The sequence below is a fragment of the Capsicum annuum genome, chromosome 3 (assembly GCF_002878395.1).
Source record: "Capsicum annuum cultivar UCD-10X-F1 chromosome 3, UCD10Xv1.1, whole genome shotgun sequence".
Classification (NCBI taxonomy): Eukaryota; Viridiplantae; Streptophyta; class Magnoliopsida; order Solanales; family Solanaceae; genus Capsicum; species Capsicum annuum.
In genome coordinates this window covers 26,992,771-27,048,758 of record NC_061113.1, presented here as the reverse complement: position 1 = coordinate 27,048,758, position 55,988 = coordinate 26,992,771, and the positions used below count along the sequence as shown (strand labels likewise).

The 55,988-nt window shown below is 34.9% G+C and overlaps 6 protein-coding genes across 9 annotated transcripts; 3 read left to right on the top strand and 3 right to left on the bottom strand.

The window, feature by feature from the left end:
* Nucleotides 1-15,609: 15,609 nt before the first annotated feature.
* On the top strand, nucleotides 15,610-16,098 carry LOC107865498. The gene has a single exon (XM_016711753.2). It carries the CDS (start codon nucleotides 15,610-15,612, stop codon nucleotides 16,096-16,098), a length of 489 nt encoding a protein of 162 aa, XP_016567239.2.
* Nucleotides 16,099-19,244: 3,146 nt separating this feature from the next.
* On the bottom strand, nucleotides 19,245-22,842 carry LOC107866424. 2 transcript variants are annotated; one of them, XM_016712494.2, is made up of 4 exons: nucleotides 22,655-22,842; nucleotides 20,458-20,610; nucleotides 19,992-20,379; nucleotides 19,245-19,857 (listed from the first exon to the last, which is right to left on the bottom strand). In XM_016712494.2, the coding sequence occupies exons 3-4, from the start codon at nucleotides 20,341-20,343 to the stop codon at nucleotides 19,712-19,714; spliced, it is 498 nt and encodes a 165-aa protein (XP_016567980.2). In that variant the 5' UTR covers nucleotides 20,344-20,379; nucleotides 20,458-20,610; nucleotides 22,655-22,842; the 3' UTR covers nucleotides 19,245-19,711. The 2 variants fall into 2 exon arrangements, with proteins under 2 accessions (XP_016567980.2, XP_047265179.1); XM_047409223.1 differs by lacking the exon at nucleotides 22,655-22,842 and adding an exon at nucleotides 20,722-22,636.
* Nucleotides 22,843-22,882: 40 nt separating this feature from the next.
* LOC107864073 (syntaxin-43) lies at nucleotides 22,883-28,471 on the top strand. Of its 3 annotated transcripts, none has more exons than XM_016710334.2 (8): nucleotides 22,883-23,122; nucleotides 26,032-26,305; nucleotides 26,638-26,727; nucleotides 26,965-27,036; nucleotides 27,387-27,464; nucleotides 27,558-27,623; nucleotides 27,701-27,781; nucleotides 28,077-28,471. In XM_016710334.2, the coding sequence occupies exons 1-8, from the start codon at nucleotides 23,091-23,093 to the stop codon at nucleotides 28,182-28,184; spliced, it is 801 nt and encodes a 266-aa protein (XP_016565820.1). In that variant the 5' UTR covers nucleotides 22,883-23,090; the 3' UTR covers nucleotides 28,185-28,471. The 3 variants fall into 3 exon arrangements, with proteins under 3 accessions (XP_016565820.1, XP_047265178.1, XP_016565819.1); XM_047409222.1 differs by having other exon boundaries at nucleotides 22,919-23,118; XM_016710333.2 differs by lacking the exon at nucleotides 22,883-23,122 and adding an exon at nucleotides 23,416-23,867.
* Nucleotides 28,472-28,709: 238 nt separating this feature from the next.
* LOC107864072 (COBRA-like protein 7) lies at nucleotides 28,710-31,837 on the bottom strand. The gene is made up of 2 exons (XM_016710332.2): nucleotides 30,823-31,837; nucleotides 28,710-30,196 (listed from the first exon to the last, which is right to left on the bottom strand). Exons 1-2 carry the CDS (start codon nucleotides 31,346-31,348, stop codon nucleotides 28,767-28,769), a joined length of 1,956 nt encoding a protein of 651 aa, XP_016565818.1. The 5' UTR covers nucleotides 31,349-31,837; the 3' UTR covers nucleotides 28,710-28,766.
* Nucleotides 31,838-35,801: 3,964 nt separating this feature from the next.
* Nucleotides 35,802-40,771, top strand: LOC107864075 (cellulose synthase-like protein D5). Its single transcript, XM_016710335.2, has 3 exons — nucleotides 35,802-36,843; nucleotides 37,564-38,374; nucleotides 38,733-40,771. Exons 1-3 carry the CDS (start codon nucleotides 35,936-35,938, stop codon nucleotides 40,500-40,502), a joined length of 3,489 nt encoding a protein of 1,162 aa, XP_016565821.2. The 5' UTR covers nucleotides 35,802-35,935; the 3' UTR covers nucleotides 40,503-40,771.
* Nucleotides 40,772-45,599: 4,828 nt separating this feature from the next.
* On the bottom strand, nucleotides 45,600-50,748 carry LOC107864076 (probable galacturonosyltransferase-like 7). The gene is made up of 2 exons (XM_016710336.2): nucleotides 49,343-50,748; nucleotides 45,600-46,893 (listed from the first exon to the last, which is right to left on the bottom strand). Exons 1-2 carry the CDS (start codon nucleotides 50,423-50,425, stop codon nucleotides 46,657-46,659), a joined length of 1,320 nt encoding a protein of 439 aa, XP_016565822.2. The 5' UTR covers nucleotides 50,426-50,748; the 3' UTR covers nucleotides 45,600-46,656.
* Nucleotides 50,749-55,988: the final 5,240 nt, after the last annotated feature.

Below are 55,988 nucleotides of genomic sequence, written 5' to 3'. Positions count from 1 at the left end.
AAGCAGAAACTTAAGAAGAATGAGAGAGAAAATAAGAGAACCAGAATAGGTTACTTTAGTTTTACCCAACCAAGATTAGGGGGTGGTAACCGTCTCAGTTTAGTCAAAAGTTTTCAGTCTCAGTTCCTTCTTCAGCTAGTAAACCAGTCCCAAGGTTCAGGAATGACAGTCATAATGGGGCGCCAGGCTCCAAAACACGAAGTAGTGCAAGCAGTGTTCGCATAAATTCGCTTTGCAAAGAATATGGTAAGAATCATAAAGGTATGTGTAGGGCCGACAATGATGTATGTTTTGGATATGGTGAGTCAGGTCACAGAGTCTGAGACTGTCCTAAGCCTGGTCCACAAAGTTAGCATAGTCATCCTTCAGCTTAGTCCAGTCACCCAAATCAGCGGGGTACCACTTCTAGTGCCACCAGTGGGCAACACCCAAATAAACTCTATGCACTTCAATCCCGATAGGATCAGGAAAATCATCCTGATACAGTCACTGGTATGTTATGAATCTCCTATTTATATGTTTATGCGTCTTCAGATCCATGATCTTCTTTTCTTTTATAACTCTTTGCATAACAGTCAATCTTAAGGTCAGACCTAATATTAACAGGACCTTTCTCAGTCTTCACCCTAGTGAGTCAGCCTATCATAGCCCATTAGGTATACGGGGACTGTCTGGTTATGACATCTCAAAAAGTCATGCCTTCCAAATTTCAGTAGTAGTGCCAGCATGTGTAGGAAAAATCAATAAGGGAGGACGATTCCCAAACCATTCTTACCTCAGTGCAAAGTTTTGTACTTCAACCATCACGATACTTACGTATTCTACACATCTCAGTTCCATGAACACAACTTATATTCATACACCTTCCATAGGATCGTGTATGTTTTTGGTTCCTAGTACGAGGAGTTCCAGTTTACTCGGTGATACGAATTATATCCCATAAATATAGAAACTCTAACTCAGGTCATGCAGCCCATGACTCATGCTCCACTCTTAGTGATCAGCAAAAACTCAAATTATATCACGTATACCCTCAGTTTAGATCCCTTGGTGAATTTGTGGTGTTGATATTCTATCCCTCAGGCCTCAGTTACAACGTCAGTTCAGTAATCAATATCCAGTAAAGGACTCATATAGTCCTATAGGACCATGGCTTTCAGTTATCAGTTACTTAGCCATCAGGATTCAGTACTTCAATACTATTCTAAACCTCAGTTATCAGAAACCAACATTTAATTATGGTATGAGTCTTAGTTACAATTACAGCCTCAATTACTGTAATAGCTATAATCTCAGTCCCAGTCCTAGTCTAGTATAATCAGTTCAGTTTTGGATTTACCCGACCATAGCGCACAGTTATCAGCTACTCAGTTATCAGTATTTCAGTACCTCAGTGTACAGACTATTCCAAATTATGTTATCCACTGTGTGTTGCATCCTTAAATAATATAGTTTTTATGAAATCATGCTTAATTATCCCATGTTACTCAGTCAGTCCTTACCTCACATGTATAATACTCTACAGTTTCAAGCCCAGTTATTCAAACTAAGTACAGATCAGTCTTACATACCTAGTATTCAGTTATCAACCATCCAGTTAATTAGATAAGTTAGTATGTTTATGCATTCATGCTCAACGCCCATGTGAATATTTTTAGTAGACTCAGGTGAAGTGTCGTAATGAGGTAGAGATTATAGTTGAGAGAGTATTTGAGGAATATGTCTAAGCTTGAAAATTTATAGTTACAGTACATAAGGCTTGGTCACTCTATCTTAGATGATGTTTCATAAGCCTTGCCTCCTAATACAAAAATCTCAGCCATGTGGCGATCTCCTATTCAAATGTCCTGCTCAGACTAGGCCAAGACTTTTTTTCTCCCTACAGTCACTAGAACTCTATAGAAAGAGTGTCATAGAAATGCTCCAGTAGAGTATAAGTTTTTAGCATGAGCTAGTCCGCAAAGCCAACGATTTAGTTTAGCAGTCAAACGGACAATTTTGTATGGTGTGGCTTCCCATCTTTTTATCTATTCGTACTAGCTAAAATCTCATGAATGAATATAACTATTCTAAGATGGACCAACCAGGTAGTTGTGTGTTCAAATCAGTTCATGTATCATGTCTTAGTTTCAGATCCCAGATATTCAGTCTCGTTCAGTTCATAGGTGCCTTGTGCATCACCCTATTTTTTCCTCAATATCTCAGCAAAGTAGCATTCTTCGAGGGACATAGTATCCCAAGGGGGAGATGCACTATAATCCCCCGAACTATCATGACATAAATATGCCATTCTCTCTTCAAGTAACGAATCCAGTTAGGAGTAGGGGGTGCTCATAAGTTGATCCTCAAATTCCAATCTCAGTCATAAGCCATATATTCAAGGGGCTCAGTTCAATTCATAATATTCAGTTCATGTACCTTGTATCAGTCTTAAATATGTTTCATGTTTCCTCTCATGCATGTCTAGTAAATGATCTCAAGTTTATCAATATTTTAAATTTAAGGTAACAGTTTTCCTTGAACCTACTTAGTTCCATGCCCATATTTCCATTACAAACTTGGTATCAATTACCATTGCATATTCAGTCATGCATTTATGAGTCAGTTCAGTCATGTATCCATGCATCAGATATATGTGTTCAATATGAGAAAACTCAGCCTATCAATAATTCCAGTCATGCATTCATGAGTTAGTTATTCATGCATTAGATATGCATGTTCAGTATGATAAATTTAGCTTATCAGTCATGTCAATCATAAAATCATGTTTTAGTTCTGCATGTCCAGTATGTACTTCAGTTTATCATTTCTCCCATCTCAGTCAGTCTCATTCGTGGATGAATGTTCCCAAGGGGGAGATATTGTAAGACTCCATAAAAGTTTAACTCAAAATTCAGCCCTTAATGCTTGTTAAAGGGGTTCTAGACTTCGAATATTTTAGCTAAGTATTTATACTTAGTGTCATTTAGGCCTTCATAAATTGACAATCCTATTTTGCGACCTTTATGTCCGTTAAATGTTGATACCTAAGTTAATTCATGATCAAGAATGTCAATATGAGTTCCTAGACGAGTTTCAGGTTTTTTGAACCTCATTTAGACCATGTTCTGTCGACAAAAACAGTGAGTCAACGCGATGTTGGTGCCCTGCATCGCCAATCGCGTTGACAGATAAAGCTTTCCTCACCTCAAGTTAAATTCCAGTGAGCCAACACGAACTCGACGAGACGCGTCGGCTATAGCATCGATGATGCCGACCTGACACGTTAGCTACAGCGTCGTTGGGCAGTTTTCAATCCTTAAAAGCTGCGTCCTCAGGGTTATTTCAGTCTTTTTCCCATGCCCTTCAGCCCCTATAACACGAAATTTAGCCCTCTTTTGGCTAATCATATTCATTATTCACAAAATCCTCAAGAACAAAACCCTAGGGCTATCAATTCAAGAATTAATTTCCAAGAGATTTCACCATCAACCTTCAAGAAATTATCAACTCAGGTATGTTAAGTGTTCATCCAAGGATCCCTTTCATCCTTGGAGCTCAAGAAACCAATTTTTAAAATCATGAATTGTGATTTCCATGTTGTGGATTGATTATAACCATGTTGATGTTTTGATATGATTTCCAAGTAGGAATCTTTAATGTATTTCATGATATTATGTTGGTATGAGGATTGAAATCTAGGAAATTGAGTTGATTTAAGTGATTATGATGTATTGGTTTAATGTTCATTCCTAAGCCTAAAGTTATGCATCCTATGTGTTTATTAAAATGCCTAAGTGAGCCAAATTATGCATTATGACTCATTAGTGATCTAAATGATGAACTCATGCTTTACCCTCATGTTTAAAATGACTCCCATGCTAAAGTTATGCCTTGTAATTGTTTGATGGAATGCTCATGAGATTAGATTGGTAAAATTGTGATATGTTAGAATGCATTCCTATTCATATACAAAATTATGATTATCAAGCGCTTCATGAAATCCCTCAATGATCGAATTATGAATTATTGACTATGGTCATAAGATCAAGAAGTGTCATGTCCTATTAATATCCATGTTATCGAGTCCTGAGGGTATTTAGATGATACAAGAATAATCCCGAACATGAATTTATGAGAGTGCGTGCTGGATCCGAGACTTGGTGTGTTCAATTGAAGAGCCAAAGAGGACCTAATTATGCACCCAAAATAGTCCAAATACTACACTTGGGCTACACTTGATGGGAGCCCATCACTTAAGGGCCTTTTGGTCATTTTTAGCTTTCATTTTGTAATAACTATATAAGTAACATGCTAGGTCTTCCATTAGGGGTTTTTGGGGATATTATTGTAAGTCTTGTAAGACTTGAAACACCATAGTTAGGTCTTAGAAAAGCCACCAACCAAAACAAGGGCAAGATCTAGTGTGGAATCACTAGTGATTGTGTTTGCTTGGAAACATTGATGCTTGGGAGGTGAAATCCAAACTTGTATCTTTATAAGAGATAGGTTTATTGTTGTGTGTAGTGTTAAGGGTCCAAAATTGTCCATTCTTGGGTTCTTAAGATTATACCTTCATGTGGTCTATCTATCTATCCTTTTACCTTCATGTAATCTTGTTTATTGTTGTGTTGTAATCTTGTGTTCTTGTTGTTATTGTTAAATTCGAATCTTGTGTCTTCTTGTTCATTATATATTGTGGTTAATCTTAGTTTGGACTGCTGATTTGGTGTCAAATACACCACTATATCTTGTAATCTTATTATTGGTAGTGAATCCGAAAGTGGTCTCTATCTTGGTCCTGTACAACAGAACCTTGGCCGTGTGTTGACACTAAAATTGGCCGTGATGTGTGTTGATGTTTACCGTGGGGTGGACATTGTTGTTCTGTTGTTGATATGTTCTTGAAGATTGTTGTGGTGTTCATCTTTTTCTTCATCTCATCTTACAACTTAAGACAACCAAAAGTGTAACATAGATTCAAAAAGGTGAACCTACTAGTTGTAAAGTTATTTGTGAGAAGACTTGAGCCATCACTTTCTTGACATCTACTTTTCAAACACTTTCCTTGTTTAGGGATCTTATTTTCTGGGAATTGTACAAAGTCAAGTCTTGCCTTTTGAAGATTAGACTTAAAGGAGATTTAAGACATATACTTTCCATCCAAAACCAATTGTTTCCATTACATAGTAACTAAAGTTTGTAAACTTCAACTAGTGACTAATTGTGGGGCCGTGACCAATGGTATGCTGCTATGTCACCCAAGTTACTGTTCACACGAAAATTTTAAGCTCAAAATTTGATCTTCTAGTTTCATTGTGTTGTTTCTTTAGTTTCCTTTGTTGATTCCATTACTAACTTACAAGCTAGTTTTAATTGTAAGTTAGTTTTGAAATCGTCCTTCGTGTACACATTCCTTTGTGTGTATTATTATTTTGAGTCATTGTAATACTTGGTCCACCTCCCACTGCCTCATGGAGTACAAGAAAGGTTACGACACTTGTGAGATCAAAGTGAGGAAAAAAATCCGAGAGACAAAACAATAGAGAGAGAGTGTGAGGACCATTCTTGTACAACTAACTTATTTGTTATTTTGTAGGTAACTTCTTGGCCATAATGGAAACCATTTTGGCCCTCCTTGATGCTTTGTCCTGAGACCTTGCTAGGGCAAATGTGGGTCTTGAAAAAATTAACTCAAATGTGGTAACTATGAGTGAGAGGTTGGATCTAATGGAGAGTCGAAGGAACTGTCGTGCTTTTACTCCCAAAACTTTACTTCCAATGACCAATCCTCCAAGACCACCACATAATGCCACAAGCCAAGCTCCAAATACCCCTCAAAACCGAGAACAAGATAGGCCACTTCCCCCGTAAGTTGATCAAGTCCAACAAGGAGGACTTAGAAGCCAATTTCCTCCCATCCAAGCTCCACAAACGAAGCTCCACATTACCAAATCGAGCCTCTCAACCGTAACTTTCCTTTCCAAAAATTGACACATCCAAGAAGAGCAACATAGTAGAAAGGAACGTGAGGTACATGGAGTCTACAATAATGCTTTTATGATGGAGGGAGAATTGAGTCGGGTGAGATTGAAGGCAAGTCTTAAGATGGAAAGGAAGTCAAGGGGCAAAATAAAGTTGTTGACCGAGACTTGTTGTATTGAGCTCTCAGGTTCCTCCTATTTTGTGGATTGTTTTGTGTCGTTTCATATTTTTGCGGGCTGTTTTGTGCCGTGAATTTGTGGGTAAATTTCTCTCAAGACGAAGAGAGTGATACAAGAATAATCTCGAACATGAATTTATGAGAGTGCATGTTGGATTCGAGACTTGGTGTGCTCAATTGAAGAGCCAAAAAGGACCTAATTATGCACCCAAAACAGTCCAAACACTACACTTGGGCTATACTTGATGGGAGCCCATCATTTAAGGGCCTTTTGGTCATTTTTAGCTTTCATTTTGTAATAACTATATAAGTAACATTCTAGGGATTCCATTAGGGGTTTTTGGGGATATTATTGTAAGTATTTTAAGACTTGAAATACCACAATTAGGGCTTGGAAAAGCCACCAACCGAAACTAGGGCAAGATCTAGTGTGGAATCACTAGTGATTGTGTTTGCTTGGAAACATTGATGCTTGGGAGGCGAAATCCAGACTAGTATCTTTGTAAAAGATAGGTTTATTGTTGTGTTTAGTGTTAAGGGTCCAAGATTGTCCATTCTTGGGTTCTTAAGATTATACCTTCATGTGGTCTATCTATCTATCCTTTTACCTTCATGTAATCTTGTTTATTGTTGTGTTGTAATTTTGTGTTCTTATTGTTATTGTTAAATTCGAATCTTGTGTTTTCTTGTTCATCATATATTGTGGTTAATCTTAGTTTGGATTGCTGATTTGGTGTCAAATACACCACTATATCTTGTAATCTTATTGTTGGTAGTGAATCCGAGAGTGGTCTCCATCTTGGTCCTCGAATCCTTAAGATTTGTGGACTGATTTGGAGTGTTTTTCGTGCCTTCCTTGTTAGTCTTGTATCATATTTAATACCCGACAATTTAGTTGTGTGCCTAGAGCCAGTGTCAGTTTTTAAGATACTCTTAGTCAACCCATGATTAGTAAAATTCGGTCAGTTACATGACTCAGGAAAACTCATTAAATTCAGTATCAGTCCAGTCCTATTCAGTAATCAGATAAATCCTCAGTAAACTCAGTCAGTTAACAGAACTCAGTAGTATTTTGTCAGTCAACGGAACTCAGTGAACTCAGTCCAATTTAGTTAAACAGTACGATCAGTAATAGTTCAGTCAAGCCTAGTATGACTAGAAAATTAGTTCAGTGTCTATTCAGTTAGGAGTAGGATTCAGCACCGAGTGAACCCAAGGATGGGGGCTCACCCGCTAGTAGATAGTGTGATTCTTAGAAGCAATCCTTGCATTACAGAACTACGTAACCAACGTAGGTTGAGATATACCCCTACGAGTCTAGGGTTAATACATCTTATTTGAGTTCTTCTACTAACGAGGGGTTGAAGGAAGATCTCCCTGTCAGCCGAGGGTTAACTCACAGCTTGTCTTTATCCGTAGCACGATTCTGACACCCTTCCAACTGAGGTTACAGGTTGGAACCCACCAGTTCAGATTTGGGGCATATTGGTTAGATGATTACCTCCCACAGTCTCAGTTTCAGATTCAGTCTCAGTAATAGAACTCAGTTTAGTTCTATAAAATTAGAACTGTTAGATACAGTCACTTAGCTCAGTAAAGAACTCAGGTAGTTCTTCAGAATCAGGACTGTCAGATACAGTCATCCAGTTCAATATAGAACTCAGATGGTTCTATATTTTTAGGACTGCTAAGAACACTCACTCAGATATCAGTTATTAGTAAACTCAGATATCAACATCAGTAGACTCAGTTATTTAGTATTCCAGTATTAGTAAACTCAGACGTTAGTACATCAGTATTCAGAACTCAGTATCCAGTGTTAGTACGGCCTCAGTTGCAGTTTACGTATTCATGCATGTACTCTCATTCAGTCATACTCATGTTATTCAGTTATTATTGTTCATGCATATGAACCCATGTATTCAGCCTACCCCACTTTGCATACCAGTACATTCCCACATACTGACGCATACTTTTCTCTTGTGCTATGGTGTTTTATAGCATAGGTTCGGACGCTCATGTTCCCGATCGCACTTAGCAGTTCAGAGTTCAGCAGTCAGAATTAGTGGTGAGTCCTTATAGTTCTAGGACATGATTATTTCATTATTTTGTTATTTTAGTACTTAGTTATTTTAGCAGTTGGAGTTAGTTGGGGAATTGTCTCATCATCTCCACAGTTTAGACAGTTTAGAGGCTTTTCAGACTAGAGTATTTCAGACAGTTGTTTTTCAGTTTTGGTATTGTTATACCTTGTTCTATTCAGTATTATTCAGTTTTGAACCTTATGGAAAGTTTTTCGCCAGATTTCCACATTTATTTCAGTTATATTGTTATTACAGTATTACTATTATGCAGTGCTCACAGCAGGTACCAGTTATGGGTTAGATAGTGGTTCTTTAGGATTGTTAGCACCGTGTAGCATCCGGGGTACCAGACTCGGGGCGTTACAACTACAATAGACCACGAACCCATTATTGCCTTTCGGCAAAGTCAAAATTAGAGACGGAGTCAGCTTAATTTTTAACTTCTCAAAACTCCCCTCACAAGCATCCGACCAAAAAAACTTAACTTTTTTCTGAGTCAACTTAGTCAAAGGAGCAACTATCGTCAAAAAGCCTTCCGCAAACCACTTATTATACCCAGCCAAACCCAAGAAGCTCCAAATGTCGATTGAATTCATGGGTCTAGGCTACCTTTTAACCACAACCACCTTTTGCAGATCCACCATGATCTCCTCGCTAGAAATAATATGATCAAGAAAAGTCATAATGTTCAACTAAAACTAATACTTGGAGAACTTGGCATACAACTGTTGTTCCTTCAAGGTCTACAGTACTACACGAAGGTGATTAGCATGATCTACCTCACTTTTTGAATAAACCAGAATGTCATCAATAAACACACTAACAAAGAGATCCAAGAACTACCAAAAACCCTATTTATTAAGTCCATAAATGCCACTGGGCATTAATAAATCCAAATGACATCACCAAAAATTTAAAGTGTCTATACAGAGTACGAAAAACCGTCTTAGGGATATCCATCTCCCTAATCTTTAGCTGATGATGCCCAGACCGAAGTTCTATCTTAGAAAAGAACTTGGCACCTCTCAACTGATCAAACATATCATCTATCCTTGGAAGAAAATACTTGTTCTTGATCGTCATCTTATTCAACTGTCTGTAGTCAAAGCATATCCGAAGGGAGTCATCCTTCTTGCGCATAAACAATACCGGTGCACCCCACGGGGATACACTAGGATGAATAAACCCCTTATCCAGAAGATCTTTAAGTTGCTCCTTGAGTTCTCTCAACTCAGCCGGAGCCATTCTATAAGGAGAATAGATATTGAACGAGTATCCAAAACCAAGTCATACCAAACTCTATTTCCTTATTCGAAAAAACACCAGGAAGATCATTCGGAAAGACCTTCAGAACCAAATGAAGAGATGGACCCTCTGAGTTAGAATCTTTAACCCAGATCAAGTGATAAAGACAACCTTTAGAGATTAACATCTGATCTCTAAGATAAGAAATAAACCTTTCCCTAGGAGCTAGGGAACCACCATCCTACTCTATAATTGGTTTACCAAGAAACCTAAAAACAACCTTACGGGTCCGACAATCCAAGGACGCGTAACAAGAGTATAATCAATCCTTCTCCAGAATAACATTAAAATCCATCATATTAAGTTCAAACAAATCCACCAAAGTCTGCCTACCACCAACAGATACCACACCACTTCTATAGACTCTCTTAGTAATAATCGAGACACCTACTGGGGTAGAAATGGAAAAAAGATCTAAAACAACCTTAGGATCAAAACTAATACATACATCTACAAATGGGGTCATATAAGAAAGAGTGGACCTCAGATCAAACAGACAATCCACGTTGCGAGAAAAAAGTTGTAACGTACCAGTAACGACATCAGACAATGCCTCAGATTCCTGGCGGGATACCAAAGCATACAACTTTTTTGGCCAACACTAGAACCAGAAGCAGTAACAGAATTAGACGCGGCACCACAGGTCCAGGAGTAGAAGATGAAGCCACCAACACCTTATTTGCTCATGTAGCAAACCTTATTAACTGGATAATCCCTGAGCCGATGGCTTGCCTATCCACACTTAAAGCATTTGTCCATCTTTTCATCACAATAATCTCGATAAGGTCGACCAAAAAATTTATAAGAAGGGCATGAAAAAATTAACTAACCCCTACTCTCTTGAGATTGGGCACTCTGTGCCCAAAAATTATCACCATCCGACTGACGCCTATCACTCGACTGCTTCGAGTAAGGAGCACTAGCAATAGAGAAGGAACCAGAACATACCTTAATTGACAAGGTAGATGGAGAGAAACCACCACCAAGATCCCCAAATTAGTCTTTTAGTTGAAACCCTAGCTTTTTTGCCTAAAAGCTTTTGAGAGAATTATAGAGTGTTTAAGAAGAGTTTCTAAAGGTTAATAAATAAAATAATAGGGTAAATAATCTCCCAAGAAAGTTAGAATTCATGGGACCTTATTATAATAAGTGAAAAAATGTTTAGAATACCCCCATTTAAGTTTTACAAAATTCCATCACAAGGGTACGACCCTCACGAGTGGTACCCTTCGATACGAGTGGTAACATCCACTCATATCCTAAGCCTCAACCTTTAGACCTAACACTATCCATTAAATGACTCATACTACCCAAGTCGCATTGTCAGCATACAATTCGTACCCTTCACCCGTATCCCTAGCAAGATAGAAACATAGATGGTTTGAACATTGTCCACTATACGAGTCCTGGGTATAACTCATACCTTAGCTTACGGCTCCTAGTGAGCTACTCTTACTCAAATCCAACTTAAGTTATCGAGTCTAAGGTTAAATAAAGGAACCAAATGATCTATATCCGACCATACGACTCGTACCACCAAGTTGTACCCATTACAGTGACCAAAATTCATCCCACCCACCAATACTGGTCAGCATACCACTGGACCATACCATTTGTACCTCAACATATGGCTCTCACCCATGATTCGTATTGGGTCCAAAGACCTGAATTCCAAAAAATTTTCTAAGGTCCAGAAACCAGGGTGTTTCAATTGGGTACGCAGTTATAACTGTTGTATCTTTTACTTGATGATTTGGCAGAAATTTGACATATCTCTTGCTCTTCTTTTAATAAGAGTCAAACTCTGATGCAGATCAGGAAGCAAACTTGGCTATTGAACTTCCTGGTAAGAGTTACTTTCTTGCACACATTTTGAGGGGTCATTGCTGTTATCTATGTCGATTAATGCTAGAAAATGCCACTATGGCTTGTGCTTTGATTCAATGATATTTTCTTTAATAAATCAGCACGAGGTGAAAATTATAGCATATTACAAGCATTGTTAATTACCAATAGGTTTTTGCCTTATGTTATAGTTTTTTCTTGATCATTTATGTATTTCATTTAAAAAGAAATTGCCATTTCTATCTCTTTGTGTATCATATGACAATCAATTCTTTTAAAATTATTTCAGGTTGTGTTGGCGAAATCTCTGAAAGTCTCATATGACTTGACATGACCAACGGTGAACACAACAGCATATGCTCTTCAATCAGATAACTGGGTCTTTTTGATTTCTATCCTATTTAACTGCTTAATATAATGTTTAATTTTTTTACTGTAAGAGTAAGATTTAATAATTTGTTGTGCAGCAGAGTTGAGGCTCTCTGTATAAATATTGCATAAAACAATTGTTATATCTTACTTTCGTAAATAAAAATTACTTATCAAAAAATAATAATTATGTTATTATATGTAAGATCTATCTCTATTGAAATTTACTGAATATTTTACTTTTCTCCTTCATTCTTTGACTGAGATATTTTCTAATTTTGAAATTATTATTAAATTAGGATTCAAATGATTTGGGTCTAATAAGTATTTGAACATACGGTTTCAAATCACAATTTATTTATTTTTAAATGTAAACTTGACCCATGATTTATATTTCATATATAAAAAATATTCATTGTCTTAAATTTTGCCTTATTTTAAAGAGATTATTCATATCGTAAAAAATTATATTAAATATTAACTAATTATCCTATTATTAACTAATGAGTCTTTATGCGATTATGCATATTGAAAATCTTATAATTAACAAAGATTTAGTTTGTAGAATGAACACCAATATATCTAATTGATCAAAGCGATGTCTCAATGTTCTGATACCTTATTTTTGGACTATAATTTCATAGAATAAAACTGTAGAGGATTATGAAATTTTTTATAATTTTCACAATTAATAGAATTTTCACATTTATGAAAAAAATACATTTTAAAAAATCTAAATTATACGTATAAACAAAATTTTAATTTCAAATCAATGCAATCGAAATCATATCGGCTCTAAAAGCACTCTAAATTTAGTGTGGGGGGAGGATTATTAGTACTCTCTCCATTTCATTTTAGTTGACCCTTTTGCTAGAAATATTTATTTTAATTTAGGTATCTTATTTATGAAATTGATAAAATTTTGTTATGCTCTTTCAATATCACCCACATCATTAAGGGGTCGTTCGATAGGGTGTAAGAATATTACAAAATATTATGTATTAATAATACTTGGATTAGTAATGCTTGCGTTAATTATGCATGCGTTTTTCTTATGCAGTGTTTGATTGAATGTTTTAACAATAATATGAATTATATAATTTCTTTTAAAAAATATTTTTTTATAAAAATACTCTCCATAAATATGGTGGAAAATATATGACAAGATTTTAAGGGACAATCGAGATTTTAACCATACTAATGCATGCATTAGAATCAATTGCATTACTAATACCATGAATTTTCATGCATTAATAATACACTCTTTAATACGAAATACAGTGTATGAAAAAGTGTATCAAACAAGATATTACTAATACACAAAGCTAATGCAAGTATTATTTTTTCTAATACACTCTATCAAATAACTCCTAAACGACTACATAAAGTGTATATATTGAAAGTTATATTTTTAAAGAATAATTAATAAGAATAATTTAATAAAATACCCCGTTAGTTTTTTGGCTCAAAAATACCTTTGAACTATTCAAAATGGACAAAAATATTTTTCGTTAGTTTTTTGACTCAAAAATACCTCTCTGTTAAATTTTTAACTAAAAAATACCTCCTCTCTAACAGAATGACACCAAGCATGTCACATGAATAAAAAATGCCATATAATCAGTCCACATTACCTTCCTCGGACATTGTCTTTTTGTTTAGTGTGAAGACTACTTGACTGGATGTGTTTTCTGGGGGAAGATTGACAAAAGTCCACTTCCCAAATCTTTTTTGACATTTATCCACCAAGTTTTTTTAATTTGACGAATGAACACTTTTATGGGACCACAAAAATAAAATGCAAATCTAACACTCAACTTAGAAAATCTACACTTTAGCCCCTTTTCCCATTTTAGCCCTAATTTTGTTAAAACTACACTTTAGTTCATCTTGAAAAATATAAATATTGGATAAATAATTAAAAAAAAATTCCAAATCTTCTCAACCAATCCACTAGAAACCACCCTATTTTGGCGCCATTTCCTCAATTTTTTGACCATTTTTTGGCCATTTTTCATCGAATTTTCCGGCATCCATCGGAAAGTGACATTATCTCCATTGTTATAAGCCTTTTTCGATTATTTTTAGCTCCAATTTTTTTTCCATTTTCATACAAAAAGCTCAAAATTCAGTCCCATATTTCAAAATCGATTCTTGGGTCAATAGCAACATTCCAATACTCTTTAGGTATGGCCAACAGCTAGGAAGAAGACGACTTCAGTCTATTAAGTTTAGGCGCATAAACCACTGTTCAAGTCTATTGAATACTATTATCGAGGTATATTATGTCTATTATAGATTACGTGGTTGTTGGTGGTATATTTTCTGGTGAATGGGAGGAGAGTCCTAAATGTTGGGATTGGAAAACTGCGTCTAAAGAGACAGTGTCCGTTGCCCTTCGTCGCAACGGTTCATACGCCGACATGGTTAAAAGCGTAATGGAGAGCGGTGAATTAAGTTGTGATCAAAGTGATGTGTTAATAAGTTACTTGATGAACGGGAGGGGAAAATCCATCCAACATTCAAAAGGAATGATAGACATGTGGAATTATATATGCTTTGCGTTGATTCTAATAACTCCAGACCTACATTGCGGGTTAAAGTTTTTGAAAGGTCACGGGAAGAAGCTTCCACATCAGCCCCACCCCCACCCCTGAATGTGGATGATACGTCAATGAAATACAATTTCATGGGTTGTGATGGATGAGATAATAGTGAAGATTATGAAGAAAAGGAGTGTGGAGGAGGTGAGGACGGGCAGCTCAAACCACAAAGAAGCCACTCTTTCTCGGACGGCACTAATCTTTTTTTATGACAAACATTCAAGGATAAGAAAATATTAAAACTTTTGTTGAAGCAGGCGTCGGTGAAAATATCGTTCAATTACACTACTCTGAAGAGTAGTAAGAAATATTTGAGGGTAAGGTGCATAAATCGTACTTGCTGGTGGATGGAGCGTGCATGTGCTATCGGAGAATCGGGTTGGTTTCACGTCTACAAGTACGTGGGAGAGCATACTTGTGGCGTTGATCATGTCACGGGAAAGCACAAGAATGTCACCGTGGAGGACATTGCCTCAAGTATTTTGAACTTTTTCGTCGACAACAAAGGTCCAAGCCTGAAAGAGATCGAGAGGATCGTATTTAGGGAGCTACATTGCAGGCCGAGCTATTGGAAGTGTTGGATAGCAGGCGTCATTATGAAGAAAATAGTTTGAGGTACGCCCCAGCATGGATATGCAGTGCTTCCCACATTTTCATATATTTTCAACGGCCTTAACCCCGGGTTTATTAATTTCCTCAAGGTCGATGAGGAGTCTGGCAGGTTTATTTACTACTTTATGGCGTTTGGGGCTTCCATCCGTGGATATGCACACATGAGAAAGGTCGTTACCGTTGATGGCACACATTTGTTCGGCAAGTACGAGGGCGTGCTGCTGTCCGCTGTCGCTCAAGATACGCAGAATCATATCTATCCCTTAGCGTATTGTGTGGTGGATAAGGAGAACATTGCGTCGTGCAGCTTCTTCTTTGAGAAGCTTAAGGCCTTTGTCATTGATGAACCAGAGCTACGCGTTATCTCCGACAGACACGTAAGCATAGCCAACGGCCTAGCAAGGATTATCCACTTGCGCATCACGGTGTTTGTATGAGGCATCTCGATGAAAATCTTCGAATAAATCACCATTATTCTGATTCTCTCTATTTGTGCTACCATGCGGCCAAGGCGTACACGTTGGAAGAATTTAATGACTATTTCAATGCCCTTAAAGAAAGATGCCCTAGCGCAGCAGCTTGCCTCGAGCATGAAGTAGGATTTGAAAAGTGAAGTCGGGCTCACTTTTCAGGTAATCGGTTCAATGCCATGACCTCAAACATCGCCGAGCTGCTCAACTCAATGTTGCGCGACGAAAGAGAGTATCCAGTGGCGGCCATTTTCAATTCGATTGCACATAGATTTCGAGAAATATTCAGAAAGAGGTATGTGGAGGTGGATAATTCAAAGACAACCTTCGTTCCCGTAGCCGAGAAGATGTTGAGAGAAAACATGACCAAGGGGGATAAATTATATGTGAACAACATAAATGGAAGCACCAATGAATTCACTGTGCTTGGCTACGGTCGTTCCGCAAAAGTTAATCTTTCGAGACGATCATGTTCTTATAGAAAGTACGACTTGGTGAAATTGCCATGCGATCATGCAATGGCAGCGTTGCGTTTGAAGCATGGGGACGAATACGACACTAACATTTACAACTACTCTTCGCAAATATATTCGAAAGAATCATACCTCCTTGCATACTTGGAACCTATTTGTGCAGCACCACTTGAGTCGGAGTGGAGTGTGGAGTGAGAGTATTTTGAAATGCAAGTTCTTCCACTCGACTTCGATCCCAAACTCGAACGGAGGAAGGTGAAATGCGTTAAGGGTGTGTTGGAGCCTTCAAGGTACAAGAAAAGAAACAAGTGCTCCAAGTGCAAAAGGCCGGGACATAAGAGAACAACATACAACCTTAACGTAGGATAATATGATTGGCATTGTATTGAATGTTTTTGTTTGTTCAAAGGCACTGGACAGTATGTAATGTGTATTCTGTTTTGAAAACCACTGAACTGCAGTTAAAATCAACTTTTTTTGTTGTGCATTATCGATTCATGTTCATATATTATATACTACATACTAAATAGATTCTAGACTTAAATAATCGACAAGACTCATAATATTTAATATATCAGTGTTTGGCCTACTAAGTAAATGTTCAGTACGTAGTGTATAATAAACCTACCTGGTTGTCTATTGAACAAACCCTTTTCTTTATACAATGTTAAATTAGAAATAATTACGACGCATTAGAATAGGTGGCAATTCAAAAACTATCTTTTCAAGTTCTGAAATCGACTATACACATTACACATCGACTAGACTCAAAATATATAATACATCGATGCATTATCTAGGGGGTATAGTGTAAAATACATAGTCTATCATCGATCAGTCGTGTAGTCTATTATAGAAACCCTATTTCTCATACACTGAACCTTTCAATGTAATTATTACACTCCGCAAAATGGTAGAATTTTAAATGCCTCGACTGCCACAACCATCGTGACTTTTCATTTCTTATTCTCACACGTCTTCTCCCCTTCAATCAACTCGTGTAAAGCTTCTATTGGTCAATTTTCTCATGGTCTGGTCTATTTAAAGAGACCATGGGTCGATTTTGAACACAATTTCAGAAGAGAAAAGACTTAAGGGAGAAGAAGATGGCTAGGAGGACCTACCCACTACAGCCATTGCACAGAATGTCAATAATAAACAACATAGAGTTGCTAAGGCTTCGGAGTGACCCGAATTTCCTTTTCGAGGGTCTTGCCGCCGATCAACAATGGCTGGATAGAGAGCTTCACCAAATGGCTCATTTTCTTCGTGCCATAGCCGAGAGGCTCAACCTGGGACCCCGTGAACTCATCACCCCCCCTTCGTCCCCTAGTGTAATGTTTTTTTTTGTTTGGTTTGTAGTTCATTGCTTAATGAAGCTTTCATACTAGGATTATGTAAATGAAAGCTTTCATTTTTAGTGTTTCTTCAGTAGTCCCTATTTTAAGATTTGCAAACTTTATTTACACTCTGAGTACAATAGGAATAAATAATCGACTACGGTAAATACACATTCTATAATTGACTGTGTCACGGGTGAATTATAGAATGAAATCAGTGTTCATGATCCTGTATATTGAGAGATTATCGACTTATAAACGAGTCTATTATTGACTTGTTATGATATCTTGAGTATATTATAGATAAATAGCTTTATCTATACCAAACTTTATTATTAGTCATGTATCGATCAAAGAAGTCTATTTTCAAAGGATGTGAGATTAAAAAAAGGGAGAAATAAAATAAATTAACATCACTCACGCAATGTAAAATGACTAAATATCATAATATAAGATTACAAATCAATTGGACACTCAATCAAATGGGTATAGGGGAGCGCAATGGTAGTAACAACCAATTACCTAGACCAAGTGTCTCTGTTGAGAAGGACTCCTTGTTCTCATACACTACTTGTCCATTGAACACTCACAAGTAACAACCACCACTCATCTTTATGGTCATCACACAATTCTAATCTCTTGTCATGATAAGTGGTCGTTCATTAGTGCTTGGATGATTAATATTTATTTTATTTTATTTTATTTTATTTTTTCTCCTTTTTATGTCATCTTAATGATCTACGACTATGCCGTGTTTAAGATAACACTTGATCACATCCAAAAGTGATGGGAATCACAATTGATGCATCAAAATTTCTTTACAATAGTTTAATGGTATTAATTGACATACTGTAATTTTATTTTATTTAATTTCTCCCTTTTTTCCATTATTTTAAGTCGTTCATATATTCAGCAAGTTGATCATAGACATTATAAAGGTCTATAATCAACCATAGTCTTAATCGATAATATTCTAATACACAGGATAATCAACACTGACATCAGTATATAAGTCGTAAGTCACCCAGTCGATAATAGAAGACATATACATTCGTTAGAGAACCTTTGAAGTAAAAGATAATCCATTTAAATTTTCTCCAACAGTACAATTCTAATAGGTAGAATTTTCCAACGGTCAAATTTTGATAGCCTTACTATATTAATTAAAGGGACCCTTTTGGACTCCTTCATGCTCATTTATTCATGACTTTCAAGTTTTGCATCAACAATAACAATGTCGCAGTCATCTCAAACTTCCAAAAGTTCTTATATTTGCCGTTGTGGTAATCCTGCGATGTTGAAAACATCACGCACCGACAGAAATCTGGGGCAAAAATTCTACAGTTGTGCGGTTGGAAAGGTTTGTTTTTGTTTAAATAAAAATTTATTTGTGTTCATCTCATAATTCAATTTACTAATTTATCCTCGTTATTTTAGGATAATGGTGGATGCTCTTATTTCAAGTGAATTTACTCCGATTTAGGGGTGTCAAAATTTCAAGGCATTGCAAAGTTTGAAATATTTGAAAGGCTTAGAAATTCTGAAGAAAATAGGGATCTTCTAATGACATTATATAGAGAATCGGAACACAAGATTGATCACTTAAAGGGATTGTTGAAAGATGTCGAAATTGAGAGGGATCAACTTAAGCATAAGTTGGCTATGGCTGAAGAAAAAGAAAAGGGAATAAAAGTTATGATCTATGGTTTACTATTAGTTTTAGCTTTTTGGAAAGGTGTAATGGGGGTGTAGTAGGATTGAATGTATTCTGAATGTTTTATTAATCGACTACTTGTTACTTATATTATAAATGATTTACCTTTTTCATTCATCGACTACACATCGCTCAACTGTATATGGTTTACCTTTTAATCAGAGTTTATAATCAACGATGACAATTCATGTAAAAGCAATGATACGTTGATTATAATAAATGAAAAATGTTTATCATAAACTATAAAGGCAGTTTAGAAAACAAAATTGTTTAGTTCTACGCATCCCGAGCTGAAAGTTAGAAGTTAAAATTATCTAGTCAAATAAAAATAATCATCAGCCACAAATAAAAATTTAATAATTGTCTAAAGATTCAACATTTTCGATTTCCACCATCATTTTGTCGATTTCTTGACTAACTTCATTAAGAAATTCATCCAATTTTGGAAATTCATTCTTGTTATCCTTCTCCGCGATGCCTTCTTTTTCTGGTGCATCACTTTTTTCTTCTTCTTTATGCTGTTCTTTCTCTACTTCTTGTACATTCTTCTCTTCTGTTTTCTCTCTATCTCCTTCATTGTTTTCTTCTTCACAACCATTTTTTTCATTTTTGTCATCTTCATCCTGTACACCTTCGTCATGATCCTCCTTCTCCACACCAGCTGATCCATCAGCTTTGTTTTCTTCTTCACAAACAACTTCTTCATTTTTTTCTTCTTCTTTCTCTTCATCGCCTTCATCCAGATTTTCCTTCTCTATAACAGCTGCAACCTCAGGGATATCACCTCATCAACATTGATGGAGGCATGTTCCAAAGCTACTACCTCAAGGAGGGCTTCTTTGATGCCGCTGTCATCGCGGCCAGCCCTCACTACTGAATACCGACTTTGCACCTGCACACCTGCATTTTTAAGTATTTATCGTTTATAATAAATTAAGATATCGGTTGATGAAGAATGGTATAGATTCTATTATTATAAATAAAAGGGATTATATAAAATATGCATCTTCTATAATATATAGAGCAGATATTACCTTCAGTTTCATCTCTCTTCTTTTGCCTCTTCTTTTCTGCTCTCCTCAGTCTCTCTTCTTTTACGAAATCAGCGATGTCCTTGATCGACTCCTCCAGCCTAAACACGCGCTCTTCCATATTTTTAATCATCGGTGTCTTTCCCGATGCTCTCAGCTTACTTGTCCTCGAACCCCGAGTGACATGCTTTAAAACAACATTTTCACCCAAATCCCAGTCATCATCCTTATCCTCACCATCCTCCGATGAGGTGATGACAGTCGCACCCTCCAGACAGGCCTTCAAGCCATCGATGAATGCGTCATTCGGTTCGTCTGTAAATGCTTTGAACTTTTTCATGTAGTGCTGCTTCATTTCACGGACTGTGGGGATAAGGTACGGATGCACTCTCTACAGATAAATAGGCAAATGTGATTGATTAGCAACACAATATTGGTAAAATTATTCATCGGAAGAAATGTTTCATACCTTTGTGCTCCATCCGTTCAAATATGGATCACCTTCGATTAGTTTATCACCTTTTGAGGTGTGCCATCTGAGCAATCGGAGAATGGGCAGCGGGTCTTCAGTTGATTTACCTTTTCCCCTACCGAGCGCGGGAAAGGCTTCATATATTCAAATCTGTGATCAAGAGAAAAAACAAAAACAAAAAACTGAGAGTAAGTATATTATAGACACCATAGATGAATTACAGTATATAAGAAACTACTTCAATGGTTTATAATCAAATACCATAAATGCCCAGGGAAATTCGTAGAGCGCGTACGATGAAACTCTCTTTGTCTCAAATGTCTTCTTCTGCCTGCTGAAGTCTATTCGCTTCTTTCGATAGTCTAGAGTCAAGGAAAATGACTCCTTACCCCAAGGGTATTGCTCAAAGAAGCCCAAGTTATCCATTATCTTAATGGTATCTATGTCCACAGCTTTTGACAAGTCCCGTGCAAGCAATATCAGTGCACGAACCAAACCAAGCAGTATTTGAACTTGTCCTCCTTGTCTAGCCTCCCATCTCTAATAAGCTTCAACAATTTCTTTGCATTTATACTCCTTTTTTTCACAATTTTTTTTAAAAAAGCTTCACCCTCCTCCATCGCTTTGACATATCTTGAATCACAGGGATAACACCCACAATTTAAACCAGTGATTAGCGTAAACTACTTCAGGCCAAAACATGCAGGCCTGCCATTGATGTTGAACCACATTTCATGCAGCTTGTTGTCCGATTCGACTCGGCGCAGAAGTGTATAGTGGACAAGCTGTCCGTTGAACTTCATATGTTTTGGAAGGTCCCATAAACTATTAAAACAGGAATTCTTAAATCTAGATTTCAGACGTTGATCAACCACGACTTGTTTGAATTCATTAAATATCTTCAAATGGGACCTAACGGATATCTTAGTCGAAAATAATCCGACATCATCCAGGACTGTGGCGAGGTCGTACCTCTCAGCCGAAACAAACCTTGCACAGTGGGGCAAGATCAGTGCTTTCTCGTCTATCCTAGCCTCGAGAGGATCTATTTCCTCTGGCTCATCTCGAACCGAAGCTTCAACTGCTTTCTCGCAACAATTTCTATTCTCTAATTGATCGACTGCTCATTTTTTTCTTATCTCAGACCTATCACCTTCTGCAGCTTTGTGTTTGTTACCTCTAGCCATGTGTTATGATCTACGGACAAAAACTATCATTTTTCAGCTATAGCAGCTACTACAATACCTAATCGACCTAGCAGTCTATTAACATGATAGCAGTTGCAACACCAAAAATTTTAATTTACAGAACAAGTTTCTTAAAAAACAACCCCATCACCCATAAGAACATGCATCTAAATCACCATTCTACTGAACAAAAACAGGAAGGAACCCAGATTTTAAGCATGCAAATCGAGAAAAAATCGTAAAAAAAACTCAATGCAATCGTCGAGGAAAGTTAAAATCCCAATGAGAACAATGTACAAACAAATCAAATACTAACTTAAAAACACAAATTATAAGTAAAACCAATCCCTATTTTTTCAAAAAAAAAAATTCAATTGACAGCAGATAAATACCTAATCGACCTAGCAGTCTATTAACATGACATCAGTTGCAACACCAACTCAATGCAGCAGTTGCAAAAAAAATTCAACTTACAATACATTTTTATCACGCAAATCGATAAAAAGTGGCAAAAAAATCTCAATGCAATTGTTGAGAAAAGTTAAAATTCAACACAAACAATGCACAAACAAAGCGAATACCAACTTAAAAACACAAATTATAAGTAAAATCAAGCCCCATTTTATTTTAAAAAAAATTTAACTTTTCGAGTCTAATTATCAAATACGCAGTAAAAAAATCCCCAACATGAACATGCTTCTACAACACCCTTACATTAGAGAAAAGTTTTAACAAAAATCACATATCTTGCCATATTCCGACAAAATTAGTGAAGAAATTTCAACATGCAATCGTAAAGGATAATCGATACACACCAATTATCCGTAAAAAGTAAGTAAATACCAACTAAAAACAATCACTTTCACTGAAATCAAGCCCCATTTTAAAAAAAAAATCAATTTATTTGAACTCCAACGACTTCACTCGCCACAAATAAGTACGAAAAAAAAAAGAAAAATATCCATCAATATAGAGCACAAATTAACTGAAACAATAATATAGCTTACCTGAAGTTGTAGATTGAAGTTGAAGCTGATTTACATGAGCTTAAAATTGAAAATGGTGGATAGGGAGAAGAAATGATTTTGGTAAAGAGAGATAAGATGAGAGATTTTTTTTTTTTTTGTATCTAATGGAAAGAGTAAAATTAAATATGTATTTAATAAATATATAAGGGGTTCAAAAAGATTTTAAAAATACACAAAGGATGCCAAAATATTTTTTTCTCTTACACTTAAATCCATGTCCCACTAAATTCTATCCATTTGTTAAAATAAATTTTTAAAGTGGACCAACAACTAAATCTTCTCTGTTTTCTGCTTGGAGATTGAGGATGTTGATGCTGTTGTGGCTAAGGTCGTCTTTGCTGCAGAAGGTGTTGCTTATGATGCTTGTAGCGGTGGGTGTACGGAAAAGCAGAAGGATCCTTATGGCAATGTCTAGATGATCTGCTCCTCACCAACGAAGAAATGCGAGTAAATTACAGTCATGTTCAGTGCTGTTCTGCTTTCAATCAAATTTCGAGTTGCTATAATCGATGAAACTTTGATATTAACTCTAGCTAGAATTAATGGGGTCAACTTTTTTGGGTATCGGATTTCCATGGTTGATGATTTTGAATAGTGTAAACGTTTGGCCTGTAGTTGAATCATACACCACCTTTCTTTCTAGTAATATATGATGATTTCTGTAGCCAAAACTTTTAATTGTGAATGTTATTTTCTTAATATTATTGTTAATTATTTAATGCAATGATTTTTCACGTGGACCGGTCATGTGGCTTTTTTTCGTCCACATGGTATGTTTGGTGTCATTTCGTTATGTAGAAGGATATTTTTGACCCAAAAATTTAATGGAGCGATACTTTTGACCAAAATAATATTTTACTCAATTTTTTTTTTAGCCCTTTTTCGTATAAAGAATAAGAATTAAGTTGGTAGTTTTTTTAATATAAAGGAGAATAAATTCAAACAAAACCCCTCATTCATTTTTTGTCTGTACTTGTTGATGAGTTGATGATCATCATCATCTTCCCGAAATGGCGACAAGAAATAGAAGTAGGGTTTTCAAAAGTTACAGAGACACATTGAACGATAATCGTATACCTTTCACTTCTTCTTCTTCTTCAGTTATCGAAATGCCCACTTCTTCTTTTCTTAATTCTAATCCTTCCTATGCTCCTCTTAGTACCCAAGAAGATGTCGCTCCTTCTACATCCAGGTATATATTTATCTTCCTTTATATTTTCTACTAATTTGGTTAATTTTATTCGATTTCGAAGATACTCCGTGCAAGTCAAAATCAACAAACAAATTGAAACGAGGGAGTATTAACGGGTTGTTTGGTATAGGGTATGGAACAAATAAACAAAGTTATACCATGCATTATGATATATAGTGGAATAAATAATGCTGGAACTAATTAATACCGCATACCAAATGCAAGGATTACATGATCCTATGTTTTATCCCGGAATTATTATCACTCATCACTCATATCAAACGACCCCTAAATGTTTACAACACTGTGTACGTGTTGGTTGAAGCTAGTGATGTGGTTCAATAGGTGAAATATTTGCAAAGGAAATGATTGGCGTTCGTATGTATACTAACTTATTTTCCCACATTTGATCTAAAGTATTTTCTTTAGAGAAAACATTGGGGAAGTGATTTGGAGAAATAGGTAAACATTTTCTGCAATACCGAACATGCAAAAAGTTATCTTGAAAGAAAGTACACTATGCTTCTTTCAGTTCTTTTGAATTCTGTGTATTCTGCTTGCAACTATAATCTAGGTATTTTGTTGTTGTTGTTTTTCATTCTGTTTCTCGGAATAGTAAGTCCCCACTTGATGTTCTTCGAATTGTTATTACTATTACCTGTCGAAGGCAGTCTTCTTTTTTCTCTCAAATAAAATCCTTTCCTGTAAAGTAGTTACTACCTCTGTCACTAGTTTCTAACTACTATGTCACTAGCTTGAAGGTTGGATGTCTAATTGTCTAGGTGGTCATGATAGTATCCTGAACCTGAATCGGTGGTTCACTTTTGCCTCACTTTTTCTCAGTAATGGGTGTATCTAATCCCATTTGTTCCCCTAGATTTCATATCTCAGTGTCAGTGTCACTAGAGTGCTTGTTCCCCCAAAAAGAGATTCATCCCCCTTCTCTTCCTGACGATGGTAATTCTTTCTAGCAGCTCCATTTGCCCATCTGAGAATGACACTTGCAAAACAGAATGCTGTTCGCCCTTACTTTGACATTCTGAGAAGGATACAATGCCACAAATGGTGTTTAGCAACCTTAAGCAAATGTTTTCCTGTTATGCTGTTCAGCTAGATTAAAAAAAAGCAGTCCGGTGCACAAAGCAGCCATGTTAGCATTGTCCGGGAAGGGCCGTACATCAAGAGGTGTGATGTAGACAACCTACAAACAAGCACTAGTGGCTGCTTCCACGGCTCGAACCCGTAATATATACTTTACCATTGCTCCAAGGCTTCCCCTTCACTGTTTAGCTAGATTACAAATACAAAGAAATCTGAAGCTCTCAGTGCCAAAGATCTCCCAAGGATCTCGGGGAAGTTGTGAAAAGATGAATTTTCTCTTATTTATTTGTTGCCATATGCAATAAGTGTGGCTACTCATCATTCTACAAAAACTTCTTTTTCCAACTTGCTGAACATATTGCGGTTGCAATTGCTATGACCTGGGCTCAAAATGCTAGCCTTGACAACTCATTTTCTCCTCCTCCGTCCAAAATTTGGCTTCTCTACTTTTATTTTTTTGAATGTGACCAAAACTTATTAGCTGAGATATGCTTACGGACTACGGCCGTCAGACTTGCCTTGCATGGAAAAGCTGGACGTATAAGCAGTAGACATATCCAAGTAATTTAAATTACAATTGAAAAACGGGCATGAGATAAATGATATTGTTTCATTAGAACTGGGAGAACCAAAAAATCTTTCATCTTCTTTCTCTATGAGGTAATCCATGTAAAAGCTGATAAATTGGAAAACATGAAATATATGAAATTGGAAGAAGGTTGATCCTTTACTCTCTTTGTTGCTTTTCTGGAGGATTAGAAATGGTTTTGCACAACAAATGGATGGCAAGTCTCAACATTTCTCTCACAATATCCGGAGACCTATGTAGTGGAGTAGTGTTTATTTTGTTAACAAAGTGTCAGCAAATGCAATTAGACTTGTTCTCGTAGGACTTATTTTGCTATCTTATTAATAGATAAAGGACCACTTGCCTGATCATCATAAGAAGCGAGTAAAATTAAAATGTGCTCTATGTGCTCTTTTTCTTCAATTTTGTTTATATTAATTCAGGCTGTGAGGAGGAAAAATCTCTTGATGTTAAATATCTTTCTTCCTTCCTTAGGGATGCATTTACAGTGGGTTTACCTCCAGCCTGGGTTGATGTTTCTGAAGAAGTTGCAGCTAGCATACATCAGGCTCAAGTCAAATTGGCAGAATTAAAGAAGTGCCATGCTAAAGCTCTGACTCCATCTTTTGGTGATGGAAGAGAAGATCAACATGTGATAGAGGTTCTGACCATGGAGATTACAGATATATTAAGGAAGTCAGAGAAGAGATTACAGAAGCTTTCAGCAAGAGGATCTTCTGAGGATTCAAATGTTAGAAAAAATGTGCAGGTAGAAATCTGATGATTTTCTTATGCGAGAAGTTCATTATCTTAATGCAATTTCCAATTTATTTGACTCAACTCGTGGTGATTTGTTGCATCCTCTTAACTAAGTTTTATTGGCTATTTCTTTTTCCTTCTAAACAAATAGAGTTACTTCTTTCTTAGTTATTACGGTTTTGAGGACATTGATACTTTTGTGATTTACGAATATTTTATTGATTCCACCAAGGAATTGGAGCATCAGTACTGCTTTCACTGAACTCTGCTGTCATAAAATTCTTTTAGCTGCATTTTAGCTGTTGTATTTGAATATTCATGTAGTGATATTTCTTTTTCCAGCGTTCTCTGGCGACAGACCTTCAAAACCTTTCTGTTGAGCTTCGGAGGATGCAATCACTGTATCTTAAACAGTTGCGGCAGCAATCAGAGGTTTGTTTAAATATTTTAGCAGCCTGTTTTGCTGTTTAAGTAAATGGAGCTAATGCTAGTGGTAACCAATAAGAGAGTATAGTGCAGTAAGAAAGTGGTCGAATCTCTAATATTGTGGGCGGATTCTGCAGTTAATGCCTAATCAGACCCTCTCAATTATTTTTTATACTATATTTACATAGAAAGTGGATCCTTAGACCTGTGCTTATATATATTGTATTCTATTTCCTGGTGCAGGGACATGATGGACTTGATTTGGAGATGAATGAAAAGAAGTCTAGCTTTCTGGATGATGATTTCAATGACGTGGTAGACTTTCTAACTTTATGGTTTCTGCTGGTTTCCTGCTTCTATTTGCACAATACTGATCCCCTATTCTTTTGATTGTTTCTGGATTCTTTTTGTTTCGTTTTTGAGTTTTAAGCTTTTACAAGATCACTAAAAAGCAAATTAGTTAGTGTAGTTTTAAGACCTTACAGGTTTTACTAGGAACACAGAGGATGATCCACTGCATGAAAACACCTTAACCCATTGGCTCATCATGGACTTTGATTGGGATTTTACCAGAATTGGGGATTATATTTGAAGAGGTCTTATTCACATTACCATGTTAGACTATATTACAGACACTAATTTCATGTGGTCGATTCATCTTTCAGGGGTTCACTGATCTGCAGATGGCCACTGGTCATAGGGATGAGCAGTTCACAGCAGAGAGAGAAAGAGAGATTAGACAGGTCACTAAAGGACTTTTCTTCACTTTTATATGTTAATCGTGCATAGAATAACAAGCGTTTTCTTTTCATTTTACTGACATAAAGTCTTTGTAGGTCCTCAAATCAGTTAATGAGCTTGCCCAAATCTTGAAGGATCTGTCAGTCCTAGTGATTGATCAGGTTTGAGAATACTCCTTACTTGTTTGCCCTAGTTATTTGCAGTAATTTGTGACTCGTGAAGTTGAATTCTGTTGCAGGGGACAATAGTTGATCGGATAGACCACAATGTTCAAAGTGTGTCGGCATCAGTAGAGGAAGGCTTCAAACAACTACAGAAGGTCTCTCTTGCTCTCTCTCTTGCTTTCTCTCTTGTTATGTCTGTCTCTCATGTGAGTACACATCATACAGCTTAGTAAATATACCTGCGTATACATTATACACTATTACAAGCAGAGTTGGAATATAGGCAGTCCTCATATCATTTCATGTAGTGATCTAGCAACATGGGAATTTATGTGTTACCTTCTGTTTTCTATTTTATTATTCTTGGTTTGTGTTAAATTGATTTTGTTGATGCCTTGAACCATTCTGCCTTATTACTTGGCTAACTGTATACCCCTTTTTGAATTGCAGGCAGAGAGGTCTCAGAGGAAGGGGGGAATGGTGAAATGCGCGACTGTTCTTGTAATCATGTGCTTCGTTATGCTAGTCCTGTTGGTCCTTAAGCAGATTCTCTTATAAACCTCTCTTATACTTTTCCCCCCTTTTCATGGTTATTACTAGGTTTTTAGTTTTTTCAATGCCAAAATTGTAGTTTGCTACACCTATTGGGGAGTTTTCTGGAGGAAGCCCGTTAGCTAGCTACACAGGTAACATGTTGGAGCGGTTAGGTGTACATACATATTTGATTACAACTGAATTTATGTGTGGGTTTGCATCTTGTACCTGTAAAGATGCTGGTTGCTACTTACAAATGATAAAAGGTGTCGTGGCATTCTGCAATGAGAAAATTACATGCTTTTATAAGAGCAGTGAGAAAGTTACATATTCATGTGATTAATTCCGGCAACACAAGGAAAATGCAAGTTTTCGCAAAAACAAAAAATCATACTTGAATCTTGTGTGTGTTCCATTGGAAGTATGATTGCCACGTTACCATTTCAGGAATGATAATGCTACAGCTCACAAGGTATATTGTCTAATTCCTTTTTATACTCTAGGTCAGATAGCTGAAATTTGTACTGTAATTGGTGGGTGACACTAGGATAACAGAATGAAAGAATATACTTAAGAGAAGCAAAATTACAAAAGACCACGGGAAAATCATATTTCTAGCCAAAGCGATAGTTGCAGAACCATGAGGACTAGCATGGTAAGAAGAATGCTAAAAGCACTGGAGGCTAGAGGGACTCTGCGAGTACTACCAGAAGGAAGTATTACAGGAAGGGAACACTCTTCTCCATTGAAGTAAACTTTGCTTGGAAAACCATCACCTGCTCCTACATTGATTCCAGGTGTGGTCTTCTTTGTGAAAGATAAGACTGATTGCTGGGTACCAGGAACTGGAGGATCTTTCCTTGGATTGTCTCCTCTCCTCTCTGCAACCAGGTAATTTAAGCCTGAAAACCCCTGTATAAATATTGTGTTGTTAGCATCAGGTATGATGGTTCCGTTGAAAGAATACCCTTTTTCAAAACCTTGTATGGCTTTATCCAACTGTATGGCACCAAACCAGTCAACAATGTCAGTGTCATCCCAATTAAACAGAGTTATTCTTGCTGTCCATCCGCCTGTGAAATCGCTAAGCAAATGCCAGTTAATGCTGACTCCACAGTTGTCTCCGCAAGGCAAGGGATTTGGCAAATCTCGCCTTCTGTTAAAGTCCTTTGCCATTTCAGTTCGGTTGTCGAAGGGCACCAGAAGTGCCTTTGATGGTAAAAGCAGTGCTGGCTCGGTGGCACTGCACATATTACCGGGGCTCGCGTTGCAGCCACAGGCACAGGTGTTACAAGGAACAACAGAATCATTGAAGAAGGCAGAGAATGAGACACAACACTTTGGCTTCTTTAAGGTTGAACTGCTAATGTTGCAGATTACTTGCCAGCTAGCAACAGCAGCTGTATCTGAAGATAGCCCTGCAGGATTAGGGAAGAGGCTAGGGGATACTCGTACTGGCGGCCCACATACATAACCAGGACTGTTAGTTCCATTTATTTTCCAGTTCTGTGGAGGGTGGATAGCACTTATGTTAAGGTCTGGCGACATCTTGTAGACTTGCAGTTCAAAAGCTGACTTGGACTTGCTTGCATCCATGAAAGGTGGCAGAATGGTTCCATTTCGACAACAGAAAGGAACCATTCCTAAGGTTGTATCATTTGTCTTTTCCAAAGGAAGGTCGATGATTGTGGGTCTTTTTTCACAGTTCAAGGCCTTCGAAAAATCCATGCCCTTGTAATATTCACCCTGCTTACCAAAGATACAGTCCCCTGTATCAACAACCGTAGGATAAGCACCCTTCATGCTATAGATGAACTCGTCCCTCATCCATTCCCAGCTTAATTGCCAGTTAGCAAGACGACTAGTGTGGTTGTTATTTGAGATTGTGACTTGTGCCCAGTAATTGGATTCGGATGAGCTAGTGACATCAAACATTATTGTAAGATCACCCTCTTGCCGAGGTTGGATTTCCTCATAGGTCGTGGTGTTGGATTTGGCGCTTGAATCTTTGAGACAACAAACTTGGGTCAGATCTCCTGCATGGTCCATTAAAATATCAGACATCTAAGTTTGCTTTGAGCTACCATGATAATAGGATATCACCAGTTCAGTAGTAGGTGCTGATGTACCATACACCACTAGCCTTCATGTCTATATAGTCGAAACATTTTTAGGTGATATATATATTATTTTACATTATCAAGTAACCCAAAGAGATCTATTTTACAAGTTCATTAATACAGGTCGGATTTATGACATATACAATACTTGAATTGTCAATGTAGATGCTACGTAGTTGGTTCTCGAGTATAATAAGAGAACATTTGTTGTTGCTACTATGGGGTCCCTAAGCACAAGGAGGGTCTGTGGACCTCTATTAAGTCTCATTAAAATATGAGTTTGTGAAAGATTGTCTACTAGTAAAGATGACGGTGTATATAACTCAAACTCTATATATTATAGTAGGTTCGGTCTTATCATCACTAAGGAATAGTTAGTAAAAAGAGCCGCGGCTGCATGAAGATTTAACATTGATGACTTTAACCTTTGTCCCACAAAGGTAGGGGTACGGGTTGTTTACATCTTATAACCAGAATCAGTTTAAAAAATCCGAACTTTACTGCAGTTGTTAAGGAAATGAAAGTTTAGAAACTTTGCCTACCTTGAGATGTAGAAGGAGGACACAAGAAGCCATCATTAGCCAGACTGATCGAAGAAGGCAAAGGGACAGCAGGAGATGCAACACCATACTGTGTACCAACCAACTCAATTCGAGCCTGCATTTGATTGACGTCTCCAGCAGTCTGAATCGCGGACTTAAGGTCAGTGTTGGGAAAGCCAGCAAAGACAGTTCCATTTCCAGCATCACCTGGCAGAATGGTTCCATCAGCAAGCACAGCATGTGAAGCAGAGACCAACAATTCCCTGTGCTGGAAGCCAACAAAGACCCTCCAAGACTTGAGCTCATCAGGACTGTTGTTGAGGATTGTGAGGTTGGACCTGAAATTGTAGGCTTGGTTGTTGGGGTCATATGCTGAGACGTTTGGGGGAAGAGGAAAGCCAGAATCGTAAATGTAAGTTATGAATATGCCATTGCAGTCTCTAGCATTGTTGGAGGAGGTTTGAGAAATCGAAACAGGAAGAGAAATTAAGAGGATCAGGGGGGGAAAGATTAACAAAGTGGCCATTGTATTATAGTTTCTTTGGTTTAGGGAAACAGAACCTACCACCTTTTTATCTTTCAAGGTTGAGCTTGTTCTATCGAAGCTAATGCTATGCTGCCTTTCCCTTGTTCAAGAGAAAGTGCAATATTAGAGTTGTGGAATGAGGAACAAAGATGACCGCGGTTTAAAAAGGACAGTCCGATGCATTAAAATTTCTGCTATGCGCGGAGTCTAGAGAAGGGCTGGAATGGCCATGGCTTAAGATAAAATTAAAAAAAAGAGACATTTGAATTTGTCTTAACAAAGACTGTTTCTTGTTTGTCTCAAAAATATAGAGTAATAATTTAGTTACACGGGAATGGCTTGCCGGCTTTGAGTGCTTCTAATATACTACATTACTAGTATATACTAGTATAAGTTAATCGAAGCAAGCAACAACATCTGCATGACTTAGTTCTAGTTTCTTGTTTAGTTATGTTTATTAGTCTTAATTATTAGTCAATGAGTTTGACAGGTTCAGAGCAGCCAAATGGAAGCAAATCTAATACTCCTTCCATTTTTTAATTTAGGTGAACCTATTTGGTTGGACATAGAGTTTAAAAATAAAGGACTATTTTGGAACTTGTGAGTTTTAACATGTCATAACATTTGTCTAGTTGTAAGAATTTTGAAATTGAAAACCTCTCTATTCCATAAAGATATAAGGGTAAGGGTTGTGTATACTCCATTCTTCTCATATTCCATTTGTGAAACTATGCTGAGTATTTATTAACAGAAATACAAGACAAGGCAGCATACAAGGCATGAATTCTGTGCATATCAGAAGCTTTAACACATCGAGCTGTCTTTTTTTCTTTAGTCGGTCATAACATGAATAACATTTGTGTGACTACAAAAACTTTTCGTTAAAAGTAAAATGAGAAGTTTAAATTAAATTATATTCAAATTTTAAAGTGGTCTTTCTTCTGAACATACAAAACAGAAAATAGGTTTACATAATTGAAACAAAGGGAGTAAGTTCTTTTATAATGTTATACCATTTTTTTACACGGATGATGTTTAGGTCAGTTATGTGCACCACGACTATCTAAATATTATCCGCTACCTTCCACATGTACAAGTTTAGATAACTCTTCAAATTTATTATTTTCTCGTTTAAAAAAGAATGATCTAATTTTTTTTTTAGTTCATTTTAAAAAGAATGATTTTTTTTTCTTTTTAGAAACTTTTTAATTATAACTTTTCACGTGACATGTTTAAAACCACAAGATTGAAGGACATTTTTGGTATATTTGACATATCTTTAATTTAACACCACACGATTCAAAAATCGTTTTTATTTTCTTAAACTCCGTGTCAAGTCAAGCTAGGTCATCCTTTTTTTTAACGGAAGGAGTAGGCTTTTTGAAATATTGATTGTCAAAAATCTATTTTTTATTTCAAAAATAATAAATTCTTTAAGTTCCTCAGCATCTATATTCATTACAATTACAAAAAGTGTACTAAGCGTCTTTCAGTTTAAATTTCTATCACATTAGGTTTTCCCTTCCAAAATACAACTTTTATGAGAATGCTTGGTGGCAAGGGGAGTACTGTGGCTTCGCTTTACATGACATATGATTGTTACCTTATTCTTTGGCCTAGTTAAAGCTCAATGATCAAGAAGTTAATTACAATTTTAATAGTGTATTCATGAAAGAAATACTGGTCAGTTGCTCATTCGTTACATTATCTTAACCCCTTTTGAGCTAAATGTTGAATAGGTTGGGTTGGGATTGATTTTGCCATCCCTAGCTCTACACGACGGAGCTACATAGACCGAAAGATGGTGAGTTGAGCACCCTTCATCGGAAGACTATACTCTGTATAGATAAAAATATACTGTACAAATAGGTCAAAAACTACTTTTTATACATACAAATTAAATCTTGAACACCTTTGACGAAATTTCTGATTTTACCAATAACCTCTACATATAGTTTGTAAACACATCTTAGCAAGGGGTAACTCAAAACCTTCAGATTCCAATAAAATTCTCTATTTGAGAAAAAGATCATCATATTGACCGAGATCAAAGTGGACTAATGGGTAAGAAGGGAAGCAAATGCATAAATAACTGCATTTAGGATTTCTATTTAATGAACAATCGAAGTTTATAAAGTTTAGTCATTTTAAAATCAATTTATTTCCTTGTTTGCCGGAGTACAAGAATTTAGGGTCGTTTGTTAGCTGATTAGGAGGAATATTATTCATGCATTACATCTTGCATAAGTAATACTATGTATGGTAGCTGGTAAGATTATGTATAAATTTAATACGGTATTTGATTTGCAATTCAAAAAGGTGCAGAGCCAGGATGACGGGAAGGAATTCATCCGAACCCCATTCAATGGGAGTATACGCTATATATGTAAAGTCAGATTTGATATTGTATACAGTGCATATTGAACCTTCTTGATTCAATTTGAGAATCTATATCGAATCCCTTGGTAAAAATCCTAAAAGCCCACATAACTAATGCATTTATATATTACAAGTGAATCCATATAAAATTTTAGTAGGATAGAAAGTAATATATGAATAACTAAGACTTGCATAAAATAATGAATAGATTTTCTCATGATTAATTCAGTATTACTAATACCTGCATAACTCTAATCAGCTACGAAACAACCCCTTAAAGTTTTATCGATTTTAATATTGATTAAATTAAGGAGTGAGTTTGTAAAGTGAAACGTGTATTTAGAATTGGAGATGAGTTTGTGATGTATCTCTTTCTCAAAATTAGGAACAAATTAGTGTCAAAATATATACTTGTAGTTTTGTAATTGAACAAAACTCAGAGGAGAATATATTTAAACTACTTCGAATAATGCAAAAGGTATATGTAGCGCTTTTCTGAATATATATTATTCCTAATTTCCTATATCGTGGTATAAAGATTTTGAAGTGCCGTTTCAATTTTTTTTTTTTATTTCTTTTTTAAAAAAGGTTTGGGAAGAAAGAAGATGTTCGTTAGCCTAGTTAGTGACAACTCATTAATAATAATAGTTTATCAAGTTTTTCCAACTTGATATACCACGTCCCAAGGTATATAAAAAAATTAATAAAAAATCATATGCTAATAATTACCTACCCTTGTTTGTTACATTAGAAATGTTAGTAATTTATTCACGTAGCTACTCGTTACAATCTTGGACTATCAGTAAAGTAATAGGCCATGTGATGATTCATTTATTTTCTTATTCTGTTTTTTATATTTTCTTAATTTTTGGTGTGGAGGATATGTTTTGTGCACAAGTTATTTATTTTTGATACAAGTTATAAACGAATGTTGTATACGATTTAAATTATGTCGGAATATTAATACAAGGAGTATTTAGGTTGAAAATTTTGTTTGTATATTACAAATTAATACATAAATTTTAATTTAAAATATTTATTTATTAAAAATGTAAAAGTCGATTCACTATTGTAAAGGATAGTTTTGTTATTTTAATCCATATATCATTTAGTCACATATTCTTATTTCATAGTCTACCTCATATAGAATGTACATAGAGTTCCTCATTATGTATGGAAAAAGAAAAAATTCGCCCAATACTGTAGTACATACTATGCTGAATTTTGTAAATTAATAACACATAATAACAAGTTACTTTCTATATCAAATTTAATATGATAACACGAAAAATAAAACAATAACTTGATATAACTAATTTATAGTAATAATATTAAAATTACACTAGTAATATACTTTATACTTAAATTGTTTTGCTAGTTTTTAGAAACTCACCTCACACCTCATGCAAATCTTCATAAAATTTCCTTTATTAGAGGTTCTCATTCGAATTTTGGATATTGAAAAAAATTCTCCTAGGAGTAATCAGAAATGAGTTTTGATGCACAAATTCAGAATAGTCGAACTCAAATACGGATGTCGAACATCAAACTAAAAAAAAATCTTTATAAAATTAAATTTTAAAAATGAAAAAGAAAAAAAGATGATCTATCTGTTCTGTATTCTTTTTTAAGATTAACTTAAATAGCTCCCTACTTAACTAACTAACTAAAAAACAATCGATAGATATAATATGTATAATTTATATATAATAATATATATCATCATGTATATCGATTAGAATAAATAAACAATAAATTCGTCCGACTATTTACGTGAAAATCCCTTTTCTTTTCTTCCCTCTCACCCCCTTTTAAAGAGGCTTTATTAAATCGACCGTTAAGTATTAAAGTAGAAAACTTTATTATCTTTCTTTCTTTATTAATATTATTTTTTTAATATAAAGTAAGTTGAATATTTTATCTCTTTTGACTTTCACGTCCACATCATAAAATCGGTGTAGATATCAATCAGACCGTTCTCAATTGCCACCAATATCCTATACAGATCACAGATCCAACGGTCAGAATTTGTCGACCGTTATATCATCCATCTCAAAAAATTCAAATTTAAGGTTGTCGTTCCTTCTTTTCTTCTTACAAAAACAAAATCCCATTTCCCCCTTTTCTGCTCCTCAAATGGGTTTTTTCTCCTTTCCTTAATTTCTCCAAATCAAATTTTCTTGAATTTTATAAAGCAATTCGACGAAAATGGGGTTGATTGATTCTCCTTCTCGTTCATCTCCGGTGAAAATTACTGTTACTTCTTCTCCAACTGGTGGTGGTGGTTGTCGTCATGGTTTAACTAGCCCGATACGAAGGCATTCGTTATCGGCTAGTCAAAATTCACCCCTTAGTGGAAAGGGGATAAGGGGTGGTGGAAGTGGTGGAAGGTATCTTTCTATGTCTAAAGAGAGTACTGATGAATTTGTAGCTTATACAGTTCATATACCACCAACCCCGGATAATCGAACCATTGCAGATTCACAGGATAGTCTTGTTGGGAGTGGTAGAAAGAGTTATGGGGTTGGAAATCCGAGTGATGGGTATATTAAAGATACAATCTTTACAGGGGGTTTCAATTCTGTTACTAAAGCACATGTCAGGAAGAGTTTAGAGGAGGAGGAGGTGATGAGAAAGTGTAAAACAATGTGTCAAATGGAAGGTTGTGATGAGAAAAAAGCGGAGGCCAAATGCGAATGTGGATATGTGATATGTAGAGAGTGTTATTTGGATTGTGTGGGAATTGATGGAGGATATTGTCCTGGTTGTAAAGAGTCTTATAAAGGGATTAGTGATGATGAAAGTGATGAACCGAAATCGGAAGCTAAAGATCAGGCGAATCCGTTGCCATCACGAGGGGGAGGAGGGAGAATGGCGAAGAATTTTTCACTTGTGCAATCATTCAAGAATCCAAATCAAGATTTTGATCATAATAGATGGCTTTTTGAGACTAAAGGGACTTATGGTTATGGGAATGCTTTGTGGCCTTCTGATGGACAAGAATTTGGGAGAGGTATTGATGATAGATCTATGAATCCTCCTGATTTTAGTGACAGAAGAAATAGGCCTTTGACAAGGAAAATTGGAATTTCAGCTGCAATTATCAGTCCATACAGGTAATCATTAAAGTACATGTCTTGTTACTCTTATGCATTTATATTCGTAGTTAGTGAATAGTTGGAACAATAGAAAAAAATCTCCATTTCTATATTTTTGTTAATTGCCACCTACAAACAGAAAAAAAAGATTTTACAACAACTTTAGCTGAAATGGGACACAGTTCAAAGTAGGAGTGACATACTGGGCAAATATCCTCATTTCAAGTGTAATCACCACCCACAAACAATATATTTCTGTTTGGCCAAGGAAAAGTTATCATCCACACATGAGTGGTGTCATGTTCATGGGGGAAGCTAAAGGGAGCCAAGGGGGTTCGATTAACTTTCTTCAATTGTACTGCATAACTAGCATAAAAAATAAATTTTTTTGGTTATAAATGAACTGTTGAATCCCCCAGAAATGAGAAATATTCTAGTACAGTAGTAAGGGGGTTCCAAAAGAAGTTGCCTTAGATCACAAGTTCAATTCCTACGTGTGACAGTCTAATGTTTTTTCAATTGCCTTGTATGAGTTTCTAGCTCCAGTAGGTCATGTTTAGACGTAAATTGAATTCTCCTCTTTAGGTTGAACTTTTAGTTGAGGCATGCCTAGACAGACAATAACATGTTGAAAGATTACAGAAGATAGTCATTTGCTGATGGTTTGATTTCAAATGACAAAATATATGAATCAGTATCAAAATTTGAAGTAGATGCATGAATGTGAAATATATGCAGGTTGCTTATGGTTCTTCGTCTTGGTGCTTTGGCTTGTTTCTTGACATGGAGGATTTCTCATCCAAATCATGACGCAATGTGGTTATGGATAATGTCAGTAGTGTGTGAGGTTTGGTTTGCAATATCTTGGCTTCTTGATCAGTTGCCAAAGCTCTGTCCTGTTAAAAGAATCACCGACCTCACGATCTTGAAAGAAAGATTTGAAAGTTCAGGACCAAACCTACGGAACCCAAAGGGATTGTCTGATTTACCAGGCATCGATGTATTTGTTTCAACAGCTGATGCAGAAAAAGAACCACCCCTTGTAACGGCAAACACAATCCTTTCCATTCTAGCTGTTGATTATCCTGTTGAAAAGGTGGCATGTTACTTATCTGATGATGGAGGTTCCCTAGTGACATTTGAAGCTCTTGCAGAAGCTGCTAGTTTTGCAAGAATATGGGTTCCCTTCTGTAAAAAACACGACATAGAACCCAGAAATCCTGAGTCATACTTTGGGCAAAAGCGTGATCCACTGAAAAACAAAGTGAGAATTGACTTTGTCCGGGACAGAAGAAGGGTGAAGAGGGAGTATGATGAATTCAAGGTGAGGATTAATGCCTTGCCAGAGTCAATAAGGCGACGATCAGATGCTTATAACACCCAACAGGAGTTAAGGGCTAAAAGAAAACAGGTAGAACTTGGAGAGGATCTTTCTGAACCAATCAAGGTCCCTAAAGCTACTTGGATGTCTGATGGGACTCACTGGCATGGTACTTGGTCATCAGCTGAGGAAGGCCATTCAAGAGGTGATCATGAGGGTATTATACAGGTAATGTACTTTGCCCTTCAAGTTCTTTTGTTTAATACTCCCTCTGATTCAATTTGTTTGTTTGGTTTTGATTTTAACAGAGTTTTTAAAAAAGTACGGAATGTCTCAAAATGTCCTTTAATTTTATTGTCTTAAAATATGTCATGTCGAAAGTTAGAATGAAAGAGTTGCCAAAAAGGGAAAGAGACATTCTTTTTGAAATGGACTAAAAAGGAAAGTAAGCTAAACAAATTGAAACTGACGGAGTATGAAATGTTGTATTATCTCTGAGTACATACTTTGTCTTCAAGTTATCTTGTAAAATGAGAAAATTTTGCTTCTAGTCTTTTGTTGAGTTCCTGAACTTTGTCTGTTGCAGATCATGTTGGTTCCACCAAATGCAGAGCCACTTTATGGGAATGAAGTAGATGAGAAGAACATGATTGACACAACAGACGTTGATGTAAGATTGCCAATGCTGGTTTATGTTTCCAGAGAAAAGCGACCTAGTTTTGATCACAACAAGAAAGCAGGAGCGATGAATGCTTTGGTCCGAGCCAGTGCAATAATGTCAAATGGCGCATTCATTCTTAATCTTGATTGTGACCATTACATCTACAACTCTTTGGCTATGAGAGAGGGAATGTGCTTTATGCTTGACAAAGGGGGTGACAGGATCTGTTATGTTCAGTTCCCTCAGAGGTTTGAGGGTATTGATCCAAATGATAGATATGCAAACCACAATACAGTTTTCTTTGATGTTAGCATGAGAGCATTAGATGGTTTGCAGGGTCCAATGTATGTAGGAACAGGTTGCATTTTTCGAAGAATTGCTCTTTATGGGTTCAGTCCACCAAGAGCAACGGAACACCATGGATGGTTTGGTAGCAGGAAGACCAGAAAGCTTTTGAGGAAACCTAACATACAAAAGGATCAAGAGGATGATGAAATGTTTTTGCCAATGATTGATGAAAAAGATGATGAGGAAGTAAGCAGATCTTTGCTTACAAAACAGTTTGGAAACTCCGTTCCACTGGTTGACTCTATTGCTGTAGCTGAATTTGGAGGGAGGCTGCTCCATGAGTTGCGAGGAAAAGGTTGCCAAGGAAGGCCAGCAGGTTCACTTGCTGTACAGCGCGAGCCATTGGATGCTTCAGCACTTGCTGAGGCCGTGGGTGTCATAAGTTGCTATTATGAGGACAAAACCGAATGGGGCAAAAGAGTTGGATGGATATATGGTTCGATCACAGAAGATGTTGTGACAGGTTACAGGATGCACAATAGGGGCTGGAGATCAATTTACTGTGTCACAAAAAGAGATGCATTTAGAGGGACAGCTCCCATCAATCTAACCGATAGGCTCATCCAAGTTCTCAGATGGGCAACAGGTTCGGTTGAAATCTTTTTCTCTCGCAACAATGCTCTATTTGCAAGCCCAAGAATGAAGTTCCTGCAGAGGGTGGCGTATTTCAACGTGGGAATGTATCCCTTTACTTCCATTTTCCTCCTCGTCTACTGTATCTTGCCTGCACTTTCACTCTTCTCAGGAAAATTCATTGTGCAATCCCTCAATGTCACCTTCTTGGTATTCTTACTGGCAATCACAACCACCCTATGCATGCTTGCTCTCCTTGAAATCAAATGGTCAGGAATCACCCTTCATGATTGGTGGAGGAACGAACAGTTCTGGTTGATTGGCGGAACAAGTGCACATCCAGCAGCCGTGGTACAAGGACTACTGAAAGTTATAGCAGGAGTTGACATCTCATTCACATTGACATCAAAATCTGCTGCACCTGATGACGGAGAGGATGAATTTGCAGAGCTATACGAGTTCCGTTGGACAGTCCTAATGATTCCACCAATCACAATCATACTGATCAACATGATTGCAATTGCAGTAGGAACATTTAGGACTGTGTATAGTCCTTTCCCACAATGGAGCAAGCTTCTTGGAGGTGTATTCTTCAGTTTTTGGGTGTTATCTCATCTCTATCCATTCGCGAAAGGACTAATGGGGAAACGCGGAAAGGTTCCCACCATTGTGTTCTTATGGTCTGCACTCATCTGCATTGTTGTCTCGTTGATCGCTGTCTACATATACCCTCCTTCAGGACATCAAGATTTCTCAAGTTTTCAGTTCCCTTGAGTTGTATTGTATTGTAAACATGAGTTGTTGATGTGTGTGTCTGTCCATCTCGGCAGCTCAGTTAAAACTCACACATTCTTAAAGAGTATGTACGAAGTTTCTCAACTTCATCTCACTGTTCAGTATTCTTTTTTTACTTTCTTTTAAGATGTACTTTATGTTGCATGACCAACGGTTATTTGGAATTGCAAAAAAGATCGGATATTCTTTAGTTACCACAACTGGTTGAGAATGTTTCAGTTCATTTATAATTGAGCTTTTTTACCTCATTTTTCTCAGATGTCAAATGCTACTGTGCATATTCAGGTTTTCAGCTTCATTCCGGGATTGGAACAAACCTATGTTGTAACAGAGAGAAGGTGAACCAACTTCCTTTGATTCGCTTCTTCCTACATAATTTATATGTTGTGATCGTCTCTCCCATCTGGTCAACTAGCTTTCGCTCCTTCCTACATAATTTATAATATAATGTGATCATCGCCTCGCCTCTCCCATCTGGTTGAGTAGCTTTCGCTCCTTTCTACATATTTTATAATACAATGTGCCATATTGAGAGCATTTCAGTCATAGTGGGAGCTTTCGAAATTAGTTAGCGCACCCCAACTAACTTAGCCCATTTCGACCAGACTTTTCCACTCTCTGCAAATCTTTCAAAACATAGTTATTATTAACACCCATAAATAAAGAAAATGAACTTTAAACATCTCGTCATTAGTTTTTTTTCCAAAACATACTTATGGAAACACTGTGTGGTTATAAAATGACCAAGTTTTGGGCAGCTTTGAAGATGAGTTTCAAGTTTGAAAAAATGATTTGGCCAGAAATTTTGTTAAGAATATTTAAAATTTAATATAGGTTTTTTTGACAAAGGGTGTTTGATTGGTCGCTACTATTTCAACTTCCAAAAACATTTTTTAATCTCATCTCTAATAACTCTTTTTATTTTGTTTTTTTTTTCAAAAAAAAAAATAAAATTCAATCAAATCCACGTCTAAACCTAGCTTAGTAAGTGTACAGTACAGCCCACATGAATGAATCTTTCTACAATTAGGCTTAGTGTTCTAGAAGACTAAGAGTACTTTTTATCTTTTCATTATCTGGGATTAATCAACTTCAAAAAGGTAGAATTGCAATATCTCTTATGATTGTGTATTTAATTAGTGAAGATAATGCTGTCAAACTCAGATTAATTACTTATTAGTATATTATACATATTACTTCACTCATTCAACAGGCAGTGTCAGTTGCAACTCTTTTTCTTTAAAATAAAAAAATAGAAGTTGAAAAGAAATTCAAAATGATGGGTAATTTTAGAGAAGGACAGCTTAGCTACGCTAGAACCAACAAATATTATTTGGAAAGTACCCCAACAGAGTAAAAATAATAATAGAGAGAAGGATCCAGCAACAAGTCAGAAGAATTCATATTCATAAAATAAAATAATTGAGGTGAGCCAAATCTTGGATGCTCATTGTTGGTGGAAGTTAATAACTCAAATGTTGACTAACTTTGAATTTTTATTTCAAATTTCAGTGATTTTCTGGGATAAAAATTCAAAGTTGAGTGATCATTTGAGTTATTAACTCTTGTTGTTGGTATACTAGATGTTGAAGTCTGTGCTAGCACGAGCCCAATATATGTTATTTTTTTACTTTAATTTATGTGATATAGATGAAATTTTAAAAATCAATGATTTTTTTATATATATTTTTAAATATTTTACGTTATTAGCTATTGAGTTATAGTATTTTTACATAATTTCGAATACTATATGCTATACTTTTGTTTCAATTTATGTGCCATGATGGAATAATTGAGAAAGTCAATCAAATTTGTTATATAGTTTTAGATATTGTAAATTGTTAATTATATTATGATTTATACTATTTTTTATGTAATTTTCAAATAATATAGCTCTATCGCAAATAATATGATATCGATAGAATTTGAAAAATCAAGTCAATTTTTCCTACATCATTTAAATATTTTAGATTGATAATTATTGTGATTTATATTATTTTTCATGAAATTTTAAATAATGTATCCCAATTAATGTTGCATTATTATGATTTACATTACTTTTCACGAAATTTTTAAATGATATGTCTCATTTTTTGTTGCGTTGATAAAAAGTCAACCAAAATTTTTTATGTGTCTCCAAATAATTTAAATTATTAATTACTATAATTTATAATATTTTTATACAATTTTCAAATATATATATATATATATATATATATATATATATATATATATAAAACAAGTTAAAGCTAAAAAAAATAAGTAAATTAAAATTTAGATAAATAATGATATTTTTAATAGACTTTTAGATTTTTTAAGCTATTACCTATTGTAATTTATAATATTTTTTTGACATTGTAATTTAATATTTTAAGTTGATAGCTATTATAATCTATAATACTCTTCTTATTCAAACTTTGTGGTGTTGATATTCAATTATATTTTAAAAATAGTTTAAGTTTTTAATTATTTTGATTTATAATACTTTTCCTTCTATTTCAATTTAAGCGACACTTATATAATTTCGGGAGTCAACCAAATATCACGATTGAAATAGTGAGGCAGACATGTCTTAAATGACTCATAATAACTAATTAGAAGTGATATTTTAGATAAATAATTATATTTTAATAGATTTTTAGATTTTTTAAGCTATTAGCTATTGTAATTTATAATATTTTTTTGGCATTGTAATTTAATATTTTAAGTTGATCGCTATTATAATCTATAATACTTTTATTGTTCAAATTTTTGTGGTGTTGATAGTCAATTATATTTTAAAAATAGGTTAAATTTTTAATTATTGTCATTTATAATATTTTTCTTTTTATTCCAATTTAAGTAACACTGATATAATTTCGAGAGTCAACCAAATTTCGCGATTGAAGTAGCGAGGCAGACATGTCTTAAATGACTCATAATAACTGATTAGAAGTGATATAATAAAATTGCTACAAAAAATACATATGAAAAAAATTAAGTGAGTCTTATATAAGATGTCAAATTAATTTAAAACATCAATAGTAATCTATTATTTTATATTTTTATTAAATATTATTAATTTTTTAATACTTAGATGACTTTTAATAATTAATTAGAAGTGACATAATAAAATTACGATTGAAGTAGCTGAAACAGACATGTCATAAATGTGTATTTTATTTTTTAGTAAATATTATTAATTTTCTAATACGTAAATGACATATAATAATTAATTAAAAATGATATAATAAAGTTATGAAACAAGCAGACAACTAAAAGCAGGCAAGCGTCAGCCGCCTGCTTGAGGTGCCAGCTAACTGGCGCTTATATATAGTATAATAATACTTTCCTATTTTTTTAATGTCCACTAAAAAGATGGCCTTTTATAATACTTAAGAACTCTTTTGATTTTAATTTTTTCATTAAAACTCTTAAAGGTGTGCTCTTATGATATAGAATTGTCATTATATTTTTAAGATGTCCATGATCCGTAAACGTACTCTTTGCGTTAATTGACATCTACATCCTTCAAATTTTGAGTGTGTACAAACCTACACTTAAACTTATATAAAATTAAACAAATAAATACACATTCTACATATTAGTTGTCACTTATGCACAATATGCATGTTTACTTATTTAATTTTACATAAATTTAAATATTTACTTTTATACATAGCTAAAATTAAAGAATATATGCCAACTAACACCAGATTGAAACACATATTTATGTATTATAATTTATATGCTTCCAAATTTTATGTCTCAAGAATATTTGTAAAGCATGCAAAAAGTTATAATTCACATGCTCATCTATTACTTCACTGTGTTACAACTAGTGTCACGATGGTTTTGCAAACGATAATCATTAGGCAGTCGCCTTACAAGACACTATTAGTAGTCAAGTATATATCACCATATCGATAAGGGGATTGGGGCTCTCATCACTAATAATATCGTATCGCCTAATATTTTCAGTATAATCTCACATATCTACTTAGTTTTTATCAGAATTTTAATTAATATCAAACAATACAATAACAATAAATTCAGTGTATTCCTATAAAGTCTGGTCTGAAAAGATAAGATGTACGCAGTTCATACTGCTATCTCCGAAGAAGTAGAGAGGCTGTTTCTGATAGACCCTCGGCTCAAGATAAAGAGTAGTAAACAAGGGAATGGATGACATAACAGAAATAAGGAATAAGAAATAATAAAATAGAAATCAGAGAAATACGAAATACGAGAAATAAGGGTAACACGAAAAGAGAAAATAGGAACTAAGAAATAAGAAATAGAACATCCACCTAGTAGTAACATACACTCACATACCAAAAACCTATGTACACAGTCCTATGATTACTAACCCAGCTACATAAGATTTCTTCTGACTGCTTGCTACAATCCACCCACTAATACTAGTCTTCTACCCTTATTCGCAACCTCCACACCTTCCTATTTGTTGGAGTCCCACATCGGTGGGTTAAAGGATCCTTGGTCTCTTTATATGGTCTTGAGTAATAATTCTCCCCTTATGAGCTAACTTTTGAGGTTGAGTTAGGCCCAAGATCTATTTCTTTATCATGGTATCAGAATCGGGTTCATCCAATTCATTGTTTCCGATGTTTGGGCCCCCATCTTATATTGTCCATGTTTCACATGTCCAGCCCTCGACGTGCGGGGTATTGGAGTCCCACATCGGTCAGAGCCAGGTTCAGCCAGTTTATTATTTTCAATGTTGAATCCCCCATCTTATATTGTTCATGCTCCATATATCCAGCCCTGGACGTGCGGGGGTGTTGGAATCCCACATCGGTGGATTAAAAGATTCTTAGTTTCCTTATATGGTTTTGAACAATCCTCCCCTCCTGAGCTAGCTTTTGAGGTTGAGTTAGACCCAAAATCCATTTCTTTATCACTATCTAGGATCATGTCCTCAGTACCTAACCTGAAGCTACTGCATGTATTGCTCGATTATTATTATTATATGCCAACGTAGCTGGCCACGTGTGATGCTAGGGCAAAAGGAATTGGTCCCGAACGTCCCATGCGTTAGACACATCACAAGCAACAATGCCTATTATGGGCCCCTTGTTAGATGCCACATCAAAGTCACAGCTCACCCTCCTTTTTTCTTTATTTAGCTAAGTATTTTAGACAAACCACTTGTTGTATCATCATATGCTAAATATAGTTATAATTATCACTTAATATTTGTTGTTGTCATACCGACACTAATTTGATGTTTATCGGAAACATATAATCTTGCCAAAAGCTTATACGCCTTTGTAAAACTAATCATGAAATTTGAAGAAATTCCAGCTATGCCTCAATAATTGATTCTAATGTCCATAACTAACGAAAATGACATCTTTTATAGGATTTAACTTATTTAGATAATAAATGCTTGAATACAAGCGCGATACTTGTTCCAAATTTGAGGGGATTCGAATACTCAATCAAAACAAATCATAAATTGGGTGTTGAAATAAAATTTATTGACAAGAGATCGTCCACATATTCTGCCTTTATTTGCAGATATCATACGTTATTTTTGTTCAATAATTAATAAATGTATACCTAATGATCAATGAAGTAAATTGAAAATCATGAGATCTCAATTCTCGTGTTAAAATTTTAAGCAGAGACAACACCAACTCCTTCCTATTTGTCTCGAGTTTTGACTAATAAAATTACTTGATACCTATGCGGCAGAAGGTATGAAGTATCCAATAAAATTATTATTGGGCAAAATTCAGAAATAACATACTTATCCATTTAATTATGAGTTTCATAGCAACAGTTTCATAATTACATAATATAGCAAATTGTATTTTATATTTTTGCAAACTGTTGCTACAAAAATACAAATACATATAATTTTTACGGCAAATATGAACAATATGTATTTTGCATTTTTGCAAACTGTTATTACAAATACATATGCTACAAAATGTAATTTGATAAAAGTATTATTATTTTTTGTAATTTAATATTTAAGTATGCTACTTTAGCTATATTTTCCATTATTTAAAGCGCGTGGAAGCTAATCTGAACAAATACTTATTAAAGAAGAAAAAAAAGTGAAGGTAATTAGAGGAGGCAAAGTTGAGGGGGAAAGATGGGAGTTTCACAAGAAATAAAAGGGGTGTTAGATCTTTGTATCAAAAGAAATCCGTGCAATTGGGCACCTAATAAGTTGTAACATCACGGTTTCCTTGGATTCTTTCTCCCTACATACCCACCAGTCCTCACCACTGCAAAAACTGCCAAATACAGCAATAGGTCTCTCTCCTTTTGATTTTATAATGTGAATGACACCCCTCTTTTTACAGTACCTTACTACTGTTTTCCTAGTCCTTAGCCAACTTTGATGTGAAAGGACAACCTGGCAATGAAAAGCTTAACAACACATCATTTTCTACTCACTCCATTTTTAAAAAAAAATACCTAAGCACAAAATTTAAAAAAATAAAAGACTTCTTAAATTTAAATTATGTCAAATGTACTAAAATATCCTTTAATTTTGTGATCCTAAACATGCCAGATGAAAAGTTAAAATTAAAATATTAAAAAAAAATAATTATTCCTTTTAAAACAGACTAAAAAAAAAATACATCATTCTTTTTTAATTGCAGGTAGTATTATTAATGAATGCATATGTCCTTACTTTCTACCTTTTTAAATTTTCTCTCTCTAGGTGCACTCCACTACTGTCCATCCAACAATTTATGTGTTGTTGCAAATTTTAGTTTATTCCTTCTACATCATAGATAGATATTCTTTCTTCTCCGGAATCAATTCCACAAAGTGGACCGCATTACTTGCTGGCCAGCAACAATTTCCTCTTATCCCACAGATGCCACGCACAATAATTTCCCGTCGCTACCAGCCCATGTGCCACAATTGTCATTCCCACTATGTGCTTACAATAATCCCAAAATTTAGAGCCTCTCCATCCCCACCTATTGTTTGATTTTTTTTTAATGACGTGATGTTCAGATTAACTTGTGTGCATTATAATTATTTTACTAAAGGTTTGTTTGGTACTGAGGAAAAGCAACATTCCTAGTGTAATACCAAAGTGAAAAAATAAGCAGTCCAAAGCAAATATTAATATGGAGGCTTGGTTAAAACTGTTGAGAAAAATAAGAAAACAAGTTTTATAACTGACTTTTCAACTTTCCAAGCTCATTGTCTATTATCTGCACTAAAAATGTTTTGGGATCAAGCAACCTCTTACTTACCACAACACAAGAAAATAACAACACAATACTTCGGGTAATCCTACAAAGTAAGGTTTAGGAAAGTTAGGTGTTACGCAAACCTTATCCTCTACCTTAGAGGTAGAAAGGTTGTCTCCATCCAAACACCAGAAAATAAATAACAAATATTTTCTTTCAAACACACCCTCAGCTATTTCTTCTTTCACCCCTTGTCCCATCAAAAAATTAAAGAAATCACTATTTTGTCTTGGTTAGGATTGAACTGAACTATGACGCCCTCACAGTTGCTCATCCTGTTCAATCCTGATTCAATGAACTTCTAATCAAGATCACACTTTCGGGTGATATTTGCTTTCCTTTTTCCCTTTTCATATATTGCTCCAAACATCCTATTTCCAGCCATTCTCCTTATACAAAAAGTGATGTTATGTTGGTCTTTTGCTAATAAAAAACGAAGAATCATTGATCCCTATTAACATGCATCATATTGAGTAAGCACATGCCCGTGTTCCAAGTAGAGTAAAAGCCAACCCCAAATAAAATACAACAACAATTCATTGACAACTTTAAGATGAAGAGTTGGATAGCAGCAAAATACGTAGCCCCAAATACAATAGAATAACAATACAATAATAGGGGAGGGCTGGTAATCCTGCAACCTATAACATTCATTTAGTCTCACTCACACTTTTTAGAAGGGGTTAAGTAAAATTATTTATTAGTAGAGCATACTTCTAAAGAAAGCATATTTTTGAAGATAAGAGCTAACTACCATACACTAGCATTATCCATCACTAACTTAAGTAGAAGATAAAGAGACAAAAAGTGTAATGCACACAAAAATTATACTAGTACTATAGTATTTCTACTACTATTTAATATTCATATAAAGACCACTCATCAAGTGTCGGTAACAATTTATCTCGCTGACTTCAAATCAGATATATACCCTACTTGCCACCGTACCTACAATAACACTTCAAAATAGTAAAATTAAAACTTATGCTATTGTTGTACTCGTGTCGGTTACTCCAAAAATATATAGTAGCTTTGGAGAATTGAAACAAACCAAAAACTTTTTTTTGGAGACTCGGAGCAACCGACTAAAAAGACAAAGGGCTGCCTGGTGCACAAATCCAGAAAAAGACTGAACCACAAGAGTCTATCGTAAGAACCAAACCGTAGATTTCGACAAAAAATTATTTTCATGACTAGAACTCGTAACCTACTACTAATCATATGGAGTCAATTTTACGAGTTATGTGAGGGCTCCCTCCAACTACCATATTTTAATGTAAGTGAAATCAAATGATAAGTGCAAAGCAAGAGTACAGCTTGACTAAAACCAAATTGAATCAATAATTATCTGTAATCCCATTTTATTTCAAGCTGCACGAATAACAATAAAATAAAATACACATCGTCTCTGGTAATCATAATGTTCATCATATGTTAAATCAAAATATAATAAAATAAAGAAAGTAACAAAATTTGAACGAAATAAATTGAGAATAATAAAAAAAAATTAGAGAAGTTAAAAATCCCCAATAATAAAATGAACATAAAAATTTAAAAAAAAAATTTAAAAAAAAGTTACTAGGAAGAATTTACCGATGAAAATCCATACAAATCGTACGGTGCCCATAGTGAATCAAGTGGACATGGTTTTTTTGAATCGAGCCGAATCCACGGTTTACCTGAACCGGACCAATGAAGTAAACTAACCGGACCGGGATGTAAATCCCGGCAACTTCCCCTTACATTGTCGCCGCCTAAACCGTGCTGGTTCCACCGGTGCTCAATGGGTGCCACGTGTCCGGCGAAGACCAATAGATAGGGCGGCAATGACCCGAGTTCATAGATCCGATTAACTTTTTGTATGTCCATCCATTTCTCTATCCGTTTCGTGTACCCGACCCGTCTCCATTTCTGCAGATCTATTACCATTACCCCTGTGTTGAAGTAACACGCGTTCCGCCCGGAGAATGTCCCGGAAAATCTAGGTTCTGACCAAAACGATTTCGTAAAGTACTTGGTGAAATTGGCGTGACAGTACTCCGGTGCTCCGATTGTTTTTTTGCCCAAATTTGTACGCCATAGTTTGGCAATGTCATCGACAACTACAATATCGGAATCTAAATAGATAACGCGATTAACACAGGGCTCCAGTAGATCAGCCAGGTAATTTCTCGCGTAGTTTAACGGCTGTTCAAGGGCTTGCCGAACAGAAGTGGAGATGATTTTCCTCACACGTTCAGGGTTGAAGTAATATATCTTGAATTTCAACTCCGGGAAAGTGGATCGAACTACGGTTTCGAGGTTGGTTTCGGAAACGAGAAAGTGGAAGAACACACTCTCCGGACATCTAGAATGGTGTAAAATTGAATGAACAGCAGCAATTGAACCACGAAGATACTCAACATCAAGAGTAATAGCAACATGAACAAGCGAAGGATCACATATTCTTTTGTTATTACTAGCACATTCATCGGCATTTCTGAATAAAGGGGCTTTACGAAATGAGAAGCGATTAAGCGGTATATTGTTGGTAACTTGACTGGGAAATCTGAGATAGGATTCAAGGTGTGAAGATCTAATAGCTTCAGCAGGTGGAAACGATTGTAAAGAAGGGGATAACACAATCATTACCATTGCAGCGGCGAAAAATCCAGAAAACTTGGTGACCCAGAACATTTTTACAGTGTAAAATTGTCCCCTTAGGGTTCTTCTACGGTCCGCCACAGGTAAAATCTGAAATGGAGTTTTCTCTTTATTAGGCTTTTTGGGTACTTTGCTTAATGGTAGAGAAAGAAGAATCCATGGGGTTGCTCAGTAGCGACGTGCGTTGCAGTACACTTTTTCGCTCACTTTCTCTCTCTCTCTCTCTCTATTTGGGAGAGAAGGGTCACATAGGTGAAGTATAGAGAGAGAGTGAAATAAAGAGTGATGAAAGAAGGGGAACTTTAGGTTTTTTGGTGTATGGACTTTTTTTGAAATAAAAAAAAATATATTTGCTCTTTTAGACTATAACACACAATTTTAAGAAAAAAAAAATGATTTTAAGTCTTTGATATAAGTATTTTGTGAGTGATTTTCAGGGATAGTCACTCATTTTTTTATAATTGTCTGAAAATATCACTTTTATTTTTTTTAGGATAATGATATCACTTAACTATTTTTATTTTTCTTAAAAAATATTTAACACTCTAAAAAACTTATTCTATCCTACTTGGCATATCATGTTGTTAAAATTTTTTATTTCTTTTTTCTTAATTATAGAAAATTTTAAATTACATAATATTTTATTTTTAAAAAAATTTATTGGTAATCTAATTCTCTACAAGTTTTTCAACCACACTAATTCGATGGAAAACCTACAAAATTTTCTATAAAACAACATTTGAAGGAGAAAATCTTAGAATTTTTTTTGTCAAGCAAAATTCAATAGAAAAATCTTAAAAGTAATTATCAACTGAAAATTTTAATTCGTATGTAAATCACCTGTAAAATTTTAAGCAAGACCTTTTTGATAAAAAAAATAATAAAAAAATGAATTCTTCTTGTTGATCTTCCCCAAATAAATTTCATAAACAAATCAAGTAAATCCGTAAAGTTAACATAGGCAAAAACTTTAGAAAATAGAAATTTATTATTTTTAATTTTAATTTTTCATTTTATTTTTTTATTTTTTTATTTTTATTATACTATATTTTATCTTATTATATCATTAAACATCAATTTATATCCTTTCCTCATACTAAACTCACAAAAAGCAAGTGATATTTGGTTGGGTACTATTTCAATTGTAATATTAGATCATTTTGTTAATATCTTAGGTCAAAATGTGAGTACTATTTCATTGGCTGGGTACTATTTCAATTATTTCAACGGTCCAGAAGGTCATTTTGCCTTTTTAAAAAGAAATAAGACCAAATTTTAGGCAAATAAGTTTGATAAGTTAAATAGATCTATTTCTTATATCTTATATATATAAAAAAAAAAAATTAATAACATGTCATACAAAGTAGGAGAGAAGAAATATTTTTGAAGTGTCAAGTATTTTTTGAGGAAAATAGAGATAGTTGAGTAATATTTTTGTCCTAAAAGAAACAAAAGTAATATGTATAGGCAATTATGAAAACATGGATGACTATCCATTGAAATTACTCGTATTATGATTAGATGATGTATTTATCTAAAATTCAAAATTCTATGGGACATACAAAGTTTTTGTCCAATGACAAGGAGGTCACAAATTTAAGTAGTAAAGATAACTTCATATAAAGATGTATTTGTTATAAATGTATTTACATTATAATGAATGTCTATCAAGATCTAGTTGATATCTATCAGGATTTGATGCATTTGTCTTTTAGTGTGAAACTAGGGGCAAATTCCCCATATAAATAGAAGGGTTCCCTTCATTGTAATTCATCCCTCAAGAGAAATAAGAATTACTCTCTCTATTCTCTCTACTCTTCTTCTCTTTCTTTATTGTTTTATAACGCGTTATCAGCACGACTCTAACCAACGAGTTGAATTTCATATAGTCTGCAAATTTATCTCACGTCTAAAAAGGTTTGGTACCAATGGCATCTTTAGTAATAACGCTGTTATCGATAAATAATCATATATTTTACTCCCTGGTACGTCACACCATGTCAACTTCATTACTTCTTTTGTTGTACGTTCATGTGGTAATGGACATGCTGCCTAAAGTTTGAGAATTGAAAAATATTACAATCAAAATATAGGTACCAAATCGTATGTTAGTACTGCAAGCATGCATATTTATTGTGTAATCTATTTCTTTCCTTTTTTTATATGTGAATCTTGAACTAATTTTTGTGGAGATTTTTTTGCTTAAAAATTTTATGTAGTTATTAAAGTTTTGCAATGGATTATTAACATTTAAATTACTGTACAAGTATGGACTTACGTGATGTATAAGACTAATGGACCATCATGATGAAGATGTTGGGTTTAAGTCCCATCGATCTATAACCTAAGGCTTCTTTTTATATGGATAAGATATTGAGTTTGAATCTCAATATACCATACCGATGATATTATGATGGCTAAGGCAAAATAACAGGTATTTGGTAAAAAGTCATGAAATCCGACCCATTGAATATGCTCCCTTCCATGAAGTGAATGTGATAGAAATATATGATAAGTCTGAAATATGACAACTTACTTCATTCTTGAGGTATACGTGGTAACGATGCATAATATGTCTGAAAGAAGACAAGTGATTGAATGCACGAATATAAGCGTAAAGAGACAATATGATAATGATCATCAAAAGTGATGATATTTTCACACGCATATTATGATCATAAGACATGCTAGAGAAAATTTTTTTACATCATATGTATAACTTGATTTGCTCCTGAAGTAGTAATATCATGAAAGAGGTTATAAACTATCATAATTTGATACGCTTAAGACATGATTATATTCCATTCCTGGGAAATGATAAGCTTATTACTGCAAACATGCGGTTGATTGTGATGGTATCACAACTCACCTCCGAAAGAGGCTAAATAATTGAGAAAAGTTATTTTGAAATCTACTTCTGAAGTAGTAAATCTGAAATTTATTCATATAATAGTAAATCTGAAATTTACTAAAGCAAAAACACATATCATGGTAAACTTGGAGTTTACTAGATTAAAAGTTCATAAGTTGACATGAACTATTGCGATATTCCGAAGATGTGCATACTGAGTATTGAACATATATTGAAGAATTGAAAAATTTTTCATGAACTTTAATGTTGCTTGTTCTCATGATAAGTTGGTTGGACCAACTAATTTTGGGATTGGATCTCTTAAAATCTGAAAAATATAAAAGGTGAATATGGACCCGTTCACCAGTTATGTGATCTATTAAGATGCATCAATATAAGATGATCGCATGTGCATTTATTTTCAATCTGCAGTTTGACATTCATAAATTTGCTTGCTCAATAAAATTGAGTTAAGAATATAACTTTCAGATTGTGCAATCAAGATAATTTATCTTGATGATGATGGTTTGACATTGAATGCCTTCGATAAATAGCTAAACCATCGCTAATTAGAACAAAGCTTCATGTGTTGGTCTGAAATATGATATATTGCATACAATAACACTTGTATGCATTAGATCAATAAATTATGATTATTTCTTCCCTTCAATTGGTTCAAGTTCATGAACCAACTATTCCATCTAATAGTTTTGATGTGCGGTGTACGATTAATGAATATATCATGATGCACAAAGATGGATTCCTCAAAGAAGTAGAGGATGTATGCTAGTTTTTCTAACATAAGGGTGAGATTATAAGCGCTATGAAATATATTAGGAATTATCACCAGATCCCCATCCAAAAGATAATTCAAGTCAAATGCCGAAAACATCTCATATTAAGCGCAAATGCTCTTATTTTGTGTTCCTAAAGGACAAAGTCTATGCATGCGTGAAGCGTGGTAGACTAATCAATTCCAAATGAAATAGTCCTTGAAAAATACGGAGCAAATAATCATAATAAGAAGGTAATGAGCTCTTGAAGAGCCTACGACATAACACTTCATAAAACCTTATGAGAGGTTCATGTACATGAAAATAATAAAGTGATGAGATCTCAAAATGTTATATCGCATTGTGAACCGATACGAAATAATATATCATCAATATCTTTGACACAATATTGGTACAATAGTGTGAAAGATTACGAGGATCTGAATTCTACGTTTATTTAAGCATGCTGGCGTAGAAACATTTATCAAGTGATAAGAAAGGGTGCATCTAGGTAAGTGAAAACTTATTTGATTTGCAGTCCAGATACTTGAAGACGCCACACATAAAATGTTGAATATTGTCACTTGACAAAATTTGTATGAAAACTTCTTTAAGGATTCAAAATATAAAAGTTTCTAGGAAACTTATTGATAATCCTTATATTGTATAAGCTTATAGCTTAAAAATTATTGAAACTCTTGGAGAGTTTTTAAACCAATAGATTATTTTTTGAAATGAGAAATATACTGAATTAGATTGGTTATGAAGTACTATATCTTAGTACAAGTGGTGCACTCATGTATCTTGCAAATACTACAAGGCCTGATATAACCTTTTCAGTCAATTTGTTAGCAAGGTATATTTCTGCTCCTACTATGAGACATCAAAATGGGATAAAACACATGAACTTATTTTATTCTAAAGATTGCAGTCCCGAGTTTATTGGTTATGCTGTGTTGGGTACTTATCTGATCCGCATAAAGCTCGATCTCAAATAGGCTATGTGTTTATATGTGGTGGTACTGTCATATCTTGGAGATATACAAAGCAGTCTATCGTAGTCACTTTATCGAATCATGCTGAGATAATATCTATTCATGAAGCAAGCCGAGAATGTGTATGGTTGAGTTCCATGATATATCTCATTCGAAAAAAATGTGGTGTGAAATATAACAATCTACCCACAATTTTATACACAGATAATTCAGCATACATAGCACATCTTAAGGGAGGATTCATAAATGGAGATAGAACGAAGCACATTTCGCCAAACCTTTTCTACTTATATGAGCTACAAAAGAATGATGATATTAACGTGCAACATATTCATTCAACTGATAATGTGACTGATTTATTCACCAAATCTTCTCCAATTGCAACTTTCAAGAAGATCCTGCACAAGATCGAGATGCAAAAACTCAAGGATGTTCTCATTAGGGAGAGTTAATAAACGTTGTACTATTTTTTCCTTACGAGGTTTTGTCCCACTGAATTTTCCTTGTAAGATTTTTAATGAGGCAAACTATATGCGTATGGTTAGAGATGTGTACTCTTTTTCCTTCACTAAATTTTCTCCCACTAGGATTTTTTTTCTAGTAAGGTTTTAACGAGGCACATTATTTATCTAGACATTCAAGGGGGTGTTATAAATATATTTACATCATAGTGAATGTCTATCAAAATCTAATAAGATCTAGTTGATATCTATCAGGATTTGGTGTATTTGTCTTTTAGTGTAAAACTAGGGGAAAATTCCCCTTATAAATAGAAGGGCTTCTTCATTGTAATTCTTCCCTCAAGAGAAATAAGAATTACTCTCTCTATTCTTTTTACTCTTCTTCTCTTTCTTTATTGTTTCATAACAGTATTTTCATTATTTATTTTTACTTTTTATATTTTAACTTGATTTATTTATTCAAAAAAATTAATGATATAATTATTTTATCATAATATTCCTATTAAATAATGATGT

Coding starts and splice junctions, on each gene's coding strand:
- LOC107866424 (XM_016712494.2), bottom strand. CDS start 20,343: ATGAAGCAGCACTACATGAAAAAGTTCAAAGCATTTACAGACGAACCG. Junction 19,858..19,991: donor GAAGAGAGATGAAACTGAAG/GTAATATCTGCT, acceptor TTAAAAATGCAG/GTGTGCAGGTGCAAAGTCGG.
- LOC107864076 (XM_016710336.2), bottom strand. CDS start 50,425: ATGTTCTGGGTCACCAAGTTTTCTGGATTTTTCGCCGCTGCAATGGTA. Junction 46,894..49,342: donor ATTTGTATGGATTTTCATCG/GTAAATTCTTCC, acceptor TTTCATTGCCAG/GTTGTCCTTTCACATCAAAG.
- LOC107865498 (XM_016711753.2), top strand. CDS start 15,610: ATGACCTCAAACATCGCCGAGCTGCTCAACTCAATGTTGCGCGACGAA.
- LOC107864073 (XM_016710333.2), top strand. CDS start 23,686: ATGGCGACAAGAAATAGAAGTAGGGTTTTCAAAAGTTACAGAGACACA. Junction 23,868..26,031: donor GTCGCTCCTTCTACATCCAG/GTATATATTTAT, acceptor TTCCTTCCTTAG/GGATGCATTTACAGTGGGTT. Junction 27,782..28,076: donor GCTTCAAACAACTACAGAAG/GTCTCTCTTGCT, acceptor TTTGAATTGCAG/GCAGAGAGGTCTCAGAGGAA.
- LOC107864072 (XM_016710332.2), bottom strand. CDS start 31,348: ATGGCCACTTTGTTAATCTTTCCCCCCCTGATCCTCTTAATTTCTCTT. Junction 30,197..30,822: donor TCCTCCTTCTACATCTCAAG/GTAGGCAAAGTT, acceptor TGGACCATGCAG/GAGATCTGACCCAAGTTTGT.
- LOC107864075 (XM_016710335.2), top strand. CDS start 35,936: ATGGGGTTGATTGATTCTCCTTCTCGTTCATCTCCGGTGAAAATTACT. Junction 36,844..37,563: donor GCAATTATCAGTCCATACAG/GTAATCATTAAA, acceptor AAATATATGCAG/GTTGCTTATGGTTCTTCGTC. Junction 38,375..38,732: donor ATCATGAGGGTATTATACAG/GTAATGTACTTT, acceptor TGTCTGTTGCAG/ATCATGTTGGTTCCACCAAA.